Source organism: Mustela nivalis (genome assembly GCF_964662115.1).
Source record: "Mustela nivalis genome assembly, chromosome: 14".
NCBI lineage: Eukaryota > Metazoa > Chordata > Mammalia > Carnivora > Mustelidae > Mustela > Mustela nivalis.
This window is the reverse complement of record NC_139033.1, coordinates 41,856,595-41,928,683: the sequence shown is the minus strand read 5'-3', so window position 1 is coordinate 41,928,683 and position 72,089 is coordinate 41,856,595. Positions and strand designations below refer to the sequence as shown.

At 38.2% G+C, this 72,089-nt stretch overlaps 1 pseudogene across 1 annotated transcript; it reads right to left on the bottom strand.

Moving 5' to 3' along the window:
• Positions 1 to 37,339: 37,339 nt before the first annotated feature.
• On the bottom strand, positions 37,340 to 71,371 carry LOC309848046 (AP-3 complex subunit sigma-1-like; annotated as a pseudogene). Its single transcript has 5 exons — positions 71,172 to 71,371; positions 70,215 to 70,255; positions 60,276 to 60,388; positions 37,780 to 38,035; positions 37,340 to 37,579 (listed from the first exon to the last, which is right to left on the bottom strand). The product of its transcript is annotated as an AP-3 complex subunit sigma-1-like (transcript).
• Between the last annotated feature and the right edge of the window lie 718 nt (positions 71,372 to 72,089).

Sequence of the window (72,089 nt, the reverse complement as noted above, 5' to 3'; positions counted from 1 at the left end):
TTTGTTATATGTACTTAAAGGCTGTGAACTTACTAGGGATGATGCCTTTCTTATAGGTATGTGATCTTTAACACCCAGATTTTTAAGCTCTGGTGTCCTTCCTATGATTGTATGAAGATTCCGAAGTCTCTTGGTCTGAAGAGATGTTTTTGGGAAAAAAGGACTTGGGAATTCTCTCTGCAAATTGAGAACTTTCTTGATCATGAGGGTGATGGTGTGGTAGTTCGCTGTACTTCTGAATATTACAGACTCAAGTGAGAAATTTTTATTTGTAGCCCTCTTGCAAAAATACTTCATTTAGGCCTTCTTAAACCAATATATCAACCTCTCAAGATAATGCAGAAATGAAATCATGTCATAATTACTAAATAATGAATATCTAAATTATTATCTTCATATATTAAAAACAAATGTTAGTTGGTATAATAGAACTCAGTGGCAGTTTTGACTCCTGTAAAGGGATATATGTCCATACGACTTGGTAATCCCATTGGCCCATGTTAAAAAGTACTGTTGGTATTCAGATAACTGCAGTGACGAAGGAGTTAACTGAACCGGAAGAGAGGAAGTGAGATGCTGGCAGCAGATGGTGTTGTCAAATAGAGGTATAATTGCACTTAAAAAAAATCCCTTCAAAATAGTTTCTCAAGCTTTAGGTAACTTAGATGACATTTAACAGGCTCTGGAAATCACTTAAATGGGTACAGAAATAAAAGAATTACAGAGGAAAATGTCACCATCTGAATTTGTCTTGAATCTTATTGAGTGGAGACATCTGAGGCTCTTGTTAATACTTAGCAACTATTTACAACCCACAGAATAGAACGTGTCATTGTCGCATTGTTTAGCTCATTTTGTGGGGAAGGTCTTTTGTGGCAGTCTAGATAATGTAATGGATTTAGTGCTCTAAAATGTGAAGTCTGGGGGAAAAGAAAAAGTATAAATTTATCTCAAATTCAAATATAGAAAAACTCACTGGAGCTTTTAGAGAAAGGTAATTAACACAATTGAAAACTACAGGAAAAATAGCCCCTTTTCATTTTACTGTTTGTCACCGTTACTGAATATGGCACAGCAAGAATTAAATATAAATTGCTTTTATAACATTTAGAAGCATTGCATGTATTGACGGGAAATCTGAGACTTTTTCTCGGGGTTGGGGGGGAAGATATAGAATATATGAAGGACTAAGAGACATACTCATGAAAATTTATAGGTAGGACGAAGTACAATTTCTGAATTTAACTTGTGTTTTACAGGTAAGTAAAGTGAAGCCCAAACATGAGCAAGCTGAAATGTTAATCAGGTCTGCTGCACTTATCCAAAATCTAGAAGATTTTAGGGTAAAATATATCTATGTAAACCGTGTAAGCCAAAACCAGTGTGAAAAATCCTAGGGAGGCAGGAGATGGTACTGACTGAGGGGTGGGTTTGGGATCAAGTCCTGACTCTTCCTTATTAACTGAAATGAATATATTGTTTGACTTTGGTCAAATGTATGGTTGTTACCAGGACCAAGAGCAATGGTAGAATTATTAAATGCTGAAGAGCGCATGGTTTTATGTCCAAGCTCTTGGAACCATATTTTTTGTTCTCTAAATGTGACTTGCCACAGGTTCTACATAGCATTTTAACTTGCCACACACAATTTTTTTTTAAACATCATGATCTCTTAGATCACAAGTAGCAAGGATTCTTATTTTAGAGTCTGAACTAAAGTGTTTTCTCTGCTTTTAGGACAGTAGTTCCCAAACTGTGACCTCTGGCCCAGCAGTATCAATGTCACATGAAAAGCAATAAAAAATACAAATTATTAAGCCCACAATCTAGACCTACTGAATAAGAAAATCTAGGATAAAATCTAGGTAGGTAAAATCTGTTTATACCAGAAATCTGTTTAAACAAACTTTTCAGGTGATTCTGATGTGGGTCAGCATTTGAAAATCACTTGTCTAGAGCACACTGAAGTTGTTGGCTTTTTGTATAATCTGATAAATAAGGCAGAGAAACATGTTCAGGTGTGGTGTTTTGGTACCACAATCTAAAAAGGTGTACTTAAGTTGTAGAGTGTGGCATAGGAGTTACCTGTCTTTCTCTCCAGAGTGTATCTCTTGACATTGGCCAGATTATTTCCCCAGAGACTGCTAGAATGTCAGGCCCCTGTATTTTCATAGGATCGTCTCCTGCCTGTTGACAGGTATGTATTGTATCAAGGCACTGAAGGGACTGTTAATTCCTATTTATTTAGCATCTCTTCATATGAACTTGTCACCTTATTGGCCAACCATGATGTCCTTTGGAAATGGTAAGATGATCAAGGCCTTACAAACTACACAGTAGCACAGAACTAGATAGAAGACCTTATTCTTCAAGATGGGACACCTTCTCTCTTTTCCCTGGGAAATCACTGGTGATTACTTCTCAGGTCCTGTCACTTGTTAACGTAATCCAACCTATCTTGCCTCTGGAAGGTAAATGATGGTATTTTGCCTTGGTTACACAGACATTTTGGTTTAGCATTTCTTTGGAAACAAGCCAACATGAATGACTTTTCTCAGCATCCATGGCATATAGAAATAATAATTTCATGTAATTTTCAAAATCTTGATGACCTTTAAAATTTCTTCTTTTATTTAAAGATTTTTAGTTAAGAGAGAGTGTGAGTTAGGGGTAGGGGCAGAGTGAAAGAGGGAGAAAGAGAATCTCAAACTCCACAAATTTGTAGAACTCCCCCAGTGTGGAACTCGATTCTACAAAGCCTGGGATCATGACCTGGACTGAAATGAAGAGTCGGGCAGGCACTCACCTGACAGAGGCACCCAGGTGCCCCATAAAGTGTTTTTCAATACATTGTTGGAAAAAAATGGTCTTCCCTTTTAGGGAACATAAGAGAAGGATGAGTTGCTTTCATAGGATAAAATCATTCCTGTCTCTGAAATCTGCTTTTTGTGTATTGTATATTAAGGAATTTATGGTATCTGAACTTCTTTAATCTTCAATCACTTTTGACTCTAGGTTTTTGTTAACCAACTAAGCAAATGATTAGAACTGCTCCCAGTTGTTAATGCTAACACCCTGAGTTCAGCATCTGATAACTACACCAATATTGAAGCATTCACCCAAATTTCAAATCAACTTTTCACTCCTTTGTCTGGTATCATCAAAATCCATTTTCTTACATGTTCTCTAAGTTCTTAAATTATCAGTATTCTGAAAGTTTCTTTGTGACTAAACCTTTTCACTCCAGGGTCTGATTTTTGTCTTATACTCGTGTTTTCCTAATTAAGGGCTTAGAGCTATTATAGGGCATTTGGGTAGAACATGGTGAAAATTGCATCTCTTTTTTAAGATGGATGCCACAACCTGGGTCATTATAGGGTCTTCAGGCAGGAAAGAAGTCACTTAAATGGCAAAGGAGAAAAAAGTCCCCTGCCAGGGGAGGCATGGTAGATGGGGAGTGCTACAGTTTCGTGTGGGTCATCTACCTCCACTCATATTCCCTCATTATAATTCCTAAGATTCCATTTTTTCCTGTTAATATTTTAACTTCCCTAAAAAGACCTGGCAAGATCATCTGGTTCATTTCAGCAATCTACAGGGTCAAACACTGTTAGATTTTTCAACTGTCTTAACCCTGAGGCTGTAAGAGGTAAGAGATCATTTTAGTGTGACCACAGAGAGTTCCTGATTTTCTTTCTTGCCTGTTTTTTGAGCCATGAACTTAGTATTTTGAGCTTGTCATATTACCTTTGCAAGTTGCCTGATACTGTTAGAAGCATATTCTCTAATTCTGTAGTGCTTGAATTTTGCAAGCTCTTAGTTAAAAAAAAAAAAAAAAAAAGAAGAATCCACTAAAGCCTGGGCTTTAGTGAGAGCATCAGTCCAAGTGACCATAGGAGATTATTTCTGTCTTTACACTGCATGCCATAGCTTATGAAGCCTTTCGCTAAGGCTCTGTTCCTTATTTCCCCTTTTTCCCTGAGACTTTTTTTTTTTTAATGCAAACACCATAAATCAATATAAGCTAACTTAAGTCCAAAAAAAAAAATTAAAATAGAGTGGATGAACCATAGAATCTCTACAAAGTTCAAGGAACGAAGGTAAGCTGCCACAGTTATGTGTGATAGCAAAATTGTATTATTTTTGATATCGATAGTCCACGTGATCTTGATATTTGATCTCTTGATACTCCACGTGATCCACTGGCATAGAACCACTGTCACTGCAGTTTTGGGAAAGTGGTTCTTGCTGTCACTGTACCCTTAAGCATCACTTTGGGGTTTTTTTGTTTGTTTGTTTTGTTTTTGTTTGTTTGTTCTTTTTTGTCACCAGCTTCCTATCACAGTTTGACATGGGTATATATGATTCATAAGGCCCGCGTTACGGGCCTATGCTGTAACTGGTAGCAGAGAAAATGAATATTTAGCATTTTCACCTTTCAAAGTAAGAAGTAGTCTCAGAGATTGGTTCAGAAATATGAGGTAATGTTTGATAAAGCATTTACGCAGTGCCTGAACATAGAACCAACTCTTGAAAGTGTTAAAATATAAACTATGAGTGACAGTTCTATGAAAAACAGGTAACAGACCAGGATGCTAATTGTATAAAGGCTTTTAGTATGGCTGCCTTGTATTTTGGGAGCTGAAGATTGTCACCTTTGGTTCTTGAAAGCTAAGTTTGCTGCATTTCATGGCACTGTACTATTTATTCATTTAAATATGTGTTTATTGTTTCCTGTATATTTCTCCTTTAGACTATCATGAGGGATTATGGGAAAAGGGAACAAGAGGATACTCACTACTTGCCTTCTGACTGCATATAATCTTAAAAGAAGACATTTAAGCAACATTTATTAAGTATGCATTATGTACTCTTGAAAAGTTGTACATGTTTACTTCTCTCATTAGCTCTAACTACAGTGCTATTATCTTTGGTAGTAAATGTAGCCTCAGAGGGTTTAAGTAACTTGTCCAAGGTCATGCAAGTAGGAGAAGGAAAAGTCTAATTCATTCCAAGCCTGGGTCATGATTTGAGGAAGAGACGAATCTCAAGAGCAAGAAAGGCCAGGGCAGGAGAAATAATGTGGGTTAACAGTTTGGTCTCCTGTCAGAAGATCCCAACTTTAGCAATGTGGAATGTTCAAAGAGGATATTGGCAAAAAACTGAGTAGATTTTTAAAAAATTATTTTATTATTTTATTTTATTATTGTTATTTATTAATTTTTTTCAGTGTTTCAAGATTCACTGTTTATGCACCATACCCAATGCTGCATGTAACACATTCCCTCCTTAATACGTACCACCAGGCTCACTTAGGCTCACCAGGCCCACCCTCCTCCCCTTCAAAACCCTTAGTTTGTTTCTCAGAGTCCAGTCTCTCATGTTTCATTTCCCCCTCCCATTTCCCCCAATTCGCTTTTCCTTTCCTTCTCCTAATGTCCTCCATGTTCCTTATGCTCCACAAGTAAGTGAAACCATATGATGATTGATGCTTTCTGCTTGACTTACTTCACTCAGCATAATCTCCTCCAGTCCCATTTATGTTGATATAAAAGTTGGGTATTCATCCTTTCTGATGGAGACATAATATTCCATTGTATATATTGACCATATCTACTTTATCCAATCATCTGTTGAAGGGTATCTTGGCTCTTTCAGCAGTTTGGTGACTTGTGGTCATTGCTGCTATGAACCTAGGGGTACAGATGGCCCTTCTTTTCACTACATCTGTATCTTTAGGGTAAGTACCCAGTAGTGCAATTGCAGGGTCATAAGGGAACTCTATTTTTAATTTCTTAAAGAATCTCCACATTGTTTTCCAAAGCGGCTGTACCAACTTGCATTGGTGGGAATGCCAATAGTGTAAGAGGATTCCCCTTTCTCCACATCCTCTCCAACACTTGTTGTTTCTTGTTTTGTTAATTTTGGCCATTCTGAGTGGTGTAAGGTGCTATCTCAATATGGTTTTGATTTGACTCTCCCTGATGGCTAATGATGATGAACATTTTTCATGCATCTGTTAGCCATTTGTATGTTTTGGAGAAGTGTCTGGTCATGTCCTCTGCCCATTTTTTGACATGATTATCTGTTTTTTTGGGTGTTGAGTTTGAGGAGTTCTTTATAGATCTTGGATATCAGCCCTTTGTAGTGTCATTTGAGAATATCTTCTCCCATTCTCTAGATTGCCTCTTTGTTTTGTTGACTGTTTCCTCTTCTTAAATGATCTGGCTATCGAATCCTGTCTTTACCAGCACACAGACCTTCCCAACATACAACAGCTTGTAATAATTAATCATCCCATTGACTGTTTCTAGACCTAAATTACCTAGTGGGTCTTTTTGGTTGGTCTGGTTTAAGTTGACTGCTTCAGGGCTCAAGGATTGTGCTTATGTGTGACTGACACAGCCCTGAGATGTTTGGGATTTGACCTAAAAGAGCCAGGGACTGGTAGAGTGGCAGCTGCTCTCTTTAAAGAAACACAGATACTCTGGTGAGAGGTAAACAATTGTATTAGATTTATTAGAGTGTTTTGTGGACTCAGCATTGTGGGGTGGTTGTGATGATGATGGTGATGGTCCCAGTTATGTTGGTGGTCATGAAAGGGGTATGAGTGCCATTCTGCAAAGTATGTATGGGAGGTCCCAGCAGAATAACTTTGCTCTTACAAAATCCCTGGAGAAAATTTACTTAAGTAATGGCACCAGAGAGATTCAGCATTTACTAGGTAAAAATATCTCTTCTCTGTGGAGTTCACAGCTATGGTTATGAAGCTACACTTCTTCCTGGGATAGTTGTGAGTGAAAAAAATCCTGCTGTCCATGATAAATCAACTGCTTGAGAAATCCTTGCATTTTGTCAGCCAATCTGTATTTTGCAAACAGACTTTTGTACCTTATAGGAGAAAATAAAACTCTTTATTGTATTATATTCCCTAATGTTAGCTACACGCATATGCCACATATATATTTATATTTATTCATGAACACATATATACCATATTCATTGATATATTCACATTTAGCCATAAAACGTGAGCCTGGATTCTAGATCCTTGTTCTTGGGTGCAACTGAATTTGAGTTTTAGTTTGCATGTGAAACATTGTATAGTATTTAATGAAGTGTATGTAAGAGACATTATTATTATTTTGTGTCTATATGATAGATAAATAGAACTAGCTTCCAGTTCTGGAAATCTAACCACACAGTGTAATTGTCTGTTTTGAGTTGGAAGGAAATTAGGGAACATTGTGGTTTATAGTTGAGAGATCCTGGCTTAAATCTTGGGTCTCTTGTTTTCTAGTTGTGTAACCTTGATTATAAAATGCAACGAGTTGGCCTGGTCTCTTCCACAGAAAGATGGGGTTAATACTTCTTCCTCCTTAAGGTTGTTGAGAAGACTCAGTGACTATAAATATTGCCTGGCATGATATATCTGGGATATAACAAATATAGAATGTCTGAACTGGAAGGAATCTTAAAGTTAATAATATAGACCAACTTTCTCATTCTGCAGAGTTAAGTCTGAGGTCCAAAGGGATGAAACAGTGATAGAGTTGGAAATGGACTCCAAGTAACAGGATTCCTGTGAAATACCAAGGAAAAGCACTCAGTGTCCTATTGTTAGGAAGCAGGTGAATCATGCAGGAGTGCAAAATGGAAGGTACTTCCATTTATATTTCCAAAGTTGGGAAAAAATTCAGTAGTTATTAGCAAATCTTCCCAAATCAGGCATCCTATTTTGAATTTTGAAGTACATATTTACTACTTGATATCTGAGTTGTTTCTAGAATTTCCCATGAGTGATTAAGTTAGGAATTTTAGAAAGCCAGAGTTGGCTTTAAAAAAAAAAAAAAACCCACAACTATTTATTGAGGTATAATTTAATAGCATAAAATAAAATTTTTCTCTTTTGAGTGTACAATTTAATTTTTTAAAAAGATTTTATTTGTTTGAGGGAAAGAGCATGAGCGGAGGTGGGGGGCACTGGGAGGGGGAGAGAGAGAAATGGACTCTCCCTGCTGAGGAGGGAACCAGATGCCGGGCTTAATCCTAGGGCCCCAAGATCATGACCTAGGCCAAAGGCAGTCACCTAATGACTGAATCATCCAGGTGCCCCACAATTTGATTATTTTTAGTAAATATATTCAGTTGTGCTAGTATCACCACCACGCAGTTTTAGAACATTTTGATCAACTCATACGCATTCCTTGTACCTGTTTATGGCTTACGCCTCTCTTCCTGAGCCCCAGGCAACCACTAATCTACTTTCTGTCTCTGTAGATTTGCTTTTCTGGACACTTTGTATAAATGAATTTATATACTATGTGACCTTCTGTGTCTGGCTTTGTAATGTTTTTGAAGTTGTCCATGGTGTAGCATGTACTGTATCTGCTTCTCTTTATTACTGAATCTACATAGACTTTCAATATAAGTTCTACTGATATAGCAGGGAAGCCAGAGGAGGCAAGAAACGGTTTCAGTCTCTCTAAATTTGTCATCTGATAAGCCCGATTCTACAGAGTTGCCCAAAGAGCAGCTTCCCACAGGGAATTCGCCAAGGTTAAGTCCTCTGGCTCTCTTCCCAGGCTGCAGGGAGGAGATGTTTACATCCTTATTTCTGATGATTCTGCCACTAAATGGTTGGAAAATTGCCCAAGTAGGAGGCAGCAACTCAGATTCCAGCAGGTTAATAACAGCCTTGAAGTACGCATTAGTGAGGGGACAGTGATGCACCTGCCACCGAACTTGGGGGTTTGGAGAAAGGCGTGACTCTTCATGAGGAGGCCAAGAAATGGGTTATGGAAGTGACACAGCTGGGGGCGATCCTGGCAGGGGGCAGGTGTGTTTTCCAGCTTTTCTGGTTGTGAGAATAAAGTAGTTAGTGGGTAGTGGTTCAGCACACAAGGTTTGAAAGTCAGAATTGGGTTGACCATGTGAATTAGGGCAGATGGTGAAGTGTCTTGGAGCCTTTGTTTGCTTATGTATTACGGGAATATAGTCCAGACCTCAGAGCTGTGCAAATAAGGTGATGCAGACAAATGCTTAGTAGGATTCTAGCACCCAGAAAATACTCAGGAAACAGTAGCTCTTAATTTTTAACACCTTGTCACTAGAGAGTCAAATCTAATCCAGTGTTTTATTGTCTCCCTAAGTGTCTTTAAACTCAAATTATCTGAGATTAATAAAATACTGTGTTTCTAAATAGAAAAAAAAAAAAAGTCAAGGGATTAACAGAAACCTCATGTTATAACTTGAAATCCTAAAACAAATGCAAGTCTAACAGCTAGTATTTACAGTTTCCACGTTAAAGTGTTTTTTGTTTGTTTGTTTGTTTGTTTGTTTTTAATAACTTTACTGCATTCATCCTCACAGCAGTTCTGGGGAAAGCTCTCGTTATTATCTCCATTTTAGTGTTGGAGGTAATATGACCTGCCCCAAACCACACTTTTTGTAAGTGATGGATCCCATCATTAGATACTGAGAATGAGATACTGTATTGGTTTTCTAGGGATGCTGTAACAAATTACATTGAGGTAGGTGGCTTAAAACAACAGGTTTATCCTTTCCCATTTCTTGGAGGCCACCCCATCAGGGTGTTGGCAGAGGTTCTGAGGCAGAATCTCTTCATAGTTGCTGGCAATCTTTGGTGTTCCTTGGCTTGTGGCTGCCTCCCTCTGGTCTCTGTCTCTGGCTTTACATGGTGTTTGTCTCTGTGTGTGTCTTCTGTGTTTCCGTGTCTGAATTGTCCTCTCTTTTCTCTTATAAAAACACCAGCGATTTGATTTAGGGTCCACCATAATCCAGCATGACCTTGTCTTAACTAATTATATTTGCAAATATTTTATTTCCAAGTAAGGACGCGTTTTGAAGTTCCGTGTGGACATGATTGGGGGGGTATTAATCTACAAATCTGGAAACAGAATCCTAAGTGGAACGGGAGACACAGGCATTTAAATAATTATTATTAATGCAGAATTTAATCAGTATGTTAGAGAATGAGAACAACAAGGAATGGTATTCAGGGCAGAGGCCACTTCCTCTGCTTACATTTTTACCAAAAGATTAGAAAATAGTAGAACCACTGCGCATTTCAGAAATTTTCAGTGACTTGGCTTTTAAACTGTTGAGAAATCAAAACCTTCTTTGATTTTGTTCCTTTACTCATAAGCCGAGTGGACTCAGGAAGAAAGGAGATCAAGCAGGGTCAGCTGGAGAGGAGGAGAAGTGAGGTAGGAATGGATAAGGGAGGGTTGGATAGGACAGACTGCCACATGGAGATGCTGGGGTTTGTGCTTGGCCTCCTTGAAAGAGAACAAAATTTGACTGTTTGAAATTGAACTCTGAAGACAGGTGGTGACACCTGTCTGATGGAGCGAAAGGCATACAGTACAGCCTCCAACGAGAATCTTCTAGAAAGGTAAACCTCTCCACCCCACCCCCCCAAAATCACCAAAAGGGTGTTTGAAACTAGAAGACCAAGAATAACTACAGCATCTTATAGGACTGTGTGACAGTAAAAGTATAAAGAGTAAAGAGGCTGAGTTCATGGATGTGGAAGTGGGGAGTCAGATTCCTGCTCCATAGTTGGGCCAGAGACTCTGGGAATGAGGTGGATGGATACAGGCAGCTTAATGGAGGGATGTAGTGCCAGCCCCATACTTCAGACCTGGGAGAAGAGCCCCGAAGATTCAGTAGATCCAAGGAAGTTGAGAAAGCAGGGACTGTGTATGCCAGGGTCATTGCTGTGTCCTCAGGGCCAGATAGTATCAGGATTGAGAGTTTAAATTTAAGTTTCTGCAGTGAGTCATTGGGTTTTTCAGGGTCTCAGTGGCATCTTGTTTAATTTTTTGTCAAAATGATGCAGTAGCCATCAGTGCAGGAGGCCGTCACTGTCTGTTGCTCTGGTTCTAATCCAGGCACCTCTCCTTCCGGGCTTCTGGCCTTGGAGTCGGCCCATCCGTCATGGTGTTAGAGCAAGTGGCTACTGTGTGGCATCACTGGGGCCCCGTGATGGTTCCAGTGCAGCCTTGGGGACAGGAAAGGGCAGAGTTGATTAGTGGACATATGGGCCTCCGCTCCGGGTGGATTTAAAGACACTGCTTCTCTGGACCTAAATTCCTAAGTAGCATGCTCCAGTCTGCCTGGTGTGCTCTGAACAGGGGCTGGTCTGGAGTCCAAGGCCAAATTCTAGAGCTGGCTGCATTGGACTTGTTCTTACTCTACATCCCTGTTTGTGTTGATACTCCCAGATATAAACTCTGCCCCTCTATTTCCATGACTCCATGTTTCACCTTTGGATTAGACTCAGTGTTTCCTTCCCAGCAGGAGCTTTGTCCCCCTCTACTGTGTTCCAGCCATGTACACATAAAGTCTTGAGCTCACAGGGGGCACCACACCTGGGCAGTGTCTTTACTTGGCTACCTCTGAACTCAGGAGGGTGACGTTGATAAGGATTGGAGAATAGTGGGAGCCTGTTCTTGAAGAGGAAGAGGAAGTTAATTGAGTTTTGGAGAAATTTTAACACAGTATTGATTAATGGGGGTTTCCATTCACTATCTCTTTCATATTGAAATAATGAGAGATCAACATTCCCTAAAATGTAACCCTTGAAAACGCCATAGGTCTGGAGTTTCATGAAAAATCTGAGTGTTTTGCAGTTCATTTGTTCATTCAGTCGTTTTTTCTTCAATATCTACCACGTGTAGTGTGCTAGGGTTCACACAGATGGAGAGACAGAATTGCTACTCTGTCTCCCCCCACAGAATTTAATGCATTGTGGGGGCTCATGAACTCCATACACTTAAATGAAATAGAACCGGGGGGAAGGAACAAGTGACAGGTCATACCAAGTGGGGGATTCCAAAACTGAGTTTGAATCCAACAGCATTATGTCTTTCCTAGCCAGCTGACTTACAGGGTGGATGGGGCAGGGAAGCCGGTTCTGTTGTCTAGAATTCTAGATCAAAGCCTGCCTTCTGCCTGGCCTAGCCGTGCCGCTGACAGGACTTGCCTGCCTGCACCTACAGACAGCTACTCTTCAAACTTGCCGGGGTGATTGGCAGGATCATGTAGTTGGCTATTCTGTAATTAACCCTGCTGACAGCCCCCTAAGTCATTCTCCTGGCAAGTGGCTTCAGCAGCAACAGCTCAACAGGCTATCCCCCTGCTCCACTCTCTTTCAGCACAGGAGGTCCCATTTGTAAGCCGATAAATCCCTGGAGGAGATTTCTTCCATCCCAAAGCGAGGAGGGATAAGGGCCTTGTGCAGATTGTCAATCACCAAAACCACAAAACAAGAGGGGAAGAGACTTGTTAACCTATGCAATTTGTCCCCTGGGGCCCAGCCAGGGTATTTCCTTCTGCATATTTGTCTGCTCTCTGCTTGCTGAGCCTCAAGACTTTAAACCCCAGAGCTTTTCCTATCTCCAACATTTCCTCCTGCCCATTTACTTTGTCCTTTGGCTCTCATGACATTTAATTCATTGCTACAGTACATGGTGGTATCTATTGGCTCAGCACTTAGAAGGTGAACTAAGACACAGTGCTTGGTCTCAGATGGTTCACGTTACTTAGCATGAAGCAGATATTTCTTTCTCTTTCCTTCTGGTACTATTGGCAGATATTTGGAAGATCAGGAAAATTGTTGCCACTAACCAGCCCCCACCACCCAAACTCCACCACTCACACATAGATGTTTATTTCATTATTTGTATATGCCTTATCTTTAATAAACTGTAAATATGATGTAATAAAAATGGCTTTGGGAGTCAGGAATTCCATGTTAAGCCATAGACTAGGTATGTCAGCTGTGTGACCTTGACCTCTTTGATCCTTATGTCCCTTAAGTATAAAATGACAAGGCTGTTTGGAGAATGAAGCTAAAATAGACAATGCAGGGGAAAGACAGTGCCCAGGAGCTGTCCATTCCCCATTATTTCCTCTCTGTCCTAGAGAGAGGGATGACATTTTGTCCATTTCATTTCCCTTCCAGTGCCTTCATCTGAGCCTTACACATGGATGGCACAAAGTAAAAAGTCCTTGCTGATGAAAGCAAGTGAGTAAATTGAGTGAATGATGAATGAATGAATGAATGAATGAAAGTCTATCTCTTTTTCATTGGTTGGGCTAAAGGAGGAGTATAGGCAGGCTTGGGAGGATGGGCAGAAGGCAGAGCTAGTGGAGGGCTTTTCATCATAGAGTCTTGAAAAGAATGGAGTGCATGTAAGCTTGAAAGGTAAGGAACCAGGAGAAAGATGAAGATGTGGAATAGGAAGTTAGTGCTGCCCATCTGGCTAGAAGGGAACTATTTGTAGAACCTTCTGGGACGAGATCTATTGAATAGTGAGGTAGGGAGTTGTTATGACCTTAGGCCCTTGTCTAGGGGTCCAGCTCTTTTTGGATACTAAGTAGATGTCTAGCCCTTTCTATCCTTGCTCACACCAATTCCTTCTTACAGTCTAGTCAAAAGGGGCACCTGCCCAGAGCCCTGCACTTGACAGCTCCACAAGTAACCACAGCATTTTTTTTTTTTTAATGTAAAGATACTTCATTACCTCTGTCATTCAAGATCCTGCACGACCTGTAATTTCAAACATCTGTTCTCTAATGATCACTGTTCAGGCCCCAGGGGAAAAATTTCTCCACATCTTTACACTGTATCTTCAAAACAAAGTGACTACAAAGGAGTATTTGAAGGTTTATTGGTCGTAATGCAGTTGGTGTCCTAGATTCTGTCTTGGCAGGCAGGCAGGCAGGATTTGAGCAATGGTACTTAGGTAAGAGAAAAGACAAATTAATTTGTCAAGTCTTTCTTCTCAGACAGCATGAATGCAATAAATTCTTGCATAATGAACCATCATTTCCCAGAAGAGCCATGTATCCATTTCCTTCTCTTCATGTTGTAATCTGTAGATCTAGAAGTACTCAAGGATTACACACTATCCTTTGCAGTTACACATGAGAAAGGAACACTTTACAATATTGGACCATTTGCATTTTAAAGTTATTTTAGAGTATACTTAGATATAATGTGCATGAAGAATGATACTGATTCTTTACTCCATGGGCATAGATATGTCTTTAAGTGAAGGTGAAAATTATGACAAGTCATGGTAAATTTTAAAAAAATATACTATTTTTGCCATGACTTGATCCCTGTAAACCAGACAATACTTACACATGGTAGGTATGATTCAGCATTTCTGAATCTAACTGTTGCTGTAAAATTGGCAATTCCAGTTACCAGGTACAAGGGCAGAGTTAGTACTTGTGTGACCCGGAGACTAAATGCCTCCTTATATTTTTTACCCTAGTTGTTTTATTTGCCTCTCCTTAGTCCTAGCCCTGCCTTAAAGGATGAGCTACTAAACAGTTCCTGTTTTGTGAGCCATGCAGTCCCATCACAACTATTCACCATGCCATTGTAGCATGAAAACACCCATAGACAGTCTATAAATGAATGGTTTTGACTGTGTTACAATACAATTTTTACTCACAGAAGCAGGCTTCTGACTTGGTCCGTGGGTCATAGTCCTCACTTCTATTTCATGTCACCCACTCTGAGCCACTGTTTGCTTCCTCAAATATTTTCCTGAAACCCAGATAGATGGAGCTGTGTTCATCTTGAATATTGCTTGTTGCTGTGCCAGAGGAAAGAAAAGGGCTTTTTACTGGGCTTAACAATTAAGTGCTCAGAGCCAGAAGGGGCACATTATTTCAGCTCCCAATTTATTAGCTAGAATTAGTCCTAGGTCCCCATCCTACCATAGAGGCCATCAGAGCTATGGTAAGGGCTCATATTGGGTGTCATGAGAGTACAGAGGAGGAAGAGATAAAATCTACTTAGTGAGTTAAAGGAAGGATTTGTGCAAGTTACATTTGTTTTGGGCTTCCAAGCATAGATGTATTTTATAAAGCTACTTGGATGTTAATATAAGCCATAGAACTTATTTGGTATATGTGTTTCAATTAGAATTAGTATGGTATACACACCACAATGGCTCTAATATATATGTATTACATATGTGTGTATATATTCCCTTTTATTAACACAAATTGTATCTGTTTCTTAGGGTTTTTTTTTTTTTTTTTTGGCTGATGGCATACGGTTTGGTGGTGTATTTTTACTGTGAAAATCTGTCTTAGCTATGTTTCAATATTTAAACTTATTGACATGGATGACAAATCATCTTGCTAGTTTTTTTCTATTTGTTCAACCTATTTTTTGTTTCCCTTTTCTGTTTTTCTGCAGGCTTTTTGGTGACTTTATAATAATTCTTTTATCTTCAATTACCTGTTTCAAAAAATTTTTAGCAGTTTCCATAGGGTGAATAGCATATGTCTTTAATTAGTAACAGACTATCTTCAAATATTATATCACTTTACATGTAGTATAATGACTTTAACTTATTTTACTTCTAATTATCCACTTTCTTAACTTCTGCTGTTCCTGTCACCTTTTCATTTTTATATATTCTATTCATCCAAAGTTTATTGTGACTATTTCTTTTTGGCATAATTAATTATTTTTTATAGTTATTTAAAAATAAGAAAAATGGGTCTTTTATATTGTTGTTTTTAAAATACTTATAATAATTATTTTTTATGAATCTTGGAACACTGAAAAATAAAATTAAATTTAAAAAATAAATGGAAAAAAGATAATTATTTTTTAATGATTCCTGATTCCGTAGTGTAGGTCTCCTGGTACTGAATTTTCTAAAAATTTTTTTGTGTAAAAAGAGTTCATTCATCTTTGAATGATATTTTCCCTGAGTTTGAAATTGTTTCAGCACATGAAGAAGTTTCACTATTGTCTTATAACTTACATATATTTTGAAAAGAAGTCTGCTTTATTTCTTATTTATTTTTTTTCCTGCTTCAAATGCTTCTGACTGCCTTAAAAAATTTATTTTTATTTTTGTTTTTTTAGTAGTTTGAGTATGAAACATTGGTAAGTCTTTATTTTTAATCTTCATCTGGATTTTGGTTCTGTGATTCTAAAAAATGTTTAGCTATGATTCCTTCAAATATATTTTTTTACATTTTTTTGCCACATCTCTTGGAATTCCAATGAGACATGCATCCAGTATTGCTCCTCGTATGTACATACTACATTCTCCTTTACTCCCACACTGTTTTTTTTTTTTTTTTCTTTTTCTTTGTCAGTTTGTAGTATCTGTTGATCTTTTTCAAGTTCACTGATTCCTTTCTTGGCTGTTTTGAGTTCACCGGTGACCTGTGGAGGGAATTCTTAATATTTGTTACCATGGCTTTTTATGCCTAGCATTTTTGTTTTACTCCTTATTATAGTTCATAATTTTCCATTTATTTGTGTATGTTATCTACCTTTTCCACTAACATAGTCATGATATTTAATTACATTAATAATCGTTCTTTAAAAAATTTTCTGTAGATAATGGCCTGGTTGTGCTTGGGTTTTATAACCTTTTTTTTTTTTTTTTAAGGCAAAATATTTTTTGTATAACAGCAGAAACTGGGGTAAGAACATGTATGCCTTCTACTGGGCACACCTCTTATTTTACTGGGCTGCCATTGTGGGATGTTGACTAGATGAGTAGGTGAGCCAGATTTGGATTTTCTTTTTATATGCTCACCTTTCAGTGCAACTTTAACTTCAGATTTCTCAACCATTTGTACTTAGGATAGAGTCTGGTTTGCTGGAGGCTTTTCCTCAATGTTCCTGATTTATCCTCAAATTTAAGCCGCCCTGTACTCTTTTCCCTCATAGATAGTCACTTGCTCTATGAGTCTGATTTTCCTGTGGCAGTAGACACAACTTTGTATTGCTAGCCTGGTGGTTAGGGCTGGGGTCTTCTTGGTTACCCAGGTCCAGCTTTTGCCTCAATCATGTGTGGTCTCAGGAGTAGGCTGTTTTCATGAACCTGTCTTTCCCCAAGAAGTAAGAGACCAATGGTCTTAACTCAGGATGGTTTATTACATGTTTCTCTTCAGCTGCCCTGTGGGGCCACAGCATTTGAGGCCCTTCACCCAGAAGTTTAAAGATTTTGTTTCTGAGGGAGAAGGGCAACAGGACTTTTCTGGCTTTCTCATAACTGTACATGTCCCCTTCCCAGAGGCTTAAACTGCTAAGATTTTCTCTGATTTCCCATCCAGTCTCCATTTTTTCAGGTGCCCCCAGTAGAGACCTGTGGAAGAAGGCTTATAAATGATAACCCACTTTGCATTTGTAGCTCCCCCAAACCAGGTTTCTATACCCTTATGCTACTCTATGCTCATGTAGCAATTCCCTAAAAACATTAAGAAGACTCTTTGATTCCACTTATGTGCTGGTCTCCTCTTTCTCTTATGCTCTGTCACAAATAAACTAGTGCTTAACTTTATTAATTGATTGCTCTGCAACATAAGCCCTCTAGGCTTAAATTTATAATTTTATAGATTATGGCTTTTTAGTATGGTGGCAATAATGTTCTTCCTGACTTTCTGCATCCTAGTCATTAATCTGTTTGGGATGACCTCTGTTCTTGGAGGGTTGTGTTCTGATTTCTACACTTTGGACAACATTGATAGAGAATAAGATCATTTTCTGTGGCTTTACTACAATATCTAGTTTATAGCAGGAAACTGAGCCATAATTGTGCTGTGAAATTACTTTGTCAAATTATTTCTAAGGACATATGAATACTCTTAGGTGGTTAAAACAAAAACCTTTTCCTTAATTGTTTGAAGACTGAGGTCATGATCCTGACTGTGCCATTTTCTAGCTTAGTGATCTTTGAGCAAGTCACTGGACGTTTTCTGTTCTCAACTTCCTGTCTATAAAATAAGGATGTTGAGCTAGTGATTTCTGTGGTCCACAATCTATTCTAAGACTATTGATGCTATATTAATCTTTTATCTGTATAATCTGTGTAATTATAGTACAGGTATTATTCTCATTTAACAACCCATTCAAGAAGAAGTATTATGTTCTTCAGTAATGAATTCTAAGTACAAGCAGAGTACTGAGTTGTAGAGTTTGAACTTGTTCTTCGAAGAGTTCTTGTTTCGTCAGACCAAAACAGGGAGCAGGTGGTATATTTTCAATATATAGAGTTATAAAGTGTGTTGTCTCAGTCTCTGCACAAGGCCTAATTTAACCACTCTTAAATATGTTGGATATCACACACCACTTAGGGTGTAATTCGGATTATTTTAATCATTTTGCGCATGTGTGTGTTGATGGGGAGGGGTGGAAGGAGGGAAGAAGCAGAATCACAGGCCTATTAAAGAGTTGTGGATTTAGCTCTATCTAAGCCCCTAAAGAATTGGAATAAGATGGGAGGTCTCTCAGCTTTTAAGACCAGTGTCCTTTTACTGGGTTGTATTCCCTATGTGAGAGTTGCCATACCTATTCCTGAGTTGTTTTAAAGAATCCTAGCCTTCTGACCTCAAGTGCTTTTTAAAAGTTAGAATACCTGTTCTCTGAAGTCATCTTTATTGTAGGCAGGAAATTTGTAGGACAGAAACAAACTTCCTTGTTTGGGATCCTATTTCACAGAATACAGACCTTAGAAATATAGTTCTCTCTTTTATCAAATAAGACCATCTCACTAGCTACATAAAAATGAGTGAGTATGTGTAGGCAAGAACCTTGATGTTGATTCTGACACATGTGCCTCTCAATCTATTCAAATTCATCCATTCTTCAAGATAAAACTCAAAATTTATTACCATAAAGCTTTTTTGGTCAATTTCAGTTCCATTTTTGAACTCCTATAATGCTTATATAGTACTCGGGTTGTTTAATTTGATAAATTAGTTTAAAGTGACTTACGGAATTTTTCATATTTCTGCCATTTACACCCATGGATCACAAATGTTAGGAACACAAGGAGCACCTGATAAATACATTTTTAAAGCTTACTTTTATTGAATTTTTCTTAACATTCTTAATATCTTTATTTCATCTTAAATATCTGTTGACCAATGACTATATCCTAAGCCTCTTATGTAAATTCCAGGTTTCAAATGAGCTGAACACCCATAATAAACAAAAACATTCAAATGATGATATACTCTATAAAGAAAAACAAAACGGGGTAAAGTGTCTAGACAGTGACTGGAGAGGGCTGTGCCTTAGTTTCTACAAGGGAGTCTTCTCTGAATAAGTGACATTAGAATAGGCAGCAGATGAAAATAAAGGACAAATCATGAAGATCTCTGGAAGATAGTTCCCATGGTAAAGTTGTAGAATTGTGCATATAATACATGATTAAATATTGCATTATATTGAACTCATGAATATTAATGGTTAGAAAAGGTCAAGGTTATTGTGTTATCTCTGTTTGTTCTTCATTAGGGGTATGAGATAATTTGTGGTGAAGAAGCCCACTTTTCCTGGTTTCAGAAACCAGAGACAATAGACATGGAGAATTTGTTTCATACTGACTTATTACTAGAACTCCTGGTGAAGCAAGTATCTTTCAGAAGGATGGGGTTTAGAGGTACAAAGATAGCTCCTGCTACAGTGAATTCAAATAGAAAAAGTAGTAGAGAGAAAAAGACACTGGCCCAGAGAGTGAATGAGGTGTGTAGTGTCACAGTGGAAAGTAAAGTAAACAGAGGGCTTGTTTTAAAGCCCCCAGACCAGAAAACAGATTGAAACACAAGACAGAGGGCTCAAAAGTGTGATAGCTAATTTACTGAGAGAACAAGGATTCAAAGAGGTGAGTGTTACAGGTTAAAGCAGCTGACAACCGATCAGTGGGATGGGGACAAGAAAATCAAAGACCAAGCCAGAGCTCACTCTCCTTGGCCCACGGGCTGTCAGTTACTGTGGCAGTTCCCTGAATGAGGAGGGATTTTGCCTAGTTTAATTAGATACAGCAGCACAACCCCTTCAGCAGTGAATGGTTTATGTTCATCTTGCCACTTCGTTAAGGAAACAGTAGTTTAATAGTTAAGAGCATGGTCTCTGGAGTGAGACTGCTCAGGTTAGAAGTCTGGCTTTGCTCCGTCTGGTTGTGTGACCTTGGCAAGTTACTTCATCTCTCTGAGCCTCATTTTCCCCACCTGCAAAATAAGACTGGTGTGCTATTATCCTAGGGTTATAATGCAATTTAATTAAAACAGCTACAGCATTTAGATAATATTGACATTAAATAATCCCTTTTGATTGCGTTCCAACTTGGGAAGCTTAGGATTCTATTGGTTAGCATGATGCGTGAGTACGTATGGACCTTGCTGTCTTTGTTCATGTACATTGACTTCTAGGCTGAGAATGACAACTTGCTTAAATCTACCTGTATGTAATTACTGGCTACAATGGGACTGAGGTATAATTCTTTCTTTTAATTTAAAAAGGGATGACTGCAATTCTACAACTATAATTTCATCATTAATCACTAAAACATGTTGGCAATCTCAGGCTCTCTGAAACTTGGAATGATAAAAGTGTTACTAAAAATAATAGCTCAATCAGGAGAGGTACTAGTTCTGTTTTGATTGTTCTTGTAGGTCAGCATGAGGTTCAGTGTAGAAGCTCAATAAAAATTTGTTGGAAGTATGAATACAAGTGTATTTCACCGGTGTACCAAAACTTAAAAATTGTAAGTCATCTTTAAGAGAAGCTATATGTGGCCCCACTCATGTCAGAATGACCTTCAGATCCAGATTTCAAACCATAAGGCAATGCCAGTCACAATTAGATCAATAAAAGCTATAGTACCTAAGTGTGATCACCTGTCTTTGATCATGAACCTTATTTGCCACACTTGGATTATTTTAATTAAATGGACTTTTTCATAAAAGTAAATTGCCCCTCAGATATAAGAATTGGTCCATTAATGGGTTATTTAAATAGATATGTTTTGAGCAGTGAAAGACTTCTTCTAGACTAGATCTCACATGGCTGGAATTTAAACACTGGGGATGTAGGAATGAAGGTGCATGCTTCCCAAAGAACAGTCTGAAAGGGTGAAGGTGAGAATACTCCTTTGGATGTATAATTTCTAGAATGTTTAAGAGGTCAGTCATGTTATTGTTACACCTTACATTGCATCTCTGAGAAGAACAAATGAAAAGGTGTAAATTTAGAGTAAATGAATCACTAGAAAGCTCAAACTCTGGGTCTCTTAAGGGAATTATTTGTAAATATTGGTGAACTGAACTTAATTTCCAGTGGATTAATTATCTAGTTGGAATTATTTTTTAAAATCCATCCTATGCTTTATATGAGAATGAAGCATTTTACTTCCAGTTTAGTTTCCTGTTTCATGTTATAAATGATTCATGCATGAAGGTTCCGTGTTCAGTCATACCGACCGCTGGCAGATGGATGGTCTGACCTATTCTCAGCAATTAGATGATCAGTTCAGTTTGGTGAATTCTGATGACCAGATTGATGAGACCAGAAAGGATCAAGCCAAATAACCACTTGGCGTCAACCAATAAGACAATTTAAAAACAGAATTGACCTCAAAATGTTTATTTTAGTTCTCAGCGTAGAAAAGGAGAAAATAGTCATTCTCCAGAGTAGAGGTTCTCAAACTTTGAATGCCTCATACTTGCTTGAAGGGATTGTTCCAAGCACATTGCTGGGCCCACCCCTAGAGCTTCTGACTCAGTAGGTCTGGGTGGGGCTGAAAAATCTGCATTTCTAACAAGTTTCCAGGTGCTGTTGCTGGTTAAGAGATCACACTCAGCAGCACTAAGAAGTAATGCATCATTGGGGTCATGTCAGATGGTTCTGAGAGTCTATTTTATAGAACACAGGGGAAAGAAGATGCTGGAGCCTGAAGTGGCTTGATTTCATGGAGGAACTGATGTTTCAGTACCAAATAAATGCCAAATTAATGCCAAATAAAACCAAGAATCGAGGAGATTCTTATCCACATAAAATGCCTGTGAATTTTATGCTGCTTCACATGTCTTATGAGGAATATTCAGAGAAATGGAGGAGATTAATTAAGATATTAACTGCTGCCACAAATTCTGAGCAGATGAACTCCATAGAAGATTTCTGTGTTACCAATGGGTATTTGTTTCTGCTAGCAAACCTGTGTTTGTATAAGTGGGCAGAGTCCAAAAAGACTGAAAGAAGTTAATCAGTTCATTTGCCAAGGCCTTGTCTTCTGATCCTAGGACTAGGGAATAGGGTCAACCCAATGCATATAAATCTGTACACATATATAGAAGATTGCAATTTTGATTATAATTAATATAATTATCCATTTTCTCATGACATACCTTTAACTAAATTATTAGCTGCAAATGGAACAGAGGTCAGGAATTTTATGATGGAAAATGAGAGAGAGGAAATGTTTATCTGGATATCATGGCCCAGTGGCTCCCCAAGTATCTGTGATTTTTAAAAATCATATAGAGTCAAGGCTGTCCTCCCTAGAGTCTGATTCAGAGCATATGGAATGCGCTGGAAATTTGTATCTTCTTAACTAGTTTACCCAGCAATGTGGTTTCATAGCCATGTTTGGAAAATATTAGTCAAAATATGTGCATACAGTATTACGCTATGCTTTGAAAAGGTGAAAAAGACTTGTAAACTAGTCTTTGTTATCTGGCAGTCACAGTGTGGTAAAAGGAACATGTGCCAGACATACGGAATGAATAGCAGTCTGAAATAATGCATTCTTGGGGCCATAGTGGGCACTACTGAGGGTCTGTTGTGGGTAATGGGCCAGCAAGGTACAATATCTTAGAAGCAGATCCTTGAGCAGTGAGTGACTAATTCACTTTCTAGATATCACAGTCAGAACATAATTAATTGGGGATCTTTAACCTTTTCTGCAGCATAACATAGTGGGACAGTTACCGGGCTTAGAGCCTTTAGGATAGGAATTCTTTTATATTCAGAGTGCCTAGAAGATTGTCTGAACCAGAGTGGGGACTGATTGTAACTGTAAGCAGTAATGAAGACAGCCTAGTCAGTCATTGGGCATTGCCACACGACCCAGATGACATCAGCTCATGTAAGTGCTTTGCACAGTTTGAATGGGTTATCAAAACATGGAAAGTATTGCCATTGATGTTATAATTTATATTGATTTGATTTTCATCCAACTCACTCTCTCTAACCACTACAAATGGCATACTCGCTTGGCTTCATTGTGCTATAAACCGATATACATAGAACTTAATGCACTGTTACCAGTTTAAAGTAAGATTCTCTAGCCTGTGTGACCAGGCAGTGAGTAGTTCCCCATGGGAAATACAGGGAACCCAGTGTCCCTTACCAGCACCTCAGCTACCACTGTAGATCCAGAGCCAGGAGATGAGAACACATCATCGTGAAGCCACACTGTCCTTTCTGGTGACACCCCTTAATGGCCTCTACTCCGCCAGATATTTTTAATGAAGTTACAGCTGTAATCTGTGACTTTATTCGTGTAATCTGTGGCTCAGTGTTGGGGGCATACTCTGAAGTCTCTGGGTGGGAGGCACCCTGAGGGCACAGCACATCTATTACCCCGGAGAAGCTAGAACAGGGAAACAAATGATAATGGCAAAATGCTAACGCCTTGAATGAACTGAAGATGATGATGTAGCACTTGGAGTTTTCCAGTTCTTCTTGGGATGAGGCAGGGCCTATCGTTAGTTTGATATATAAATGTGCCTTAGAGAAGTCTTGCAGGGATGTTTGTCTCTCAGTGATAAAGAGAATTCATTAGCATACGGAGCCCTCTCCAGTTACAATTACCTGAGGATGCATGTGGACTGCCTTTGCACAGATATTGCAGTGTAATTGTGCTTAAGGGGGCATTTTGACAAAGAAGGCAACCCCATTATTTTTATCCATGTACAATAGCAAATTAATTGAACAATTAGTAGTAATAGCTTGGTTGTGCATAATGAGGCATCTTGCATCCCAAATTACTATACTGACAAAATATGAGCACTAATGCTCCTATAGTGAGAGATGGAACAGCCCTCTTCACGATTTCCAGGCAGTAGGAAGAGAATACCAGAACAAGAGGAAAGGGAAGAATTCTTCAAGAAAGAACTGGAAGATGCAGCAGACCCCAACTGTGGTCTTTGGCTTACAAAGAGAGTAAGCTACACATTCCCTTTGTTGGTCACAGAAAGAGGTTGACATCACTAGGTGTGTTCAGTGGAAGTTTAAATATAGCGAAGGAATAGAATTGAAGCGAATACTAGAACCAGTTCTTGTACCTATACATTTAAGAAAGGAATATTTATTTGAAGGGCTTAATAGCAAGGAGAGGAAAGTGAGCGCTGGGGAGAGAGTTTGCCGCCATTTTGATATGAAAGCATCTCTCTTCACGAAAGGATTCCTAATCAGACATTTTGATTGCAAGTCACCATGATTGTCAGCAGTGCCATGCTGTGATTAGAATAGCTCTTCAGTCCTCATATTCTGTAGCATACCCTATGTCATGCCCACTTTCATCATGCTGACAGCTCATGAACATGGAACTGTTAACAAATGTAGTTAGCGTACATCCCCATTCTGGACAGACACCTCGAAGTCCTAGTGAAATGCATAACTCCTAGCTTAACCTATGCATAACTTCATAACTCTAGACTTCTTAAGTTTAGAAGAACTAATTTTCAAATGATTGCATAACACTGTAACAATTTTCTGTGGGTTGATTCATATGAAATACCTGAGTTTTATAAACAGTTGGTTATTTTTTTCCTCCAAAAAAGGGGATAAGTAAATAAATGTCAACATTAGTACCGTCTTCCTAGCACAGAAATTCCTATATACTTGTACAGTAGCAGAGAGTTTGGGGGAGCATAGCTAGACTTCTGAAGATCCTTATCTTAACCTAAGACTCTGGTAAATACTGTTCTAGGGAAGCCCTAGGAAATAATTACTATCCTCAACTTAAGGCATAAGTTGTTTTTATTTGCATTTTGTGACTTCCTTGATCTATCCAAATGCTATGTAAGTTTGGTTGATGTAACATTTCTTGAACTATCCATTTGGCTCTGAATTGCCCATCCAAAATATAATTTTTCTCCCTGACTTAAAAAAAAATCATCTGCTCAATGCATATCATCATTTTCAGGTTTATTGAAATAACCTTTCCAAGATCCTGTTTTCACAATCTCATATACTTAATATAAAACTCCTACGATTTTCCAGCACTTCCCAAATGGAGTCCAAATGTACCATTCTGGATTCCAAAACCTGTACAGACTGGTGCCAGTTCATCTTCCTACAATTTTGTTGCCAGTATTCCTCAGGACACACACTTCATTCTAATTACACCGCTTAATTACCATCCCCAGAAACCTCCATTTTGCATTTTTGTCTCTATTCTTTTAGCTCGGATTACTCCCCACCATTTAGAATATCTACCTCCTTCTAATCCAGTTATTTTATATAAATCTCTTATGACTTCTAAGATTCCACTTGACTACATGCCCATTGCTCTGTGGGAGATGGAATTCACTTGTCTGAAGATAGCATGAGACTAAATAGTCAGAGAGCAAAAGGACAAAAATAGTAGCAGTTTTTAGCATTCTCATGGTGCTTGGATAACAAAAACTGGAGTTCAGAACCCATCATAAATAAGGAAACTTGGAAACTATTCATATTATATGCATATTTGTTAGGAGTAGAGACAGTCCAGAAATAGACTGACCTTAAAATATACAGATTAGCCTCAAGTTAGCTCAAGACCTCAAGTTAGCTCAATAGCAATACTCCTGCTACTGCTAGAAGCCAGAGTAAGTCACTTATCTGTAGCCTCTATAAATTTTCATACATAAACAGGAATCCATTAATTATCAGTCATAGTGAAAATAACCAAAAGAGAAGACCTAGACAATAGAAACAGACCTACAAGCAAGCTATTAGAATGTCAAACATTCTAGTCTTTAAAGTAACTATAAATAATTAAAATAGATCTTGGTTTTACCCAGCTTAATTTATAAAAAATGAAATTCAAATTCTAGGAGAAAATTAATAACTGACATTAAGATCCTAATAGACTGGTTTAATGGCAGATTTGGTAGAGTTAAGAGATTATTAAATAGGAAAGTAGGTCAGTAAAATGCCTATAGAGGGAACAAAGGGATAGAAATTATAGACAAAAAGTGAAATGTAATGATATGGTATAAATATACAGAACATTAGATTCCCAAAAGTAAAGGAAAAAGATAATGGGAGAAACTAACATATGAAGAGAGATATTTGAGAAATTCACAGTAAAGAAAAATAGTCACATATTCTGGCATTTCTGTGAATTCCAAGTAGGATAAACAAAACCCCATAGACATGTTATCTAATTGCTAATAATCCAAAATGAAATAGAAAATCTTAAAAATAGCCAGAGGAAAATGTTAATTTCAGTCAACAAAATCAACAACTAAATTCTCAATAAACTAATAATGATACATTTAAAGTAATCTTTAAAATGCTGAAGAAAAATGACCAACAGTGTAGAATTCTATATCCACTTAAAATATCCTTTAAAAATAAAAGTATAATCAAGACTTTTCCAACTATCAAAAATGAAAACATGGCCAGTAGACTCCTAGGAAAATATTAAAGTTCTTCAATTCAAAAAGAAAATGATTCCATATGGAAGCTTTATAACATAGAGTGAAAAGCACTGGGTAAAGGTAATTATGTATGTAAAATTCTAATCTAACTTTCTGGATAATAGTGTAGAATTAAAATATAGGAAAACAAAAACACAAGCATGGAATGTGGGCAATGGGGTTCAAGTGCGTTAGCATCTTGGATTCTTTGTTTAGTGACAACTTGAACAATGTGGCCTGTATACCATTATTGCAACTTCTCATTTCACTCTAAGTTCGCATACTCCAATAAGGTAAGAGGTATGTTGTAGTCTTTGTATAACCACTAAAAATGTTTAAGAAGAAAATAGAAGGAAAATTATAATGAAAATACTTGTAAAAGAAAAGAGGAAAAGAGAAAAGAGAACAGATGAGTTATGAAAAATAGATATATAATAAATTTAAACACAAATATGCCAGTAATTTCACTAAATATATATATGTGTATATATAGATAGATATTCCAAATAAGAGAAAAATATAATCAGGCTATATTAAAAACAGCAACAACAATACAATACAACCTCCAAGATGCTTAAAAGATAAATATTAAATTAAAAAAAAAGTCAAGGATGACTTATGTATTAGTACAAAGTAAAAGTCAATTTAAAAAATTTTCTATTTCTTAATACAGTATTTAATCGAACAGGAAAATATAATTCTCAATTTTTAAGTACCTAATAACTAAAAAATATAAAGCCCAAACCGAAACCAATAGGCATATGTGATGGTATAAAAAAGACCTTTTAAACTACAAGATTTTAGAAATTTTATCTCTTATAAATTCTTAATTTGGAGGGTAGTATGTTCGCAAAATTATAAGGTTATCCAAGCCAAGAGATGGCGTGGGATTCCGGTGGGGGAAAAACATATAATGATGACAGTGGTGAGCAGACCTGGAGGTCAACCACCCAGACTGGAGAAGGACAGCAACATTAGGAGGGACAGAGTGGGGGCAGGTGAAATACCTTGATAGAATATCAGCCTGAGAACTAAAAACGTTATTATGCAGAAGATATTGGAAGAGCAAGAAAATTTAAAAACAACAACAACAACAAAAAAAAACCCAAGCAAAACACCCCACAAAACAAGGAATTTGCTGTTACAAAAGCAAACGAGAAAGGGAATATATTCATGATACTTTATTTGACTTTCAGTAAATAAAAATTACTTAGTTTTGGTATTGAACACTTTTATAGTATTGACTGAAAATGGTGCAGGTACATCATGAGGATGGAGAACAAAAAGAGATACATTGCATAAGATATCTAAATTGATGTCTATCATAGTAAGGCAAAGAGAATATTTAAAATTAACAATATATGAGCATTGTTTAGCAATATACAGGAAACAATGAGAAGGAAAAAACCTGAAGTATGCATAGTGGTTGCATCTGGGCAGCAAGATTGGGGTAAGTTCGTAAATTCGAGGGACAGTTGTTTTTCACTTATTAGTATGTTTAATACTACTTTGAGATGAAAATTTAAGTGGGAAGAATTACATGCTAATCAAGGGATATCTTAGAAAATGAAAATGATAAAATAAGAATTACCCTAATTCTACCACCTAGACTGTTTGGTTTTGGTTGTATTCCCCCAAGTCATTTATAAAACACACAACTTTTTTTTTTTAACAAACAAACAAAACAACCAAAATTGAAGTTGTATTGCATTGAAACGTTAATGCCTAAAATTTTGTTATAAACATTTCTGTTTTCTAGCTTATAAATTAAACATACATTTTAATGTCTTCACAGTTTTCTATCCTCTAACTGTTGAGATTTAACTGCTAACCAGTGGTTGAATATTTGAGATGTTTCAAAATTCAGGAGTATTAATAATGTTGCAATAAATATCCTTTTACATAAACATTATATATCCTTTTACATAATCAGAGGTTACATAAATAATGTAGCAATAATTGTCCTTTCCTCATAAAAATACTGATTATCCCCTTATGATAAATACCTAAAATAGAGCTACTTACTCAAGTATATAAATAATTTTAAACTTCTTGATATCATTGCAAAATTGCTTTCTCTCAAGGTTGAATGGATAATGAAAGTCATAGAGGCCAAGTTAAGAAGTACAGAGAATATTTGATACAAAGGATGGGGCTGATCAGGGTGGGTCGGAGTAGGCAGGCAAGGCCCCATACATGAGCTTTGGCCCTCATGTTATTTGGGAATGTACACTCTTATCGCTCAACAGTGATGAAAATAGAATTAATGAAGTCCATTTCTCTCCAATTTCTTTCTCATGAAGAATGCTTCCTAAGAACTGAAGCAGGTTAATTAAGATGCTAAGAAGTCTGGCACAGTCTGTGCAGACTGACATCACTCAGGCTATCCATGCAACAACATGGGTTTATTCCTGTTGGCAATAGCTGTGTTTTTGCTTGCTGGCACAGAGGTCCAACAGGACTGAAGGGGAAAAAAATAAGGTAATGGTTCAGTTTGCAGCCTTGTCACCTGGTGCAATCCAGAGTATATAGGGTTATGATTATTAATATAGTTCTGCATCATCACACTCAGAGCTTTGGATTTTTAAAAACCTGTTAACCATAAATAGAATACAGATTGGAAAATATGCAAGGGATGGTTTCCACACCAGCAGTCCATACATCAGTGACCTCAGATTTACCAGAGGGAGCTTTCTGTCAATCCTGGAAAAAAAATACATGTATGTTTGTACACACGTGTGTTGACATCTTGGTAACTCTAAAGATAACCTCAACATAGTAGAAATAATGCATTTCTTTCAGTCCTAGAGAGCTTGAATATCTTTATATATATTGTTTCTGAATATTTTTAATATTTTCTCTTTTTTTTTGGAAGATTTTATTTACTTGAGAGAGAAGAGTATGTAGGCATGTGAGCAGGATGAGGGGCAGAGAGAAGCAGACTCCCTGCTGAGCAGGGAGCCCAGCTGGGGCTTGAATCCTTAACCCTGGAATCCTGACCTGAGCCATAGGCAGGCTTCATCCACTGAGACACCAGCCACCCCTGTTTCTGAATGCTTTTATTTTTAGATTGTCTTTTATTATTTTTTATCAGGATGTCTTAATTTTTATTGGTTTTTCAGAGCTTGTAAAATATTAAGATTTATCTTTTATTTCTTAGGAATGTGGAAATAGCAAAAAATTATTCTAAAGATTCAGTTTAGGAATTAACAAATAATAGAATGGAAGAGAAAGATTAAAACTTAGGTCTAAGAGAAAAAGGCACCTAGCTTTCAACAGTTGATTGAATTATTGAATTTATTACCTTTTCTAAAAAAGAAATACAGCACTTATAACTTATGAAAATGAATAAAATGTGAATTCTATATAGGTAGAGATAAATATTTGTATATCTATGTAAGTGAAATTTTGGGCCGACCAGTCAATGTTGTGGTCTTGAGAATGGACTTAGACCTTTCAATGCATTATCTTAGGTCGATGTTACCAAACATTCAGACCATGTCACTGTTTTCTATTTGATTTCATTCTCCCTAAGAAACTTCACCATTTGCTCCCTGCATGCCTATAGGGAGAAGATGTAGTAGGCAGAGAACTTGATTGTTTGATGTCTCAGCAGTTTTGATTCTCATTATGAATTAATAAGCCTTCATCTTGATTATAGCTTGCATCATGGGCGAGAATGCGCTGGGTGGCATTTAAAATTGATAGTTGCTTTTGCAGTTATTTCTTATTAATGAAAAAAATGCTCTTCAGATTTTATACATGAGTCTCAGGAGCTTGGTAAATGAGTCTGGACCTGATAGACCGATTCACTCTGGGCACGTAAATCACTCTGAAAACATAAAGGTCAGACTTGGGACTCAAACATCACCACTTTGGGGTTCTTCTTGGGAGACAGTTCTCTGCAGTTCCTTGTACTAAATGAGCTTTTTGGTGTATCAACAAAGATTCGTCTTATTAAGCCAGAAATCATTTTTGTAATTTTTCATTTTGTTTAGTGTTTAAGGATACTCAAAGATGTTAATTGTAACGATAAACATATAATTGAATTCATATAATTTATAAATGAGTGATTATTTTGCATGCTTACCTTGGTATTCTGCAGGTGTTCCATAAATGCTTGATAATGCCAAGACATCTATGGCCCCTGCATGTTTTAGTCTTTACAGTGAAACTGACTTTCTCTAAGCAGGAAGGGAAATAAATACATGAATTGAGCTTGGAGGTTGGCCCCTGCTTCTTTGTGTCTTTTGTCCATTTTCAGGATATCGTGATATTTAGTTTCTAGGAGTTTAATTGCTCTAGTAGATTCAAGAGTATAAGACTTGACATGAAGTGTGTAGGAAACTACAAACAGTTTGTTGGTGTTCAGGCTAAAGCATGAGTCCCCTATAATGAGAGAAGAAGCCAGGGGGTCAGAAGCACCAAAAGAGAGAGTTTTCATGAAATGTGTTTAAGACATCAGACTTAGGGTCATCTGGATGGCTCAGTTGGTTAAGTGTCCGCCTTCAGCTCAGGTCTTGATCTGAGGGTCCTCAGAATGTTCCCCACCAGCCTCCCTGCTCAGCGGAAGTCTGCTTCTCTTTATCTCGCTGCTTCCCCCCTCACACCCCATGCTGACAAAAAGTGCTTGCACATTCCCTCTCTTGCAAATGAATTAATAAAATATATATTTAAAAAAATCTGGACACAATTGGGAGCCATTGAGGGACTATGGGTCAGAGGCTGACAAAATGAGCTGTGCGTTTTGGAACTCAGTCCAGTGGAACTGAATGGAAGAGGACACCTGGTCAGGAGGCCGGGGCTATAGTTCCCGCCCTGAAGGGTGAGCGTTGGCCCTAGGCCAGAGTGCAGAAGCCGGAATGGCTTTGAGGGGGAAAAAAAAAAAAATTGGAGTCAGGAATGAGTACAAATTATACCTCTTGGAATGTCACTTTTTTTTTTTTTTTTTTAAAGATTTAGAGGGCATAAAAGGAACGGGAGGGCCAGATTGGGAGAGACAGCTTCAGACTCCCCACTGATGGCAGAGACCCACGCAGGACTGGATCTTAGGACCCTGAGCTGAAATCAAAAGTGAAACACTGAACTGACTGAGTCCCCCAGGAGACCCTCATTTTGCTATTTTTTTTTTTTTTAAGATTTTATTTATTTGTCAGAGACAGAGGGAAAGAGAGCGAGCGAGCACAGGCAGACAGAGAGGCAGGCAGAGGCAGAGGGAGAAGCAGGCTCTCTGCTGAGCAAGGAGCCCGATGTGGGACTCGACCCCAGGACCCCGGGATCATGACCTGAGCCGAAGGCAGCTGCCTAACCAACTGAGCCACCCAGGCATCCCTCATTTTGCTATTTTAATTTGAGGGTGTTATTTGAGTCTACCACGAGCCCATATCAGTAGGGATCTAAGTGTATATCACAGCCTTTTTAACAGCCTTCTAAAAATTTCCCACCAAACCCTCAGGTGTAATGCCTGCTTTCAGAGTCACTAGGAGCTTTATGGAACAGTTACAGTTGGTTTTTAGTTCCTTTGTCTCTCTTTGTCCTTTTCTCCCCTTCTCTTCTTAATAATTACTTACGGGCCTAAGTTTGTTTTCCAGGTAGACTCTAGCATGTTTCTCATTACTTGTCTATATCTTTTTTCTTTCAACACTACTTCTGTAACTCCCCAAATTCCTAGTTCTCTCTTATTGCCAGGTTCCTGATATGGAGGAAAAGTTCTGATAATTAGATAACATGCAAATTAATCCATATTTCAATGATTGCTTTTGAGATAAGATCCCAGGAAAAGAACTCCAGAGGAGCTATCTCTTGATGGCGGAAGTGCAGGTACTGGCAGCTTAGTTGAGAAGATGGATTCAGGAACAGAGAGATATTCCCTCAAATATAACCACATCAGATGTCAAATATTGCCATTTCATCATTCTCGCCTCTCATGAAGGGGCTTTTCATCTAGGTTTTTCCACTCATTTTCTTTATACACTGGTGAAAACACAGAATATTTGAGGCCTTTTATTTAGTTCAAGTCCACCAGGGATGGATTAAGAGTAACCAGCAGGTTCACAATTAATTGGATAGACTGAAAACTGGTTAGTTCAGAATCCCGTGACTGTGTTGAAAAACAAGAGTTAAATTTTACAGCTAAGACAAAACCCAGCACTTACTGATTAAGGGTCTACTTCTGTTTTCTATATCACCATTCATCTCCATGGTCCATGCCTTCAGCCCCTAGGCTCCATTCCACCTGCTTCCTTTGCCAGTCTTGATTAAGTCAGAGTGATATCTGGAAGGACCTCACCTAACTCTGAAATTAGTCTTATGCTCATAAAGTTGGCTTCCCTGCAGTAAGCAGCTGCCTGTCCATCTAGTCTCAGCCTACTGTGTGAAACCATGTGGGATAGTCTCTCTGATGGGTTTCATCTCTATTTCTGCTTCGTAATTCAGTTCCCCTGCTGGATTTGGAGGCTTGCCTTGAACTCCAGCCCAACTGACTAGGATCTTGTCAACATGCCTAGCACTTGACATTCCCTATAATTTGGCAGTTGGATACTGTTTCCCTGAGTTCCAGCTACTGAAAAGGGTCTTGTTCCAAATTAAATGGACCACCCAGACTCAGAGCCTGCCACCCACCTGACTTTGTGCATCGCCGTCGCCTGGTGACTCCTGGTGTCCAGCAGATGAGATCCTTATTAACATTAGGGATGCTTGGAACTAACACCACCCTTTTGGAATATGCTATAAATTACCTTCTATTCCTAGGGGGAAGGCCATTTTAAACCCAGCCAGTGTTTTTCCCTACCACTGGTTCTATTTCCAGCTCCTTGCCCCCACACCTACCCCACATATATCAAGGCTTAGCATGCCCTGCTACCCACAATTGGATACTAATATGTTAAGAGTCTTGTTTGTCTAAATTACTTTCATTGACACGAAATTTAACCTCAACATGATTTAATGTTTCTGCTGAGCCTGTATTATGTTCAGCAAAGCGTATAAACCTATAGAATAAAGATTTGGGAGTTTATAGTTCAATATATCTGAAAGGCAGTAGTTGACAAACCTATATTATACTGTATTTCTGAAGTTAATATTAGAAATGCAGCCAAGGTTGATGAGACTCTAAATGATAAGTTGAAGGAGAGAATGCATAGCTGCTCTTGGTATGAAAGGAAGCCTGCAGAAAAGAGATGCTCACTGTTTAGTTTTCCAAGTTTCTAAGGAGAAAAAAGTCTTGGACTTTTTTGTGGAGTCATTTATGTAGAAAGCAATGGTACAAAGAAACTTGCTGAGGGAGAAAGAGGAAATGATTGGCTATCATAGGCATATTGTTGATCAAAGGAAGCACCCCTTGAAGGTTTAATATAGAGCAGTTCATTTGAGTGGACTAACAGTCATAACACCTGCTCAAAGAATACTTAATCTCTCCTTAATTAGACTGGCAGTGCCGTAAGGTGAGCCAACAATAAACCATAGACTATGCCAAGTTTATTTCCGAGTCATGTTCTTCCTATTTAGGTTTGTAATTACGTCTGTACTACCTGAGAACTGGGCACTTTACCCTCTTGGGCAATGCCTTTCCTGGCTATGACCCTACTGCCAAGAATTACCTGAATCTCAAAACCAGTGCCACAAATCTAAGAAAGGGATAAATTTAAGATGAAGGAATTAAGCTGTAAAATGTTTGACTTTCAGGTATCAAATAGTAAATTGGACTTCTTGGGTAGTCAGTCGAAGTTCTACTGATGCAATAATAAAATCACTTCATTTGATTGGTGGCTAATCCTCCCTGTTAGGATCTGCAGAGCTGAGGACTAGAACTCCAGTAAATGGAATCCTGGCCAATCAGCTCTTGTTCTTCTGTATAACCCTACAGTAAAGTGTACTAACTGTGAGCACTGGCCACCACACTGATGTTATAGAGTTGAAAATGTTGCACTAAAACACATAGGTGGTGAATGTTTAACATCAGTTGGATAGCTTTTTTTTTTTTTTTTAACAGAGAAACAGAATGATTTAATTTACAGAATTTTTCATTGTCCTGCGGAGTGGCCTACTTTATTATTGACATATAACAAATAATTTTATGTATCGTATAACAGACATACAGTGTTAGCTTCAGGTGTACAACATAGTGATTTCACACTAAAAATGATGCAAAATGATCCCAATAAATCTAGTTAACACCAGACATCATGCAAAGTTAATACAATATTATTAAGTATATTCCTCAAGCTGTGCATTGCATCTCATGACTTACTTTGTAACTGGAGGTTTGTACTTCTTGATCCCTTGCACTCATTTTGCACTCCCCAAGACTCCTCTCTTCTGACAATTATTAGTTCTATGTGTTTATGAACCTGGGTTTTGTTTTGGTTTGTTTTATTTTTTTTTTTTTTAGATTGCACATACTTGTGAAACCCTGTGGGGTTTGTCTTTCTCTAACTTGATTCTACTTAGCATAATACTCTCAAGGTCTAACCATGTTGTTACAAATGGTAGGATTTCATTCTTTTTGTGGCTGAGTAGTATTCCATTGTGTTTATATACATTATGTCTTTTATCCATTCATCCAGCAATGGACATTTAGGTTGGTTCTACATCTTGGCTATTGTAAATAAATTTCAGTGAATGTGAAGATGTATTTATCTATTTAAATTGATACTTTTGTTTTCTTCACATAGGTACCTAGTAGTGGAATTGCTGCATCCTCTAGTGTTTCTATTTATTTTTTGAGGAACATCCATACTGTTCTCCATGGTGGCTGCATCCATTTACATTCCCACCAACAGTGCACGAGGTTCCCTTTCCTCTGCATCCTCACCAGCACTTATTATTTTTGTCTTTTTGGTAATCACCATTCTGACAGGTGTAAGGTGGTATCTTTACTGTGGCTTGGATTTGTATTTCCCTGATGATTAGTAATGTTCAGCATTGTTTCATGGGCTCTTTGGTCATCTGTATGTCATCTTCGGAAAAAGTCTCTTCAGATCTGTTTTTAAAATCAGCTTTTTGTTGTTGTTGTTGTGTTGTGTGGGTTTTTAAATATATTTGGATATTAATAGGTTTATGATTTGAAGATATTGTCTCCCATCCAGGTGGTTGCCTTTTTGTTGTTGTTGTTCTTGATGGCTTCCTTTGCAGTACGGAAGGTTTTTTTAGCATAATGTAGTCCCACTTGTTTATTTTTGCTTTTGTTTTCCTTTTCTTTGAGACAGAGTCAAGAAAAATCATTAAACTCAAAAAGCTTGCAGCTTATATTTTCCTCTAGGAGTTTAATGGCTTCAGGTCATACATTCAACCTTTTAACCATCTTGAGTTTTGGAATCCAGTTTTATTCCTTTACACAGAGCCATGCAATTTTCCCAACACTATTTATTGAAGAGACTCCTTTCCCCCTTGTATATTCTTGGATTCCTTGTTATAAATTAATTGACCATATATGCTTTGGCCTATTGCTGGGCTCTCTCTTCTCTTGCACTCATCTGTGTTCTGCTTTTGTGCCAATACCCTACTGCTTTGATTACTATAGCTTTGTAGTATAGTTTCAAACCAGACAGCATGATATCTCTTGCTTTGCTCTAGAGATTATTTTGCCTATTCTGGGTATTTTGTGGTTTCTTACAGATTTTAGAATTATTTCTCTGAAAAATGCTAGTGGAATTTTGATAGGGATTGCTGTGGATCTTTTGATTGTTTTGGATAGTATAGATATTCGTGCTCATGGATTAAATAATATTGTTAACGTATCTATTGATTTGTCTCTTTTATTTCTTTCATCATTATTTAAAATTTGTCAATGGATAGATCTTTCTTGGGTTAAACTTATTACTAGGTATTTCATTCTTTTTTTTAAAATTTATTTTTATTTATTTATTTTGACAGAGAGAGAGATCACAAGTAGGCAGAAAGGCAGGCAGGGAGAGAAGGGGAAGCAGGCTCCTGACTGAGCAGAGAGTCCGATGTGGGGCCCGATCCCAGGACCCTGAGACCATGACCTGAGCTGAAGGTAGAGACTTTAACCTACTGAGCCACCCAGGCACCCCGGTATTTTATTCTTTTGATGCAGTTTTAAGTGGGATTGTTTTCTCTACTTATCTTTCTAATTATTTATTAGTATATGAAAATGCAACAGATTTTTGTTTTTTTATTATGATGGTGATTATTAGTAGTAAGTTCCATGCTCAGCATGGAATGCAATCTGGAGCTTGCACTTAATGACCCTGAGATCAAGACCTGAGCTGAGACCAAGAGTCAGAAGTTCAATTGACTGAGTTGCCCAAGTGCCCCTGTGTATTAATTTACTTAACATAAAATATACTTTTCTTGACTCAGAAGGTCATAAAAATTACTGCTAAAGTAGATACCAGGCAAACAAAAGGTGATGTAGAGGTCTAGTTACTTTGGGGTTTAAACTAAAAGAAAAGGTATAATGTTTTCATGCAGTACATATTTCTTTCTTTTAATAACAGTTGTGACAAACAGCAGAAAGAATTGTGGAATGCTGCACTTGTGATCCATACAAAACTCCAACATTTTGGATTATGCATAATTTAAGGAAATGTCTCAAACCCTTTTTAAATACTGTAGTAGGTAAAAAGGCATGCCTTACTTAGGTGGGTATAGGAATGCAGTTTAGAAAAGAGAGCTATCACACTGGAACTACTCAATTTCTTCAAAATCACTGAGCAAGAAAAGCAACATTGAACTTCCATATTGATTTCACACAACTTCTACATAGTACCCTGACTTAAATCCAAGAGCAAAACTTAAGACTCTCTTCCTCTATTTTTGGTAAACAACTACATCGTAAAGTTAGATGACCTTTCCCTCAGGATTTTACCTGGGAGTGGCCTTTTTATTTAAAAGAGGGTAGATTTGGCACTTTTATACTGATGTCACCTATGTTAATATTTCTTGGGATCTCAGGAAAATTCACATTCTTTATAGGTGATTGAACACGGGCTGGAGCCCCACCCTCTCTAAGCCAGCCTAGGATTTCTCCAGTTTATTTTGTGCATCAATTTGTGTAACAGTCTCATCCATGTTGGTCTCCACTACAATTCTCCATTGCCATTTCTGGAAGAGTATTGTGAAACTTGGGGTGTCTAGTGGCCCAGCTGGTTAAGTGTCCAACTCTTGGTTTCAATTCAGGTTATAATCTCGGGGTTGAGCCCTTTCTGGGGCTCTGTACTCAGTGGGGAGTATGCTTGAGGGTTCTCTCTATCCCTCTTCCCCTCCCCCTGCTCACATTCTCTCTCTCTCAAATAAATCTTTAAAAAAAAAATAATTGTGCACCTTGTCTGCATGGAAAATTAAATCCAGTTTAGAGACATATTTAAAACACTTGTCTAATGTTTCCACAAATACTTGAACTACATCGAAAACACCAAGTTCATTTTCCAAAGAATCCACACAGAAGTCAAAATATAACATTGTATAATGTTTGTAAACAAGTCTGTTGTCAGATTGTCCAATTAACAATACCTCTTCTAGGAAATTACAAAAGTTTTCATCCCTTAGACACCTTATGGATTGTCTCTCTGATATTTTGCTGTTATAGATCTTTACAGTAGGGCTGCTAGAACTTGGAGAGCCGCTGTTATAGATCTTTACAGTAGGGCTGCTAGAACTTGGAGAGCCACAGTTTCCCATGGTTCTTTTTTTTTTTTTTAATATTTTATTTATTTATTTGACAGGCAGAGATCACAGTAGGCAGAGATGCAGGCAGAGAGAGAGAGAGGAGGAAGCAGGCTCTCTGCTGAGCAGAGAGCCCGATGCGGGAATCGATCCCAGGACCCTGAGATCATGACCTGAGCCGAAGGCAGAGGCTTTAACCCACTGAGCCACCCAGGCGCCCTCCCATGGTTCTTGAAGATGAGTATCTTCATCCCAGATGAGCTGTCCTGACTGGGTGGGGGCTGGTGGGTGAGCCTTCCCTGGGGATCTTACCAGCAATCTTTCACCACCTGTTGTATAGTAATTTTGTATCCCGCAACTTTACTGACTTCATTTATTAGTCCTAAGTGGTTTTTTTGTTTGTTTGTTTGTGGAGTATTTATGTGGAGTTTGTGGAGTATGTATTCTGTCCTATCATCTATAAATAGTGACAGTTTTACTTCTTCCTTTCCAACTTGTGTGCTTTGTATTTCCTGTCTAATTGCTATGGTTAGGATTTCTAATACCATGCTGAATTAAAATGGTGAGAGTAGGCATCCTTGTCTTGTTCCTGATATTAGAGGAAAGGCTTTCAGTTTTTTACCATTGAGTATGATATTAGTTGTGGGTTTGTCATATATGGCCTTTGATATGTTGAGGTACATCTCCTTTATACTTCATCATGAAAGGTTGTTGAATTTTGTCAAATACTTTTTTTTTTGCACCTATTGAAATGGCCATATGATTTTTATCTTTCATTTTATTACTGTGGTGTATCATGCTGTTTGATATGCAGCTCTTGAACCATCCTTGCATCCCTGGAATAAATCCCACTTGACCATGATGTATGATCCTTGTAATATATTCCTTAAATTCTTTAAATTTGTTAAGGATTTTATTAACTTATTTGTTGAGGATTTGTGCATCTGTGTTATTAGAGATAGTCACCTATAATTTTCTTGCGGGCATCCTTGTCTGGTTTTGGTGTCAGAGTAATGCTTGCCTCATAAAGTAAAATTAGAAGCATTCCCTGCTTTTCAATTTTTTGGAGGAGTTTGAGAAGGATAGGTTTTAAATCCTGTTTGAATATTTGGTAGAATTCACCAGTGAAGCTGTCTAGTCCTAGGCTTTCTGTTCAGAGATTGTTGATACTAATTCAGTCTCCTTACTAATAATCGATCTCTTCAGATTTTCTATTTCTTTATGATTCTGTCTTAGAAGATTATAAGTTTCTGGGAATTTATTCATTTCTCCTAAGTTGTCCAACTTATTGACATATCATTGTTTGTAGTAGTCTCTTATTTTTTGGATATCTGTCATATCAGTTGTGATTCCTCTTTGATTTTGTTCTTTTTTTCTTTTGAGACCTTTTTTCCCCTTGGTGAGTCTAGCTAAAGGTTTGACAGTTTGGTTTGTTCATTCAAAGAACGAGCCTCTTCACTTCATTGATCTTTTCTATTGTTTTTTTTAGTCTCTATTTTCACTCTGATCCTTTATTGCACTTTGGGCTTCATTCTTCTTTTTCTTCTTCTTCTTCTTTTTTTGTTTTGTTTCCTTAAGGTATTTTCTTACTGATTTTCTGTCTAGACCATCTATCCATTAATATAAATGAGGTGTTAAAGTCCCCAATATTATTGTATTGCTGTCAATTTCTCTCTAAGGCCTGTTAATGTTTCCTTTATACATTTTGGTGCTTCTATGTGGGAGGAGTATATATTTATAAACATTAATAGCTTCTTGCTAGATTGACCCTTTTATCATTATGTAGTACCCCTCTTTGTCTTTTTTTTTAAAAAGTCTTTGTTTTAAATTTATGTTGTCCAATATGTGTATAGCCATACTAGCTTTCTTTTCGTTTCCATTTTCATGGAATATCTTTTTTCCATCCCTTTGCTTTTAGTCTATGTCCTTCTAAATCAAATCTCTTGTAGATACTACATAGATGTCTTTTTATCCATTCAGCCACTCTTTTGTTTTGATTGAAGAATATAATCTATTTACATTTAAAGTAATTACTGACAGATATGTACTTAATCCCACTTTGTTAATTGCTTTCTGGCTATTCTCTTGTGGTTACTGTGTGAAGTTCATATATTAACTTGTGTGTAAATACACTATAACAGTGTATTTTAAGTTGATAGCAAATTAAATTTGAATACATTCCAAAACTACATTTTTGCCCTCTTCCCCCATATTTTATGTTTTCAATGTCACATTTTATATCTTTTCATTTTATGTATCCCTTAACTAATTATCATGGTTTTAGTTAATCTTAATAGTAGTTTTATAAATGTCTAATCCACTGCCTTTCCTATGTTTATCTTTTCCAATGAGATTTTTACTTTTTTATGGTTTCTTGTTATTGATTAGTTCCATTTCTTTTCAGCTTAAAGAAGTTCCATAGCATTTGTTGTAAAGCCAGTTTAGTAGGGATAAACTTTAGTTTTCGCTTATCTGGGAAACTATCTCTTCTTCTATTCTGAATGATAACCTTGTTAGGTAGAATATTTTTGGTTCTGAATTTTTTTCTTTCATCACTATGAATATGTCCTCCCACTCCCTTCTAACCTGCACAGTTTCTGCTGAGTAATCTATTGATAGTCTTAAGAGTTTCCTTTGTATATAATAATTTCTTTTTCTCCTGCTTTTACAATTGTTTCTAACTTTGGACATTTTAATTATAATGTATGTTGGTGTGGCTCTTTTTGGGTTCATCAATTTTGGAATTCTCTGGGCTTCCTGAATCTAGATGTCTCTTTCCTTCCTAGGTTAGGGAAGTTTTTAGTCTTTCTTTCTTTCTTTCTTTCATTTCTTTTCAGTGTTCCAGAATTCATTTCTTATGCACTACATCCAGTGCTTTATGCAATATGTGCCCTCCATAATACCCACCACCAGGCTCACCCAACCTCCCACCCCCCTCCTCTCCAACACCCTCAGTTTGTTTCTCAGAATACACAGTTCCTCATGGTTCTTCTCCCCCTCCAATCTTCCCCAACTCCCTTTTCCTTTCCAGCTTTTCATGTCCTCTGTGTTATTCCTGATGCTCCATAAATAAGTGAAACTGGATGGTAATTGACTCTCTCTGTTTGACTTATTTCACTCAGCATAATCTCCCCCAGTCCTGTTCCTGTTGATACAAAAGTTGGGTATTCATCCTTTCTGAGGGAAGCATAATACTCCATAGTATATATGGACCATATCTTCTTTATCCATTCATCCATTGAAGGGTATCTTGGTTCTTTCCACAGTTTGGTGACTATGGCCATTGCTGCTATGAACATGGGGTACATGTGGCCCTTCTTTTCACTACACCTGTATCTTTGGGGTAAATACCCAGTAGTGCAATTGCAGGGTCATAGGGTAGCTTTATATTTAATTTCTTAAGGGATCTCCACACTGTTTTCCAAAGTGGCTGCACCAACTTGCATTTCCACCAACAGTGTACAAGGGTTCCCCTTTCTTCACATCCTCTCCAACACATGTTGTTTACTGTCTTGTTATTTTGGCCATTCTGACTGGTGTAAGGTAGTATCTCAATGTGGTTATGATTTGAATCTCCCTGATGGCTAGTGATGATTACTATTTTTTTTTCTTTAAAATGTTTCTTCTCCTTTCTTTTCTCCTTGGGAGACTTTTATAATGCAAATATTCTGTTTGATGTTGTTCTATTGGTCCCTTAAGTTGCCTTCATTCTTAAAAATATTGTTTTTCCTTTCTGCAGCTCTGCTGGGGTGATTTCTTTTCCTTTGTCTTCCATCTCACTGACTTTACTGCTTCATCTGGTCTGCTTTTGAGCCGTCTAGTGTATTTTCAATTCAGTTATTGTATTCTTCAGTTCTGTGATTTCTCTTTGGTACTTTTTTACATTTTCTATCTCTTTATTGAAATTCTCAATGTGTTCATTCTTCTCCCAAGATCAGTAAGCATCTTTATGACCATTGCTTTGAATTCTTTATCAGGCAAATTACTTATCTTTTTATCGTTAAGGTCTTCCTGAGCTTTTTGTTTCTATGTGTAAGGTGAGGCAGCTCCTCTGTTTTGAAGGAGTGACTTCATGTAGATGATGAAGCTTCTCATTTACCCTGCCCTAGCTCTTGGTTGTCTCTCAAAACCTCCAGATTGTCTAAACTTCTTGAATTATTTTTGATATATCTTCATTGTTGAGGGTGTGCTGAAACCTATATAAAGTGACCATTCCAAGGAGAGGAATCTTAGCCCCTAGTTTCAGGCTGATTAGAAGACAAACTCTCAAGCAGCAGTTTTTAAAGTATGTAAGTATATGTACCATCCTATGGGGCCATAGTTGTAAAGACTGCTGGTTATCTGGAGATGTATCCTGGGCAACATTTGCAAAAATTGGGGAAGTGTAGAAACAAGTGTAGAAACTCCTTTGTGTGAAGTCTCATCTCTCATCAAATTGTAGCAAGGCCAAAACGGTATGCAAAGATTGTTTCTCCCTGATTATCTTATGTGGATGCTTAGCCTCTAGATGTGTGGCGAACCTGAAGTCTGTCTATCAGGCTGAAGTTCCAGGCTAAGTAAATAGGTCTTTTCATGGGAAGACTGGAGTTGTGTTTCAGTCTGCTGTCTGTGTAATGCCCTGGATATGGTGGCCTACCAGGAACAGTCTTTCCTATTGTTACTTTTAGGTATAGCTCAGGAATGCTGCCACCCTCCCCGCCCCCCACCAGCCATGAGAGCCAGGCAATCAAGGATATCCCTTGTGTGGATTATGATGCCTTTTTGCTTTAGCAGTGTAGAGGTGGAGGGGCAGGGCTCACTCACTGGCTTCAGAAAGGAAGTAGGAATTGTCTCGATGGTGTCCTTTTGTGGGTTCCAGAAAGGCAGTAAAAGAATACCTTACCTCTCTGCATGCACCAGCTTTAGGTTGGGGGTGGATGAATGCCATGACTGATTCCATTCACCAGCTCTAGCCAAGGAGCAAAGGATGTTACAATTTCCCATGCTTGTGGACTTTAGCTAGGGAGCATGAGAATGCCATGGTGGTTCATACTTGCCCAGCTGGGAAGTGGGAGAGTACATGGCTCATACATGTTCTCTGGCTTTAGCAAGTCAGCAGGATAGTGGTGTGAATGTCTGGGCCCTCCTGTTTTGGTAAGGTGGCCGGAAGTGCCATGTCTAAGCTAGCTTACCTGTGTTGACAGAAAAATTGGCACCCATCAGTGCTTTCATCTCTGGGGATAGTTTCAACCATAACCCATTCCTCCAGTAGATGCTTTTATTTTATTTTTTAAATTTTTATTATGTTATGTTAGTCACCATATGGTATATCACTAGTTTTTGATTTAGTGTTCCAAAATGCATTGTTTACATATAACACCTAGTGCTCCATGCAATAAATTCCCTCTTTAATACCCAGCACCAGGCCAACCCATCCCCCCACCCACTCCCCTCTAAAGCCCTCAGTTTGTTTCTCAGAGTTTATAGTTTCTCATGGTTTGTCTCCCCCTCTGATTGCTCCTCCTTTGTTTTTCCCTTACTTCTCCTCTATGCTATTCCTTATGTTCACCAAGTAGGTGAAACCATATGATAATTGACTTTTTCTGCTTGACTTATTTCATAGTAGATGCCTTTAGATTAGTAAATGCTTTTCTTTTACATATAGCCAAGGTGATTTTCAAACTGCTTTTTTTTTTCCCCCCCTGGGGGTGAGACTATGTGCAAGTTATTCAGAAAGGAAATTTCAGTTTCCCTGAGCACTTTGAGACCTCTGGACATCAGCCTTGTTGGTTTTCTAAGCTAGGTATTTTAGGGGTTCATCTTTGTCATGAAGATCCCAAGGGTTAGGGTGCTTGATCTGGGGTACCAATACCTTGCTCTTCCAGGAGAAATAAGAGATTCGAGATTCTTCCCTATTGTGTGTTGCCCCACTGGTTTTGGGGTTTTGGTGAGATCGTCTCTCTCTCCTACTGGTCTCAATGTGGTCTTTTTGTTTTTTCTTGTGGAGAAGCAGTCGATGTAGTTTCAGATCTTTTTCAGGGGAAAATGATCCATATGTAGCTATAGATTTGGTAAGTTCGTGGGAGGAGATAAGTTCAGGATACTCCTACGCTGCCATCTTCTGGATAGTATTTTGGTTATGGGGTGACAGCTGACTGATGAGGATGCTGGCGTTGGCTCTCTGGTGGGGAGACAATTGACCCATCAGGCTGTTGTACAATATTAAGTCATCTTACTGCAGTATTTGTTCCCACATTTGCACAACTACTCGGAGTCCTTATTGTTTATAAAACTTCTGAGGACTGAAGTACATAAAGGGTAAAGGGAAGAAAAATTCTGCAATAGAGGTCAAATAGACTTATAACGATGCCTTGGGAGAAAACATCTGGAGTCTTAACCCTAATACTTCGGATTTAAAAGAGTAACTTGCTGAAAAATACTCAATAAAGATAATGTCTATGCATATTTGGATACTTTTTTTTCTCATTATGGCATGATACTTTGCCACTCATACTATTTATAGTCTCTTTTCAGATGCTATCCTATCATGTAGGAGGAAAGAAAACTTCTCAGTTGGGCAGTATCAAAAGTATAATGCCTTTCAAAATCCGCAGTATCTAAATAAGGTGGTAGCAGTGAGTTGAGTAAAAACAGGTAATATCAAGGGAAAGTTCTCTTTAGAGAAAATTTACATCTGGCTAAAATGAAAGTTTTGGACTTCTCCAGAAGGGAAAAAGAGAGTAGTTGCAAAGAAAAAAAAAAAAAAGTCAAACATCAATGTTGTTTCTCTTTTTAAATTAGTAAATACTTATTTTTAAAATTGATTTTTTGTTATTTTTATGAATTTTGATAAGTACAAAGGATTGTGTAAATGCTCCCAAATCAAGATATCTGAAATTCCTCATCCCCCCCCCCCCCAAATTCTCTCCTTTCTTCCCTTTTCAAGTAGAACATTCCCCACAGTCTGACCCTTGGCAACCACTCTTCTGTTCTCTTTATCGATTATATGCTGATAGTATCACCACCCAGAAAACAATTAACAACTAAGGTCTTAAAGAAAATACTTCAAAAATTGATTTAGGTAAATGTTTTTGCAGACACACATTTGCAGAGAAATTTAAAAAGCTTTCAAACATAAAACATCTGAAATTCTAAGGTAGAAGTTGAACAAATTTGAATTTGTGGGGGAAAAAAATATTTCTCACTATTAAAGCCTGTTCCTGCCAACTTACCTTGAAAAACTTCAGATATCAACTTAAAAATGGGACTGGGTGCATAGTAATTCAAAATTATTTTTGGGCGGAAAGTGAACAAACTGTTGAAGACCAGTCAAGGAAAAGATTGGTCCTCCTTTGAAACATTGATTCATCAACCTCTCTCCAAACTAAGATCCTTCTGTTTTCCTTACATATTCCCCTGTATTTCTCCTCTTAAGAAGTTCCATCACTTGTAATTAGGTGTTCATTTAATAATTAATATCTATCTTCCACGACGTTCAGATGTATTGCTTTACCAATCTAATTGCTAGATTTAGGACCAAACCTGGGATTCTTGAGGGCAAAGATCACATCTTTATATTCCCAGGTTCTGGTACTCTGCCCTAACATATAATAATTTGTAAAAAGTGTTTTTTTGAGTGATGGATATAGTGAGAGATGTTATGAATCTCTTAATGAGTCAAGGGAGAACCTTATGGGACATCATGGTGGCGTTGGCTAACTCTCAACCAAAATTTCATGCTCACCCTCATATGACTTGGAGATTTTGTGAGGAGGCAGAGACTCCTGGGGTGACATTTCCCGGACCATTGCCAAGGGGGTGTGGGTAAGAAGATGCCTATAATTTCTGGGCCTGCTTTTGTATTGAATGAAGTCATGATGCCTTCTCTGTTCTCTTTCCCCTTCCACTGATGGGATGGAGAGGTCTCCCAGGACTTGGGGGAGGGCATATATATATGGAATGTAAGCATTCGTAGCATTGTGCCTTCTATAGTTGGGGTTTGGTTGGTTGGTTAGAGCAGTTAGCCTAAGCACAAAGGTCCAGTGTTTTTACCGTCTAAGGGAAGACCAGATCCATATCTGTTTAGAAGTAACAGACATACACACTTGCCTCAGCAGCAGCAACAACAAAGACAAGAAAGGAAGATTGGGATAGGCAGATCTCCAGTGAATAAATGAATAAGATTTAGCGGCTTAAAAACTTAAACATTTCAACTAGGAACTGTATCAAAAGAGTAGGTTGAAATGAACAAAACAAAACAAAAAAAATGCGCCACTAAACAACTAGCCTAAACAGTGGGAATCCAAACTATAGTGTTCCTGAGGGAAAACAGTCAAAAGAAGAAGAAACATTAAGATAGCATTTACATCTGTTAAAAAGAAGTAGGCAGTAATTGTCAGTGAGGACTCTGGCTCAGGGGGAGCTAAGGGGCAGACCAGACAGTGTTGTTGAAAGTCTGAATGAACATTTCTCCTGTGTTTGTTAAATACTGCCAAGGCCATATTTCCAGTGCTCAACACATGTTTCCAGGTTTTGCAGAGCATGTCTAAATGCAACTTTGAAAGTCCCCTTCCTTCCTTTAAAATAGGAATTGAGTAAAGAAAAAAATTGCAATCGGGCATTTAAAATCTGAGAGCATCTTTCTGGCTCAGATGAATTACAGCCTTTTTCATATACTTTGAAAAACTGAGCCAGGGGAATGAAAATAATTTCCACACTCTTCCATATTTCATCCAGTTGGTAAAGAAACAACTATCTACAATGGGCAAAGTGCTGTGGGGAATGCTCCAGTTTGTCCTTAGTAAGCTCATCATACGTATGTGTTGGGCGGAGGGTACAGATAGAGGGGGCGACAGGCCCGAGCACAGAGTGATGCAGCCATCTAGGACAGCTCTGTGACTTTATGGAAAAAAGTCTCAGTCTCAGGAGGATTGTTTTTCTGAGAAAGAGGGTCAGGACTAACTGGCTTCAAGGCAACTTACAAATGCCCCTTGGGGAGCTGACATTTTAGCCACCTGGGATTACAAGAGGCAGCAAAATGGATTTTTCTGCACAAGTATGGCTGATAGTGAGGGTATAGCAATAGAAAGAGTTGCTGCAGGTCTAGGTGTGCAAAGCTTAGATGTAGCTGACCGCTTCAGTTCATGCCCCTGGAAAACTTGAATTGAGGGCCCAACGTCACTGCTGAACTCTGGGCGATGGCTTAGCTGGTTTTCGTGAACCATGTCCCTGTAAATACTGTGAAGCACAGCATCGGGTCAGGCTGGCATGCTTCATTTGCTAGGTGCTTCTTCGCTCCGTGCTTTCTAATATTTGGAAACCTACAGCATATTGTATCCTGTTTCACCAAGAAAGAAAAACAAACATCATTGCAGAGCTGGATAAGGGACACGTGTGAAGAGGAGGAATTTTTTACTTCAGCAAAAGGACTTGGTCAGGATAAGGGTTGAGGGGTCCACCAAAACCCAGATTTAGTCATCCCACCTTCCCAATTTTCTCTACTTTCCTTTTTTAAAAAAGGGTCTTTCTTTTTGATTACCTAACCCATGTCATATGTAATCATCATGCCTGAAATTCAAGGTATGTTCATTAAATGCTGTGAGAGAAAAATTAGGTCCATGGGGAACTCAGAGAAAAACTAATTCTGAATGAGAGTGATCAGCTGAGACTTTAAGGAAAAGACAGTAATTGACCTTGACTTTGAAAAATAGGATTTTTTTCTTCACTCTGTATAACAGAAAAACTTCACTCTATTTAACATACATACAGAAACATGCCCAAACCTTAAGTGTACAGGTAGATGAGTTGTTTTGAAATAGAAGTAAAGCCTTTTGAGAACATTGAAGCTATCATGCGTCCTCTGACACTGTCCTTCCTTCCTACCAGAGAGTAACCATTATCCTGACATTTAACACCACAGACTAGTTGCATCCATACCTTCAGTTTATATAAAAGTATAATTACACAGTATGTATTCTTCCATGTTGGGCTCTTTTAACATTTTGTTTCTAAGTATTGTTGCATAGCGTCGCTTTTCACTAATTTTCATTGTTCTGTGGTATTCTGTTTAATGTATATACTGTGGTTATGTACATGAATGTTGATATAAATGTTTCCACTTGCATTTGGTTCTTACAGATAATGATGCTAAGAGTATTATTTTTTTTTTAACATGCTTTTGATATTCAGGTATATACATCTTTCTTGAGTACGTATTTGAGAATGAAATGGTTGGGTCATAGAGTATGCATATGATTTAACTCCACTTGGTATGTCTAACTGTTTTCCAGAGTGGTTGTTGAATAAATTTCAAAACAAACTGTGGGGAAGAGAATTAGAGACAGAAAATTTCCTGGTGAGGAGACAGACACATGAAAGAGCCAGAGTGTCGTAGGGTGGTTAGAGTCTTGAGTGTATGAGGGTTACACTCATAGGTAAGTCACACATAGGCAGAGAGAAGACTATGGGAAGCTTGAAGACCTTTCTTGGAAATTGGAACTTTGCTATAAGTAATGGGAAGTCCTCGAAGAAGCTAAGGTAGGAGAGTGACAAGGTCAACTCTGTGTTTTAGGAAGAGGAGTCAGTACGGACTGGCTGCTTGGGTTTGGTAGAAGATGAGATTCTGACTTAGCTCCTGATTTCCATCCTCAGTACCCTATTTAGGAGAGAGAATCGCTGAAGTTCCTGAGTAAGTGTTGTCTCTTTTGCAACTCAGAACCTTTTTCTGACTTCTGGATCCCTGTAATTGCTGTTGTTGTGCTTTTGTTTTTTGGCTCTACCTTTCCCTTCTTCTTTTTTTTTTTTTTAATAATTTTTTTAAATAAACATATAATGTATTATTAGCTCCAGGGATACAGGTCTGCAAATTGTCAGGTTACACACTTCACAGCACTCACCATAGCACATACCCTCCCCAATGTCCATAACCAAACCACCCTCTACCCGCCCTCTGCACCCCTGGCAACCCTGTTTGTTTTGTGAGATCAAGAGTCTCTTATAGTTTGTCTCCCTCCAGATCCCATCTTGTTTCATTTATTCTTTTCCTACGCCCCAAGCCCCCCATGTTGCATCTCCACTTCCTCATATCAGGGAGATCATCTGATAGTTGTCTTTCTCCAATTGATTTATTTTTTAACAACTATTACTATGTACTTCTGTTAGCGTTTCTTAATTTATTTACTCTTAGTAAGATTTTTATTCTGATAATATGAACTGCTGTGGTTTTAAGTAGAGATGAAGTGGGAATAAAAGATAGCTAAGGATGGATAATTGTGTATCTGTAAGGGATGTTAGGTATAAGCAAGAGGTTACCCAGGATCCTTTGAGCTTAAATAGTACTCTGTGAAAAATGCTGTCAAAAAAGATGCTGAAAGACTTTATGATTTCAAGTCCACACTCCCAAATATTGGGAAAAGCCCTGTCAATATGTGGTACTCTGTTTATAATTTTAATAGGAAAGGCTTCACAGTCTAAGAATAATTTGTATGAAACCATATTAACCATTGATCACCAGAAGACCAATTTAATCTGATTGTTTTATGATGGTATTAGCACACTGTTAAGGGGACCAGATGGGTCAACAAAGAAGTACATAATTATGTGGCAAAGAATGAATTCTGTCAATCAGTTTTTTTTCTAGCAGCACAGCAAAATACATTAACACCACTCCCCCTCCCCCTCAACCCCAGTGTCAAAGGCTTGACATTACCCCTGTTTTTCAACACAAATCTGCCATCATTTAATAGCTTTGGGGTTTGGGCTCAATTAGTTTCAATCTTTGTGGTATGAGCCTGAAACCTAGGCAGAGGCAATCACAATAAATATTTGGTAGACTCCAGAAGAATAATTGTATTCCCTAGCTACAAGCAATTAAGCACTAGATGTATTCCTTGTAAACCTTTGCAAATGCAATGAAAAACATGTTTTAAAAGACAAATAATTAAATGGCTTCTTTCCTTTGTTGGCATTTAGGTAAAAGAAAATTAAAGCTTGTTGTTTTACCTAGGAGGAAAAGATAATTTCTTCTGTAAAAATTATTATGGTTTGTGTATAACCTGCTGATAATCTTTCAGAAATCAAGAGAATAGGATAGGTGCCAGAAAAAAGATGGGCAACAGTCCCAAATTTCAAGAGGATAAAAAGAATGGCTTTTACAAACTACTGGGGAGAAGCTTAATTTCAGTTCCCTCCCATCTTCTAGAATGCAGTAGTAAGAACGTTAGATTTAGAAATACTGTCTGATCCTCTCCCAACACAGCAACCTCTTCTGCAACATCCAAAAATATACCCATTATTAATATAGAAAGAAAATGAAAAAAAAAAAAGAATTGAAAGTTGTGTGGTCATTAAGGCCTTGTAAAATGAGAAGGCTTACCTTTCATTACCTAATGAAAGAAGACATTTTGTCACACTTTCTTGAAATTTTTACTTATGGATTTAAAGTAGGAGAGGGAATGGACATTTGAAGAGTCCCTTTAATATTATTTTCTTCTTTATAGTAGTTCTGTGAAATGGACACTTAGAGTATAAAATTTTTAAAAAATGAGGCTTCAAGAGCTCATTTAATTCCTTCAAGATCATTTAAATAGTAAGTGGTAAAAAATGGACCCATTTGATTTTCTTTTTTCCTCTCTCAGAACTCTATATTGATATTATTCCCCCTGCACTGGACTCCTCTCTGCCCCTAATGCAACAACTATCCAATTATGACATATGTCTCCTGCATGAATAACTCCTACGAAGGGGGAGCTCCACTACCTATGATTTTATAGCTTTTTCGTTGCATTGGTTCTTCTTTAAATTATCTGATTACTTTACCCAATCTCCGTTTGGTGTCCCTTTATCTTCAACCGATTTCAGTGATGTGCTCCTTCCTTAGTACACATTCTTTCAATCAACATACACTCCCTGGGGTATTGTGACACATACATGGCTTCACCTAACATCTGTATACCAGTGATCCCCCTATTTGAACTTGGGACCTGGATAGCTCTTCTGAGGTTAATGTATCATGATACAGAATGATGTGGGCATGATACTGGATCATGAAAGTCAGCCTGATCATTTGGATAACAGCCTTCCTAAAACAATTTTCCCCAACTTTAAGTATGTTACACCTTCTGTAGTTCTACTCTGATCTCTTTCTATGCTCAAGTCAGAAACACAATGGTTATTTATCACTTCCATCTGCCTTTCCTCCCCACATCTACTTGATCATTAATCCTTGTTTTTCTTTTCTTTTCTTTTCTTTTCTTTCTTTCTTTTTTTTTTTTTTTAATATTTTATTTGTCAGAGAGAGCACACCAGCAGGAGGAGTAGCAGGCTCCTGCTGAGCAGGGAGCCAGATATGGGACTCGATGCCAGGACTCCAGGATCACAACCTGAGGCAAAGGCAGGTGCTTAACCAAGTGAGTCACTCAGGCATCCCAATTCCTGTTATTCCTGAAATGTTCACATCTCTTCCCTTCTTTCCACTTCAACTGACCCAATTCAAACCCACTCACAGTTTGCCAGAATAACTGGTCAGTCTCAGGAATTTTCTTTAGTTCTAGAGCAGCACCTTTCTATGGTGATCAGAATGGTTTGTGTAAAACATGTACCTTACTGGGCACCTGGGTGGCTCAGTGGGTTAAGCCTCCACCTTCAGCTCAGGTCATGATCCAGGGTCCAGGGATCTAGCCCCGCATTGGGCTTTCTGCTTAGCAGAGAGCCTGCTTCCCCCCCACCACCCGTCTGCCTCTCTGCCTACTTGTGATCTCTGCCTGTTAAATAAATAAATAAATACAATCTTTAAAAAAAAAAAAAAAGTATCTTACTATGTCCCTTTCCTTTCTAAACATTTTCCACATTTCTGTCTTCAGAATAAAATGTCTTAGCCTGGGATGAAAGAACATTCTTCTATTTGAGCCACTTCCTTTTTGTATCTTCTTTCCTAGTCACTGGGCATAGGTATTGGAGATAATGTCTTAGTAGGTGAGTACTGGATGTTCCTCAAAATGAAAGCATATCTGAATTCTTTGGAAAACTTTAAAAAATTAGACCGTTGGGTCTCATCCTAGACTGACAGCATTAAATCACCTTGTCTTTGAGTCTGCATTTTAACAAGTATCCCTGGTGATTCTGGTATGAGTTTGTACTTGGGAACTACAGTTACAACAGGTAAAAGGGAAATGACCTCTTTTAATGACCTTGTAGTGCATTCGGGGTGTTAACACCAGCATATTTGTAACAACCAGGACAGAAATGAAGCAGATATTAAGAGACGTGAAACTATAAGGAGTATATTGGAATTTTGCTGCTGGAAATCAAAAGGCATTTGGAGAGTACCATAAGACCTTTTTTTTTTTTTTTTGGTCAAGGAAGACTTTATGAAAATTAGTCTTGGTTCCATTTCTTTGAGCTACGTTCTCTGCTCTGACTTGAGTCAGGAGAATGTGTATTCCTCAGATTTGTTTTATTTTTTTGCCAGTGTTCCAGAATTCATTGTTTATGCACCATACCTAGTGCTTCATGTAATACATGCCTTCTTTAATACCTACCACAAGGCTCTTTTAACATTACTTACCACTTGCAGAATTGTATTTAGCCCTTCGTGGGAAAAGCATACTAAGGCATTCAAAAATAATTTCTTAGCTGAGAAGTGAGAGTTGATGGTCATAAGGTCAGTTGACAAGAGGAGATTGGGGTGACAGACTTATAGGATGTGTCTCTCTCCTGGGCTGCTGGCTTTCAGAGATGGCATGAGAGTAAGCAGACCTCCAGATCCATCAGTTCTCTATGGTCATCCACATACTAGGCTGTTCACAATTCCATGTGCTCAGTAAAAAATGCTCGTGTTCCCCAGGCACCTCCTAATATCTTGCCTATCATTCAAGTTGTACCCTGAAAACCCCAGTCAATTCCAGATCACACGAATCCTTTTTAGGATCCAAATGATGAACCGCAGTCATTCATAGTCATTGTCATCATCCCTGTTTCCTCTTAATATTCATGAAGCTCTTGGTTTACAATAAGCATTGGGTTAAACATTTACATAAAATATCTAATTGTCATGATAATCCTCTACATTCAGTACTTTTATCCTCATTTTACAGATGAAGCTTAGAGAAATATGATCAATTGTCCAGTCCCAGAGGCAGTAAGTGGCAGAGTAGGGATTGGAACCCACGTCTCAATGATTCCAAGTCCAGGACAACTTCTTCACAATTATTTCATGTGTGCCGTTTTGTTCTTCCTCCTCCAGGGCATTTTAAAGTCCCCAGAGGAGATGCTTGAACAGGAGTCCATGAGATGATGACTGTTCTTTTACAGATTTGTTCTCAGTATTCCGTTGCCTACCCCTATGTCTCTGAAGGCTGGTTTCTGTGAACTTGTGTCATCCAGAACTCCCTTGACCTCTGCCTTCTTCTGATTGGGCTTGGCCAATAGGAGTCAGGAAAATGGAAGTTGGAGACTAGGAGGAGAGGTAGACCAGGTTATCTCTTCCATGCTTCATTTTTGCTTTGGGCCAAACTTGTCAGTCACTGCATCCCTCTACTACTTAGATTTTTAACTGGTGTCCCTTCTTCACGATTTCCATTCTCAGTGGTCTCTAGAACTTTCCTTCTTCCCCTTGTTCCTTTGGCTTTATAAGCAGCAACAGCTTTCTACTGTTGTTAGTTTCTGGGTGCCTCATTCCCTTGGTTTGTTCCCTTCCCCCCACACCTCCATTATTAATTCTTTCTGCATGAACCACGTGGTTCATTCTGATTCCTGATATGATTAGCATATCTGAGTCTGCAGTTGTCTCTGCCATAACAAACCTTGCTTTTTCTGTTGTGGATCTAGGTATATAAACCTAATTCCATAATGAGATCATTATTTCCTGGATACCCCACAGATGTCTCAAACATTACCAAACCTGAAGGAATGTGTTTTTCACCCTATATATCCTGTGCTGGTAACTAAGTCACTTTACCTAGAAACTTGGAAGTCACTTTAACCTCCTCCTGCTCATTCATTCCAGAGATAACATCACCACATTCCTTAGTCTCCATCCTTAATATAGTTCCAATCCACCTCCTCCTCTCTATGCCTGATGCTACTGATTCTGTTTAGACTTTCATTGTCTTTCATTTGAACAATTAAATTGCAACAGCTTCTTAATTGGTTTCTTCGGTTCTGGTCTTGCACATCAGCGCTGCTGCCAGATTGAGTTTTCTTTTTAATTTAGAAAGTAAGTAGACACTTGTTGGGAAAATTCAAATAATATATTTATGAAGCTAAAAGTCCTCTCTCATTACCCAAAACCATTCCATGGTGGTAACTACTGAGGCTGTTTTGAACATGTTCCTTTTTTTTCTATACAAATAAACCACATACAAAAAAACCTATCAGTTTGTTTATAACATTGGTATACTATACCTGCAGTTGAAGGATTTAAAATACCAGAGACAAGAATTAGGTTTTAAAAACTAAAATCAACAATATTATCCTTACCAGTCTCCACCTTCATCTCTTCCCCTGTTCTCCTCTTCACCCTGTGGTCTACCCACATTGAAGTGCTAACTGTTCTCTAAAATGCCCAAGTGATGGATGCCCTCATTTTCTTTCTGTGTACTTCTCCATTTACACAAATTTGTGAATTTATCTTTCTTTGCCTAGTAGATTTTAAGTCCCTCAAGAAAAGAACATGGAGACCAATTAACAGTTCGTGGCTTTCCAAACCTTCAGAAAGTATAGAGACTCTCTGTCTAGCAGTTTAATTTTTATTACCATCATCCATTTCCTTGATTTCTCTTTTTTGAGTCATAAACTAGTTTGTGGAAGTAAGGTAAACAAATTGTATTTGGAAAGGTGTGTCTCTGACTGTCATGCCTCACTCCCTAAATGTTTCCATGCTAGAAACTTGTTAAAAAATATCTGATTGCAGAAGTCTTAGAAATTTTCTCTAACTTAGATGCCAGAAAATTAATAAAACTAATTAGAACACCATGCTTTAACTATCCTTTAAAATTCTGATATAATTTTTTATGCTTAGAAATTTTTATGCTCAGAAATTTTAATCTCTCTTGTGTCTTTAATATATACAATAGAAAACCATAAGGTAAGTAAACACAAAGCTGTTGGTATTTATACACGTCATAAATATTATAAACTCAGGTGGCAAAAAGAGTGGACACACACAGCTGTCCTCTTAAAATAGTCTTGAAAAATCTACCTTGGAGGAAGGTATACATTTCTGCCTTTTAAAAAATAACATAAAGAAATGAACAAATATTTCTCCAAAGAAGACCTACAAATGGCTAACAGACACATGAAAATGATGTTGCTCGGCATCACTTTCATCAGGGAAATACAAATCAAACCCACAATGAGCTACCACTTCACACAAGTCAGAATGGCTAAAATTAACAACAGGTGTTGGAGAGAATGCGGAGGAGGGGAACCCACTTTTACTGTTGGTAGGAACGCAAACTGTGATGCCACTCTGGAAAACAGTATGGAGGGTCCTCAGAAAGTTGAAAATAGAGCTGCCCTATGACCCAGCAATCGCACTACTGGGTATTTACCCTAAAGATAAAAATGTAATGATCCAAAGGGACATGTGCACTCCAATGTTTATAGCAGCAATGTCCACAATAGCCAAACTGTGGAAAGATCCCAGATGTCCATTGACAGATGAATGGATAAAGGAGATGTGTTGTATGTGTGTTTTATGTGTGTGTGTGTACATACACATGTAGAATATTCTCAGCTATCAAAAAGAATAAAATCTTGACCTCTGCAATTATGTGAATGGGACCTAGAGGGTATTAGGCTAACTGATATAAGTCAGAGAAAGACAAATACCATATGAGTTCATTCCTATGTGGGGTTTAAGAAACAAAACAGATGAACATACGGCAAGGGAAGGAAAATAAGGTAAAACAGAGGAGGCAAACAATAAGAGACTCTCCAGCGTTGCTGGAGAGGGATGGAGTAAGTGGGTGATGGGCATTAAGGAGGGTGCTTGATGTAAGGATTTATTTATTTATTTTTATGAATTTATTTATTTTTAAAGAGTTATTTATCTGTTCAAGAGAGAGTGAGAGAGACCATGAGTGGGTAGGGGTGAGGGGAGTGAAGTAGACTTCTGACTGAGCATAGAGCTTGATGTGGGCCTTAATCTCAGGACCCTGAGGTCATGACCTGAGCCAAAATCAAGAGTTGGATACTTAACCGACTGAGCCACCCAGGTGCCCCTTGGCGAATTTAAATATAAAATAAGAATATAAAAATAAAATTAGATTTAAATTAAAAAAAATAAAACCAGAAAAGCTTAGGGATACCTGGGTAGCTGATCTGTTAAGACTAAATCTTATTTTGGAAGTGATAAGATGGTTGGAAGACCAGTTTGGTGAAGCTATCAATCACTCTTACCTTACTAATTGTGGGAGTACTATGGGGTGCTTTGAAGAGGGTTCAAATTATTTTTATAAATTTTGCCTTATAAGGGAATATGTCTGATTTGGTTCGTGGAATACATAATGTGAATATGATTAATAGTTTAACACAGGCTAATAGTTGTCCTTGTTGATACTTACAGTGGAGTTCTTTAAATGAAAACTGAATAAGGAATATTTGTAGAAATCTTCACTTTCTAGGAATTTCTGGTTGAGAATAGGGAATTAAAGTCTGCTTTCTAGAATGTTTTATAGTGGTAACACTTCAAAAGCCATTGTAATCAGTGAAACTTTCCTTAGTGAGATGCACTTACTAGATCTTGGGTATACTCAGAATGTGTTTGTCCTGGTTGGCAGAAGAGGGATTGGTAAGACCACTGCTGTTGTACTGTTCAGTCCTGAGAGTACTGGAGACATTCTCTGTGATTTACAATGCTGATCAAATTGGGAGTAAAAATAGCTCTGATGAATTAGCTTGTGAGCTGTGGTCGAAAACTAATACATCTGTCTACTCAGACTCTTGCAGAACTTTTTCCCTTTGATTTCATACAGTTTTCAAGTTCTTATGTGCTAAGGGATACAGGGATAATAATGAATAAATGATATTGGCCAACTAGCAATTAATCTTTATGGGTGAGTAGACTCTCACCTTACAAAGAAAGGTGCATGGGAGGCTTTCGAGACAGCAGAAGCAGCATGACCGAAGTTAGAGTGTGACAGTACTCTGACTTACAGTTACCTGGTACGATCACCACCATTACCTGGGAAGAGCAAGGAAGATGGAGACAAAGTCCAGGATACTTGGATGCTTGCTATTGTGCCATTAACTGACTATGTAATCTCTGTTCCCCAGGCCTGTAGGGATGAACTGTATGCATGCGTATTCATGTGTACATGTGTTAGGGTTTGGATTTAAGGAGTTCAGCCATTCCATCTCTAAAGTTCCTTCCAGCCCTCCCTATAGGAACAGTATTACCTGAACTACAATCTGTTCAGGATCTCATAGAATTGATGGTGACCATGATAATGGTTTATGTCATAGTTAATGGTTAACAATTCTGCCTGGAGAGAGGAGCCATCCCAGTGGTTTATGGGCAGTAGTGACTAGATGGCCATTACACTTCCAATTTCAAAAATACTCCATGTTTTTTGCGCAACAGCACTAGTAAGTGTATGTTTGGTTGGTTTTGATGTCCATGCATGGTGCCTTCCCCCCTGGAGGCCATATTGATTTCTCTTTGTGATATGATTTTGTATGGACTCTGAAGTTAGGATAAGGTGAAGAACAGGAAATCTGCAAGTTCTGGATTATTTTCTCCTGGGTCTGGTCTTGATTTCTTTGTGTGTTATCAACACAGAGCATCTTCAACCAAAAGATGCTAAGTCAAGGTAAAAGAGCCTCTGGAGTAGTGCACTCATATTTTATCCATGACTTGTCCTGCTCTAAACTTTTATCAGTGTTTTATAAATTTATGTGGAAGATAATGCTGTTTATACTTCAAATGAAAAGAAAATGAGGACTACCAACATTACATACTCACTCCTAAATGTTTACTCCACATCCCTCACACCTTACTGTTAACTGTCCATGCAACTGTTTTCAGTCAGTGGACTGAACAATATGTTTATGAGGTGGCTTGAGACCCTCTTGTTCTCTTGTAAACAATAATACTACCATGATTGTGGAGGCCTGAGGTTTTACATGGTCCAGACTGGATCCTTGAAGGACTGTGTAGAGTAGAACTCCTTGCTAGCCATGTTGGATAAATGTAAGCAAGATATAAACATTATTAAGTCACTGGTATTCTGGGTTGTAGTTTCTGTAGGCTAGACTGTCCTAATACACATAAATAAGATAATTAATATTGTAAATGATCCCTAAAGCTCAAAATACACATGAAATCTGATATGCAGGCCAAGGTTATTCAGAATGAGTAAAGGATGGCTTGATAGTAGCACATATAAAAGGTTGTGGGAGAGGAGCTGATTAAAGACGATAGCATTACACCATACCTGTGGTCTTCAAATATTTGAGAAGTCCTCTTAGAGAGATCAGCTTGTTCTGGGTTCCTGTAGAGGGCAGAAACCAGGCCAATTTGAAAAAAAAAATTCAGAGTTACATGGACTCACTATTAAAGACTATTTTATCAGTGTGAGCTCTTCATAAGTGGATAAAGATACCTTTGGAATTGTAAGCTTACGAAGAGTTGGCGTAGTCATGCTGAGGCCAGAAGCCCAAGAATCAGAAATTCTCTATGATGAATTTCTTTGGCACATGAAATTTTGGTCTATAAAATCCTCCCAGGGTTAAGATTCCATTATAGTTTTACATCAATAATGATCAGAATATCAGTTCATGTGTTTTGAGATAGGATATGTTTCATTATTTACCCAGAAAGGGACTTGGCTTGTAATAACTTATCTATAATTTTGTGCCTCTCTTTGTGATGAGGGTATGGACGCTGCCAGCTGCCATAAAACAAAATTGCATCGGTGAGGATTTGGCTAGACTAAGTTGGATAAGATCAGGAAATGAGAGCAGGGGTTCCCAAGATAGTGCTGGCTAATGAATAAACATCTGAGCATTTTAATAAAAATACTGATGCATAGGTCTTGCCCCTTGAAAATTTAATTTATAGGTTGGATGCAGCGATGTGGAAATATGTATTTAAGTTCTCCTGGTTATTCTGATGGGCAGTATGATTGGGACTGGTGCTCTATAGAACTTACCCGCTTCTCTGCTTTTGTGGGTGTTTTATTCTTTCGGGTTTGTTTTAGTCATTTCGTAGAAAAGATTTCTTTTCAAATCCCCTGGGTTTCTAAACTGAACAAGGGGATAGAGGATTTCTCCATACAGGAGTCTGTGTGGATATGAAGGGAAACACAGACTGACTGGAGCTATGAGCCATGGTGGCCAAAGCAGGCACATCAGTTCCCGAATTTGGGTTGAGAAGAGAGTCACAAAGTCTGAGAATCAGAACCCACCGTGGCCACCAGACTCCTCATCTTTTCACCATTTTCTGAGCATGTTGGGACAAACACAGGAGTTCCCTTGCTAGTGAACCATAGGGATTGGAAGTTGTGTAGTCTACCATCTTTTTCCAGCAAAAATTTGGGGGAATCGATTGAAAGTGACCACAGTCAGGCCGTTGAGCCTCGGTTGCGGTTCCATGGTATCAGTCAGAGATCTTTGTCTCTTAATCTTCCAGCTCTTGTGGAGTCTGGCTGTAACCGAGTTCAGAGCTGCCTCAGGCAGCATAGCAGAGGATGAGCTTCTGAGGGAGGGCCTGGCAAGATTCCCTCTCAGGAGAGAGGATAATCAGACCCTAGGCCTGTACAGGGAGCCCTTAGCAGAGTGAATACTGACGCTTAATTGAGGCCCCTTCTCAAGCCTCCTCTTCACGCCGCCCTCTCCACAAAACTTGGCTGCATTCACTACGTACACTAAGTCTCTCCATGACAGTGTCTTTTCCCTGGATGGTAATTATTTTTTAACCGGTTGAGATAACTACGTAGTCATTTGTGTCTGGAGCTAAGTGTCCTGGCCCATTTTCAGTACCTCTCTCTCTCTTCCTATAATTGTCACAGACTTTAATGAGGCTTGAAACACTCAATTTCCTGACCTCTGTCTCTAAGACTTTGATGTTGATTGCCTGATAAGACAGTTTGCACCCCCTAAGAATGAAAGGTAAAATTCTGGTGCCTGCTACCTGCCTCCTGAATGTGTTCTGTAAGCTCTAATGCTGCTCTTACATTTGCTTTAGCTGATACTCTGTCCTTTGTATCCTTGTGGTGCTCGTGGTCCGTTCCGAAAGTTTTCGTTAACTGATCTCTTTGGGAGGGTGAATCAAAGCCCTCAAGTAAATCTAAAAATTTAAAAATTTAACACTAGTTCATGAACCAAGAATCTCTCTGTAAGCTGAGAACCAGCTATAGATACACCTCACTTATCTCTATCTGACAGCATGAACTATTATGATCTTCTCTTGTGTGTGTGTTTCCATTTTCACATACTTTCAGGGTCTAGCACAAAGCTTCGCATGTAGGAAAGGCTTAACTGTAATCCTTTACCTTAGAATGGATGGGGGGATGGATGGATGAACAAGTAAGCTTTCTGGAAAACCGTCAGGAGCCGGACTGGAATTCAAAGAAGAAACTTTATGGCACAGAAATAAGGCACTGTCTGTATATACATTATAACCTTGTCAGCCTGGAGAAGTACTTGTTTATACCTTCATTATAATCACTGACAGCACCTCCGTTCGTTTTCAGATATATTGGATGTTAAATACATATATGGTTGTCATGTTCATATGATTTTCTTCAGCATCTTTAGAACTATTTGCTGTTGTATTTAGTTAACATAATCTTGAGTATCTCTTTTTCATTTTGTAATACATTAGCATAATTTAAATGGCCAATATGGGTAGAGTAACTTACCCTTCCTACCAAGAAGGCTTTTGAGAGTATCACTATTTTATAACATTTAGTCAAGTTTGTTCTGTAAGGCAGGGAGTAAAGGGATGCACTTCAAACAATTTTAACAAATATTAGTGCAATTAAAAAAAAATAATTTCTGGGGCGCCTGGGTGGCTCAGTGGTTAAAGCCTCTGCTTTCGGCTCAGGTCATGGTCCAAGGGATCCCTGGGATCGAGCCCCGAATCGGGCTTTCTGCTCAGCAGGAGGCCAGCTTCTCTTCCTCTCTCTCTCTGCCTGCCTCTCTGCCTACTTGTGATCTCTGTCTGGCAAGTGAATAAATAAAATCTTTAGAAAAAAAAAATTAATTTCGTTTGTGTGTGTGTTCCAAAATTCATTGTTTATGCACACCCAGTACTCCATGCAATATGTGCCCTCCTTAATACCCAGCACCAGACTCACCCTATCCCCCATGGCCCTCCCCTCCATAACCCTCAGTTTGTTTCTCAGAGTTCAGTCTCCCATGGTTAGTCTCCCCCTTGCTTATCTGAGTAAAATAGCTCTTCTGAATCCTTGTCAACACCTGTTGTTTTTTGTGTTGTTAATTTTAGCCATTCTGACAGGTGTGAGGTGATTATCTTATTGGGGGTTTTAATTTGTATCTTCCTGATGATGAGTGATTTTGAGCATCTTTTCAAGTCTGTCACCCATATGGATGTCTTCTTTGGAAAAGTGTCTATTCATGTTTCCTGCCCATTTCTTAACTGGATTATTTGTTTTTTGGGTGTTGAGTTTCATAAATTCTTTGTAGATTTTGGATACTAACCATTTATCAGATATGTCCTCTGCAGATACCTTCTGCTATTCCATGGGCTGCCTTTTAGTTTTGTTAATTGTTTACTTTGCCATGTAAAAGCTTTTTATCTTAAAGAAGTCCCAATAGTTCATTTTTGCTTTTGTTTCCCTTGCCTCTGGTGACATGTTTAATAAGAAGTTGGTACAGCTGATATCAAAGGTGTTACTACCTGTATTCTTCAGGTAGTACTACCTGTATTCTTCTTTTGATGGTTTCCTGTCTCACATTTAGGTCTTTCATCCATTTTGAGTTTATTTTTGTGTGTGGTATAAGAAAGTGGTCCAGTTTCACTCTTTTACATTTTGTTGTCCAGTATTCCCAACACTATTAGTTGAAGAGATCATCTTTTTTCCATTGGTTATTCTTTCCTGCTATGTCAGAAATTAGTTGACCATAGGGTTGTAGGTCCATTTCTGGATTCTCTATTCTGTTCCATTGATCAATATGTCTGTTTTTGTGCCAGGACCATACTTTCTTGATGACTATAGTAGCTTTGTAATATAGATTGAAATCCAGAATTCTGATGTCTCCAGTTTTTCTTTTTCAGAATTGCTTTGGCTCTTCAGGGTCTTTTGTAGTTCTGTACAAATTTTAGGATTGTTTGTTCTAGCTCTATGAAAAATGCTGCTGGTATTTTGATGGGGGATTGGATAAAATGTGTAAGTTGCATTGCTTTGGGTAGTATAGACATTTTAACAATGTTTGTTCTTCCAGTCCATGAGCACGGAATGGTTTACAATTTCTGTGTCCTCTTCAACTTCTTTCATAAGTGTTCTCTAGTTTTCAGAGTACAGATCTTTTACCTTTTTAGTTAGGTTTATGCCTAGGTATTTTACTGTTTTGGGTACAATTGCAAATTGGACCGATTCCTTGATTTCTTTTTCTGTTGCTTCACTAGCACTTTTTTGATGGAGTCCTTAGGGTTTTCAACATAGGGTATCCTGTCATCTGCAAATAGTGAAATTTTGACCTCTTCCTTGCCAATTTGGATGCCTTTTATTTCTTTTTTTTTTTTTTTTTTTTTTTTTTTTTTGTCTAATTGCTGAGGCTAAGACTTCCAGTACTGTGTGGAGAAAGGGGAACCCTCTGGCACTCTTGGTGGGAATGCCAACTGGTGCAGCCACTCTGGGGAACAGTTTAGAGTTTCTTCAAAAATTTGAAAAGAGAACTACCCTGTGATTGCATTACTAAGTAATTACCCAAAGGATGCAAAAGTATAGATTCAAAGGGGTACGTGCACCCTGGTGTTTATAGCAGCATTACCAACAATAGCAAACTATGGAGAGAGCCCAAATGCCCAACAAATGATGAAGGAATGAAGAAGATGTGAGATAGGTATATACACATACAATAGAATATTAGTCATCAAAAAGAATGAAATCTTGCTATTTGCAATGCTGTGGCTGGAACTAAAGTGTGTTGTGCTAAGTGAAATAAGTCCATCAGAGAAAGACAATTACTGTATGATATCATTCATATGTGGAATTTGAGAAGGAGAACAGATGAGTATATGGGAAGGGGGAAAAGAAAAAAAAAGGAGAGAAGGAAACAAGCCATAAGTGATTCCTAATGATAAAGAACAAACTGTGGGCTGATAGAGTTGGTGGGAGGGAATGGGCTAGCTGGGTGAGGGGTATTAAAGAGGGCATTTTTTTTCCAGTTAATGTTTTTGTTTTTTGTTTTTTGTTTTTTTTTAGATTTTATTTACTTGACAGAGATCACAAATAGGCAGAGAGGCAGGCAGAGAGAGAGAGGAGGAAGCAGGCTCCCCACCAAGCAGAGAGCCCGATGCAGGGCTCGATCCCAGGACCCTGGGATCATGACTTGAGCTGAAGGCAGAGGCTTAACCCACTGAGCAACCCAGGTGCCCCTAAATCTTTTTATTAATTTTTAAAAATTAACATATAATGTACTATGTGTTTCAGTGGTACAGGTCTGTGACTCATCAGTCTTACACAATTCATAGCGCTCACCACAGCACATACTCTCCCCAGTGTCCATTACCTGTCACCCCATCCCTCCCCTTGCCCTCCCCTCAGCAACCCTCAATCTACTTCCAGAGATTGAGTTTCTTATGGTTTATCTCCTTCTCTGGTTTCATCTTGTTTCATTTTTTTCTCCCTTCCTCTATGATCCTCTGTTTTGTTTATCAAATTCCTCATATCAGTGAGATCATACAATAATTGTCTTTCCCTGATTAACTTATTTCGCTTAGCGTAATAGCCTCTAGTTCACTCCATGTCTTTGCAAATGGCAAGATTTCAGGGTTTTTTGATGGTTGTGTAATATTCCATTGTATATAGTACCACATCTTCTTTATCCATTCATCTGGGCATTCTTGTGATGAGCCCTGTGGGTTGTGTGTGAGTGATAGATCACTGAATTCTACTTCAGAAACAAGTATTACATTGTATATTAACTAACAAAATCATCTCTTCTCAGCTACGGTGCATGCCATATGTTAAGAGTGGATACATAGAAAGTAAATTTAAGTCTTGACTGTTGGGGAGATTGTAAATGCATTAAAGCCTTGATTAACCATACTCCAGCTTCTAAAAATCATAATTAACTATTTTTCTTTTATTCCCTTTCATCGGAAAGAAACATGTCATGTGAAAGCAAATTGGTATCATAAGCTTATTGTTTAAAAGGAAAGAGGAAAGCAAATTTCCTCTTATTTTCTTGATTTGTCATGGGCTCGGCTTTCAGTCTGTCCAGTGTGAGACAATGATACTCAAAAGATTGAGGATCTCTGGCTTCCCAGATGACCATGAAGGGGTTCCACTGCCTTCACTAACCTGTCCATTCAAATAAAAAGACTTACTGTTCAACTTTTTAACTGTGAGCTGAAAATTCAGTTTGTCAGAAACTCTCCTTCCTAAAAACCGACATAAACCTCCAATTCTCTTAAGTGTTTGGACCCAACACGATCTGCTGCCATCAGAGATGCAAGACGCATGGATAATAGATGGCTATCCGTTGGCAGGGCCCAAGATTTTCTGTAGCCAGGGAGGGTTTAGAGGGGAACTTGTGGTGTGCAGGTTGGGACATATGGATGCCACTTGGTAAAGCTTTGAATGGAGGGACGACAAAGGACTTCCTTGGGTAATAGAAGTTTTCACCTCTGCAGATGGGAAAAATCCTATTTCAACCTTTGTCCTCTGTACCAAAAGAAATATTTTAACCTGGAAAAGGGACACTGAAGTAGCAACTTATGTAGTCTGTTTGTGCCCTGAGCGAGATGGACATTTTCCTCACCCTGTACCAAAATCAAATACATCCAAAACTCCTCTCAGCTTCTGCAAATTGTATTCTTCCTTCAAGGTCAGGCTGAAGTTCTGAATTCCACCTGTCCTCAGCCTTCCTGGCCCATACACAAAGCAATATTACCACTGTCATCATCATCTTTTATTCACAATTGGAGCATTGGCTGTGGCTTTTCTCTCTCATGACAGCTTTAAAAATGGCACAGAGGCTTCTCTCTCTAAGATGGCTAAATGGGACTCTACCCAGAAGCAGCTGACACTGAGCACTTCCTCCAGCCTTCTCTGGCCTAATGAGCCCTCGATTATTGTTTGGCATTATTAAATGTCAACAATAGAATGGCTCCCCTCTGGGAACACAATGAGAATGGCAAGAAATATAAGATTAGAATTGAGGAACCACATAAAACTGCTCTTATTTATTGGCAAAGGAGAGAAAAAGCTACTAAGCATCATCCCTATGTTCCTCTTTATCATCTGTTGTTGACTTCTCCTTTTTCCGCCTTGAGGGCAGCAGTTCTGTCTTTGTACAATGGAACACATTAATGCCACACATTTTATTTCAATAACGATATTAATAATGGAGTTAGAAAACACTTATTTGCCAATCGTTTAAAAGGAAATTAAGCAGCATGGTTTCTTGCCTACGCTCCTCTTTAACAACTTTCTCTGACGCTGAGGCTGGAGCTGGTGATTCTAGCCTTCTGGAAATTTATCTGAGCAAGGCGGCTTGAGTTTGTTGAGTCCTTCTTTTGTGCCAGGCATTGAGGTAAGTGCTGACATTCTTTATCTCACTCGGTTCTCACAATCATCAGTGAAGTGTTACTGACCACATTTCATAGATGAGAGAATGGACGGACAGGGGTCAAAATAACTTACCCAAAGTCATAGGGCTGATTGCAAGGGATGGAGCTGAAATTCAATCCCGGGGCAACTGCTGGGCTTCAAAGCCTCCTGTTTTGCACAGACAGTGGAATGCAATGGGGAAGAGAGGAATAAAGCCAAAAAGGAAGGTCAGGGATGGCTATCTGTGTCTTTGCACTGTTTGGGGATTCTTCACTCTGCTATCAGAAGACCGAGGGGCACTGGATATTTTCATAAGGGTTCAGAGAAAATCCAGGTTAATGGGTCTTCTCTACATGGAAAGCTGAGATTTGAGAGAAGAATCAGTATTGCCTCAAAGTTCCAGAGAGCTGGCCTGTCATACGGGCACTGCCACTGACTCTCCATGTAGTCTTGTTCTTTAAATGGGAGCATGAGTGTGTATCCTTTCCACCCCCACAGGGTCACTGTGAGTCACACGCACACAAAGTAATGTCAGGGACACTCAAGGCTTGGCAGGTGTTTAGATGGGATGACTTGAGACAAATTCCTACACTGAGATTCTATATTACATATGTGTTTAAAAAACACTCAGAAAAGCACAAGTCCCTTTACAAATGGAGAGAATTATGAAGAGCGAGGAGGGTGGGGTACAGCAGTCATGTAGAGGTGCTGGATAGAAGTCCATGATTTCTTGCCTCATCTGCTTCTGCAAACGAATTAGGAAACCCAGGAGAGGTTTTTTTTTTTTTTTCTTTGCATTTTTAAAAAAGATTTTATTTATTTATTTGACAGAGAGAGACACAGCAAAAGAGGGAACAGAAGCAGGGGGAGTGGGAGAGGGAGACACAGGCTTCCAGTTGAGCAAGGAGCCCGATGCAGGGCTTGACTCCAGACCCTGGGATCATGACCTAAGCTGAAGGTAGAGGAGTAATGACTGAGCCACCCAGGCCCCTCCTTTTCATTGCATTTCTACGGAGCATGTGGTTTTTGTCTCCCAAGGGTTTGGGACTTGTGGGGTGGGGGAGGTTGGAGTTTTGATTAGGCATGGAACGGGGTCCAATAATATATCTGGATCTGCTGTCTCTCTGTGAAGATAAATCCTGTGTCCTGTATTAACACTCTCCATTTTGGCACGATCTTAGAACATAGGACAATTTCCTTTATTAAATGAATATTTAAAAGTGCCTAAAAGAATCATGCAATGATATAAAAGAATTTGCCTTAACTAGTTTTTAGCTTTTTCTGAAAGTAACTAGCCACATTTTCTAGGCATTGAGGTTACATTTACAAGATGGTGCTAATGGTATTGTGCCAAGGTAAATACAGTAATTCCAAGCAGTTATATTTGCGTGAACATCATATATATATTTCTTTGTATAGAAACCATGGTTTTTAAAAAAATACATTTTGATTCATAAGATGAGAATTAATTTCTCCCTCTTATCTTCCATGTTCAGTGAACAATTAGAATAATGAGGAAGGAGAAATAAATATTAATTACCCTGACGATAATGCACAGTGGACCCAATGTTGTTCTAAGGCCATGAAATATGGACTTTCAAGCAGTCTTTTTTTCATTTGAAATAGTTAATGAATTCCTGACACCCTATTTTTCTCTACTTGTGTGTTTGGTGCCCATCCTCAGCAGGGGAAGAAACCCAGGGTTTAAGTGACAGCTTTGTTACCTGGGAGTGAGCGAAGAAAAGATGATCTTATTGGTTCAGCGCCTTCCTCAGAGCTGGCTCTCTTTCCCCCTTGCACCCAGATGGCCTGTCCCAGTTTCATTGGTAGTGGGACCAGCCCCGGTGGGCTCATGGAGGCCTCTTGTGCACATCTTAGTAATTGGCAAATGCCACAAATCAAGGGTCTTTCTCACTTCTTCTAGAGAGCCTGTAGTTAAGCATTGATCAGCACAGCCCCCACCCAAGTTATTTCCCACCTGAGCTTCATAGTATTCAGACGTCCCTGTGTATGGAAACTGCTCCTGCAAGGTCATTCCTTTGATGTTCCCTTCGAGCATGTTCTCTCTAGGAGATGCTTCCATTTTTGTCCCCTTTATTATCTTGTAACAGGAGTACAAGACTTTGGGATTCATACCAAGCTGTATTCAGAGAGCCACTTACTAGCCGTAGTCTTGGAAGTTATTTACTCTGTGGGGTTCTCAGTAGCAAAATAAGGTAATAATTTAGCAATAGCTTTCATACTGGCTGGTTGAGGAAACTGTATAACTAAAACTCCCACCCAACTAACAACAGGAAGTGCTCGTTCTCTTCCCTATTCTGTAGGATGGTCATCTCCAATCACCCAAGGGACATGGCAAGACTACATTAGAGTTTCTATTAATCTTTATTCTTAAATAATTTATATTGTGTCTGTTTATAAGGTACAAAATATGATGGCATTTTAATGCATATAACTTATAAATATATATACTTATTGGGACATAAGAAAAAATTACTGAGAAACTACACTATTAAAATTTGACCTACTTTCAGTGAACTTTGTTCTTAAGGCATTAATTAACAGTAATTTATTATAGATTTCCAAGTTAGGTTTTCATTTTTAAATTTTGTTTTCAAAATGTTTATTTTTTGTTTTTTATTTCAATTCCAGTGCAGTTATTAACATAGTGTTATTAGTTTCAGGTGTACAATACAGTGATTCAACAATTCTATACATTACTTAGTGCTCACCATGGTAATATATACTTTATGGCTGAGTAATATTCCATTGTGTACACACACACACACACACACCCCGCATCTTCTTTATTCATCTATTGATGGACACTTGGGCTGATTCCTTAATTTGACTATGGTATATAATGGTACAATAAACACAGAGGTGCATGTGTCCTTTTGAATCAGTGTTTTTATTTATTTATTTATTTATTTATTTATTTATTTATTTATTTATTTATTGGTAGATACCCAGTAGTGTGATTACTAGTTCATAGGATAGTACTATTTTTAACTTTCTGAGGAACCTCCACACTGTTTTCCACAGTGGCTGCACCAGTTTGCATTCCCACCAACACTACATGAGTCCCTTTCTCTCCATATCCTTGCCAAAACTTGCTTCTTGTGTTTTTGATTTTATATGTTTGCATTTTAAATGAAATAATTAAACTATTTTAATGTCTTATAATTAAAAATGAATCTCTAAGCATTGAAGAAAAATCTACATTCTTGACTGCTTAGGTAGTATAGCTTTCACTATCTCATTCCTTTATTTCAGTTGTCAGCTAACGATGGCCCACAAAGCCCAACATAATACTATCTAGCTCTTTATAGAAAAAGCTTTCTGTCCTTTGCCTTATCACTTACTCATGAGTACTCCACGTTATTTAGAGAAGCTGAGGGGTTTCATATATATGTACACAAACACACAAATATATATATATACACACACACACATGCTCCTTAAGACAAATTGAATCCTACATCTAGTAATTTTAAACTCTGCGTTTATTCTGCTAAACTGCACAGCAATTTTCTGTAGTATTTACAGTGGCATGTTATAAATAGAGCAAATACAGACATTAGGATTAGAAAGAAGATCTCTGATGGTGTGATTTGGAGTCAAAGTTCTGAAAGAGTCAGACAGTATTTTACTACTGGTATATATATCATTGTATCATGATAGATACTGCTAATTGATTAAAGTATATTTTTTGCTGAGCCAGAATGCAGCCACAGTATCCTTTTGAACAGAATTTTCCAGGCATAATATGTGAAACATAGTTGGCATTTCTGATAAAAATGAGTAGAGGGAGGTACAAGTACTTGAGTCCAATTGAAGACTGAGGTAGAGTTGTAGGGAATTACAAGCACATGAGATAAAACATGGTTTTTGGTTTGTTTATTTATTTTTAAGCAAGAATCTCATTCAAGAAGAACATATTCAAGAGATTCTCTTTGGGCAACATATAGCTAGTAGCTGTAGGGGATCTAGGAGGGTATAACAGCCTAGCAGAGTAGCTAGGATCATGGGCTCCAGAGTCAGAAGGTCTAGGTCCAGATTCCAACTCTGTTACTTCGTTGTATGTGATCTTGGGCAAGTTTTATGTCTTGTTTCTTGGTTTGATCCTCTAGCAAAATGGGAAAATAAGGAAAACTATTATATGAGGCAATTATAAAAATCAACTGACTTGGTTTCCTTAAAGAATGTAAGGCACCAGGCACTCTCCAATATAAGATAACTTGTAGTGCAAATGTTATAGTACCAATGGCATAGCCCTTGTGAACTCAAGACAGAGAAATTTAAAAAATGGGAAAAATTTAAAAACAAACAGAAGATTGTATGGTATAAACCATGTTCCAGGGTCTTTACTTTTTGGTGTCGTGTGCTTCTCAGAACTGTTTCGTCTATCTCTAAAAGTCAAAGATAAATGAAAACACTCACCATTTTTTGCATTTGTGCATGACAGTGTTCTATCCTAATGAATTTTATCCATCACCTGGAGGATTTGTCAGTAGCTCTCAGGACAGTGCAGTCCTATGGTAGATATTGGTGTGACCTATCATTTGTCCTGTTTTGTTCTTTTATGTTTTTAGACAGATATTCTTGCCATTATGGCAAGTTGGAAAATGTCACTCTAGTGCTGCTTTTCAATAATGCTGATTTACCAGTGCATTTAATCAGGTAGAGTTAAGGTCTCATTGTGCTATAAAGCATTCATAGTAAGAAGTTGCCTTTCAATACTGGAAATAATTTAGTCCAAGTTTTGGGAAACATTTGTATTCTAATACTCAACTACAATGCCCCAGGGGTATCTGGGTAGTCACTCATGATCTAAACTATCTTTATAGCAATTTTCTAGAGAAATGATTTATGAGTTATGACTTTGAATATCTCTTATATATGCCTTTATAATCTATAATTTTAAATCACAAAATGTAGAAATATTTTCTAAAGTAAGTTCACAGGGAAAAAAATTACTGAATAGACTGTCATCAGACCATACAGGATGGTATCACTCCTCAGGTATCTCCTAACCAAAATTCTACAAGTATTGGAATATATACCTTTTGAAAATGTCAAAAGAAGTAAATGGTGATTATAAAGGTCTATAAGGGAGCTTTCTTCTGTTGTGGATTATTATCTCAAATTATCCACATTTTCAAGAGCCAGACTCTTTTCCCTCTATTATTGGTAGATGAAGAGATGGCCTCATTCTTGATGTTGAAGCACGACTCTGACAGCCAGTACCGGTCTTTGAGCATGGCAGATTATCACTAGCAGGTATGTACTTCCTTCACACAGCTTGTGTGGGAGGTCTGTACTTACCCCACTGATGGGGGGTTTGACCACAGGCAACAGTGACCGTGTTGAGCCAAAGCTTTAAGAATCTTCACAGGTTTCTGCTTAACTTTCTGGGGGCTTCTGACTTCTTCCATGAAAGGGGCATTCCTCAGGTTGCTGCTGCCTCTCCAGCTCTGGCCCAAGAATGAGACCTGCAGAGCAAACCTAAAATAATGCCAAGCCATGATGGCCACTCTGCAGATGTTAGGCAGCATTATTGTGGCAGTAGTAATTAATAATGTGATTAATACAGGTCTTGGCTTTAGTTTCCTGGTAAGAGAGGATTTCCTCAAAAGGATTTGTTGTCTGATCTTCATATCTAAGTAGGAGTTTGGGCAATAAAAGGCATGGGGAGAGGTTGGGTAGGGCATCTTACTACATCATCCTGCTGCTTTTGATCAAATCTCCCATTGCCCAGATCATTCTCAAATCAAATTGTGATTCAGTTGTGACTGAGTGTTGCTACTAAATTAGAACTTTTGACACCAAAAAATTGTCCACATTTTTATCCCACTGAGCCACCCAGGCGCCCCAAAATTGTCCACATTTTTAAGCTTGTTGTGTCTTTTGGACACGTATATTTTAAATGGCCTAGCTGTGGGTCATTTATTGATGATGAGACAGAGCAATGTATTAAAAAATACATAGGAATAAGACAAATTGGGGTTCAATTCCCTAATAAGTCACCTACTACCTATGTGTAGCAGTAAGATATTGATCTCACTGTGGTTTACTTTCCTCATATATAAGGTGACAGTAACACTTCCCTGTATGTTTGTGTGTTTTAAAGGAGCATGTGATTAGGGAAATGTTTAGTATAGTTCCTCATATACTCTTTAATGATTACTTACCATTACTAGGCACCAAAGGCTTGTGCATGTATTTTCTCTTGTCATTTTTATT